This window comes from Papaver somniferum, chromosome 5, assembly GCF_003573695.1.
Source record: "Papaver somniferum cultivar HN1 chromosome 5, ASM357369v1, whole genome shotgun sequence".
NCBI classification, from domain to species: Eukaryota; Viridiplantae; Streptophyta; class Magnoliopsida; order Ranunculales; family Papaveraceae; genus Papaver; species Papaver somniferum.
Window position 1 is genome coordinate 161568739 of NC_039362.1, and position 72089 is coordinate 161640827.

At 36.0% G+C, this 72089-nt stretch overlaps 4 protein-coding genes across 4 annotated transcripts; 2 read left to right on the forward strand and 2 right to left on the reverse strand.

The window, feature by feature from the left end:
* Positions 1-6850: 6850 nt before the first annotated feature.
* Positions 6851-13664, forward strand: LOC113283434 (vacuolar protein sorting-associated protein 45 homolog). Its single transcript, XM_026532696.1, has 13 exons — positions 6851-7199; positions 7538-7733; positions 8118-8197; positions 9987-10214; positions 10309-10434; positions 10518-10598; positions 10686-10827; positions 10919-11097; positions 11453-11608; positions 11804-11911; positions 12009-12130; positions 12605-12736; positions 13301-13664. Exons 1-13 carry the CDS (start codon positions 7110-7112, stop codon positions 13359-13361), a joined length of 1701 nt encoding a protein of 566 aa, XP_026388481.1. The 5' UTR covers positions 6851-7109; the 3' UTR covers positions 13362-13664.
* Positions 13665-31837: 18173 nt separating this feature from the next.
* On the reverse strand, positions 31838-36411 carry LOC113283435 (squalene monooxygenase-like). The gene is made up of 8 exons (XM_026532697.1): positions 36013-36411; positions 35170-35281; positions 34898-35072; positions 33487-33655; positions 33175-33393; positions 32807-33082; positions 32425-32703; positions 31838-32234 (listed from the first exon to the last, which is right to left on the reverse strand). The coding sequence occupies exons 1-8, from the start codon at positions 36226-36228 to the stop codon at positions 32130-32132; spliced, it is 1551 nt and encodes a 516-aa protein (XP_026388482.1). The 5' UTR covers positions 36229-36411; the 3' UTR covers positions 31838-32129.
* Positions 36412-50936: 14525 nt separating this feature from the next.
* LOC113278041 lies at positions 50937-53147 on the reverse strand. The gene is made up of 4 exons (XM_026526987.1): positions 52901-53147; positions 52627-52822; positions 52453-52539; positions 50937-51300 (listed from the first exon to the last, which is right to left on the reverse strand). The coding sequence occupies exons 1-4, from the start codon at positions 53116-53118 to the stop codon at positions 51157-51159; spliced, it is 645 nt and encodes a 214-aa protein (XP_026382772.1). The 5' UTR covers positions 53119-53147; the 3' UTR covers positions 50937-51156.
* A 283-nt stretch (positions 53148-53430) lies between these two features.
* On the forward strand, positions 53431-57298 carry LOC113278042. Its single transcript, XM_026526988.1, has 11 exons — positions 53431-53751; positions 54036-54100; positions 54190-54239; positions 54341-55372; positions 55476-55548; positions 55665-55790; positions 55880-56002; positions 56105-56200; positions 56290-56376; positions 56505-56596; positions 56869-57298. Exons 1-11 carry the CDS (start codon positions 53574-53576, stop codon positions 57137-57139), a joined length of 2193 nt encoding a protein of 730 aa, XP_026382773.1. The 5' UTR covers positions 53431-53573; the 3' UTR covers positions 57140-57298.
* Positions 57299-72089: the final 14791 nt, after the last annotated feature.

Here is a 72089-nt window from a genome sequence, read left to right on the forward strand (position 1 = left end):
CTAACAATTGTTTAATTGTGTTCGTATAATATGATTGGTTGTTTTGTATATTTAATTAAGTTGTTAATTAAATATTCTTAGTAAATTTTATATAATTAGTTATAAATTATTAGGTGATTTTACCAGGAAACCTATCAACTAGTAACAATTTGTGATCACTAGTGGCATGAATCATGAAGGAGGTCACATGTAAGACTTAACCTAGGTTGAATACATCAAGATAGTGTGCGACGTATTTCCTCTGGATAACTCGTCTCACAAATTTTGAGGTTTTTCTCGAGTTGAATCTCTTAGCGACAAACATTAGGTTGTTTCGTGGAAAAAAATCATGTACCAGCGATTATAATATTTGTTAACTCGTGGAGATGTAAAAAAGTGTTGACACCGATGAGGATGCTTTAAGATCATTGATAGCATGAGAGAGTGAGTAATGATATTAATACTTGATTGAATAACATATGTAGTGATGGATGAAAATTTCTTAACTAATTTCTTCCTTTGATTTTTTCTTAAAACACATCCAACTTCAGTTTTTAATTTAATTTACATTTGAACAACAATAAAACTCCCTAGGTTACCTAAGTTTCTGAATATAATTAACAACTCATGTCTCCATGTGGATCAAACTTGTTTTAATTATTATACTCTTATCTTTATTTGGGAAGTGAAAGGACCAGAAACATTCGGTTGACAATCGTTGAAGACCCATATATTGACGATAATATCAGCAAATGAACCATTACAACTATGGTTTTATAGAGTAAAATTTATATAAATTGTTTTGAAATTTCAAATGATATCTTAAAACTTTTTATTTTTCTTACTGAAACGATGCTTTGAATTATTCTTAAGATTTGACGAACATGAGGTTCAAGTTATACGTTAACTTCAACCTATAAAATTAACACTTATACATGCACTCCCGTGGTAAAAATTTATATATATACATAGGAGTTTTCATGTATTACATAGTAGTTCATAGATCAGGACACACAATTACATAGAAAATAGATGGGTCTGGCTTCAGAATCCCAATGAAGTCTTTAAGTCGTTAACCTATAATGGTTTTATAAAAACCTAGGTTAAAGGAGAATCGACTCTAGTCGCAACTAGTATCACACAGGAGGTGTGGGGATTAGGTTTCCCAGTTGCTAGAATTCTCCCTTATATAGTATTCAAACCAGCGTTTACAATCAATGTTACCTTGGTAACAAAGCATTCAATATTCACTGTTAGATGAAAACCTGATTAGATTCAAGCTAATATCTTTCAACCGTTAGATTGTCTTAGCATGTTACACACAAATGAAACGTACCCTCATTTAGATATGGGTAAACGTACCTAAACGTGTACACTTAGTTGGCTCAACAATAGTTAACCGAAGTTAGCCATATGAACACTTTCATATCAACCTTGTTCATCTTAATCACAACTAGTTCAAATGACTCAAATGAAACTAGTTATAGAGTTATTCAATTGTTTATATTCACTCGAATCAATTCATGAACATTATATCCACGGTTTGCAAATATTACATTCCTTATTATATAAAAGTATTACGCGCAAACGGGTACGTATGCCTAAGTTCCCGGACCTGGTCTTGTTCGCCAGTATGCAAACGGGTACGCATACTGTCGTTCTCGACCGAACTCAGTTGAAATTAGTCCACATACGGGTATGCATATTATAGTTCCCGGACTTCAACTATTTGAATCAGTACGCATACGGGTATGCATACTAAATTCCCGGACTTGGAATACACTTACAACAGTTAGCATACAAGTACGCATACTGTGCTATATCCAATCATGGTTAATTTTTCTAACTCGCATTTTAATCATTGAAACATTCTAGAAGACGAGAATAGCCGTCTCACACAAACTATTAGCTACAAATAAATTTTCAAGTGATCAAATGATCAATATGAACATTCCGAGTCTACATCAAATGACTATCTCATACAAATCATATAAGATGTTACCAGGCGATTTTCACATGATCATCTTTTGACTATCGTCAAGAATAAAAGATGAACTTGGTTAAAGCAAAAGCTTACCAACACATATTTCGAGAAATATGTAAGCGAGTTAAGCTCAGCTCGAAATATCAAATGTGTATAAAGTAAATTTTACACAGTTATACGACTTTTGTCTCAATAGGAGATAGAATAGAAATAGACTTCTGAGTGATAGATGAGTTCAAGTCTCCACATACCTTATGTTGATGAAGTTCCACAAGCTCCCCTTAGTAGTTCTTCGTGTTCAATCGATGAACTTTGTGAAGTCTAAAGCTCAACTACACATTATATCCTAATCCGAGACATAGCTATACGTAGACTAGAAATCAAGACTTGTAGTTTTTACAACTAAACTTGACAAACAAGCATGAGATAACAACGCTTGCGAGTTCGACCGAGCAGTGCTCTAACAGTATGCATACTGTGTGTATCTTGACATTGGTATTAGTTCTTAAACTCTCATTCAATCAATTTGAAACATCCTTAGAAGACAACAATGGTACATACCACTAGCTTCAAGTAATTTTCAAACGATTGATTGATCAATACGAAACTTCCCAAGTTAACATCAAATGATTGTTCCACACAAATCATGTAAGATGTTCAAGGTAATTTTCACATGATCACCTTGACTTAATATTTTGTTTCCAACAAATGAATTGTTTACAACTAAACTTGTCAAGTAAATGATGAAGCTTTATAAGCTTTAAACTTGTATTCCGAGATATATAGAAACGAGATAAACTCGACTCGAAATTTCAAACATGTATAACACAAAGTCAATATATCTATACGACTTAGTCTCATTAGTAGATAAAATTGGATAGACTTCTGAGTGATAGATAAGTTTTAGCCTCCATATACATTTTGTCGACGAAGTTCCTCCAAGGTCTTCAGTAGATCTTCTTCTTCAATTGGTGAACGTCGTGAAGTCTAATGCTCAACTACACACTTTTATCCTAATCCGAGACATATCTATAAGTAGACTAGAAATCAAGTATGTAGTTTTGATCAACTAAACTTGACAAACAAGCTTGAGATAGCAACACTTGCGAGTTCGACCAAGCAGTGCTCTAACACTAGTAATTAATCAAGCGACTCTAGATGAGTTTTAATACAAAATTATGAAAATCAAACTTGACATACCAACGCTTGGTGGGTTCAATCGAGCTATGATCTAACATGCACGATTTAAAGGTTTAACTAAACGATAAATTTCCTACTACAGTCCTCAGGTGTATTAGATCTTGATTATCTCACCCAACATTATCTTCAGTAGTTTAGGTGTCTTGGAGACTCCACTCGGATAGACATTCCAATATTGATCTACATTCGAACCTTAAACTCATTCCTTCGGATTTAGCTCATTGGAACTCTGAGGTTTTTGGAAAAACTCTAAAGAATAAAATAGAGAGTATTCATAGAGCTGGTAATTTCTCTTCACACATAGAAAAATTAAAGAAGCTTCAAGCTGAACTAGGAAAATGGTACAAAATAATAAAAAATGATTACTATCACCAGATTTCGAGGCATAAACAATTTAATAAATTCTATTAGAGAGCCATCCGGCTTATGGTTATTTGATAGATACCAAATCTACTCCAATCTTGTCAATCATTTATCTCAGATTTATACATCTCAAATGAGCAATTATGATATTGATATCTCAAACATAATTGATCCTTGCATCTCTGAAGAAGAAAATTCCTCTCTCTGCGAAATTCCTTCAAAGGATGAAATTTGGGCTACTATTTCTAACATGAATCAATTGGGAGCTCCGGGCCCGGACGGTTTCAAACCCGGCTTTCTTAAGGCGAACTGGGACATTTTGGGCAATGATATTACTTTCGTAATTCAAGATTTCTTTAAAACAAGGATATTAAACCCTGAATTCAATCATACTTTTATCACTTTAATCCCAAAAATTTCCACTTCTCAGACCCCAACAGATGTTAGCCTCATAAGTTTAAGCAATACTACCTACAAGATAATCTTTAAGATTTTAACTAATAGGCTAAAACCTATCCTGAACAAAATTATATCCCCCAACCATTCAGCCTTTCTTCCGGGTAGACAAATTACGAATAACATTATCATTTCCCACGAACTCCTTCACTTAATGAGAATTTCAAAAGCCAAAAAGGGTTACTTGCTCTTAAACTGGATCTTTCTAAAGCTTTCGATAGAGTGGAGTTGGGATTCATTAATAAAGCTCTTTTATCTTTTGTTTTTATCTCCTCTTGGGTAAATCTAATCATGCAATGCATTTCAACCACGTCCTTTTCAATCCTCCTTAATGGTTCTCCAGGTTCGACTTTCAAAAATTATAGAGGATTAAGACAAGGAGATCCTCTCTCCCCTTATCCTTTTCTAATTTGCATGGAAATTCTATCAAGACTATTGGAGAAACCAATTGCGGAAAAAAAGTTATCAGGGATGAAAATCAATAAAGACGCTCCGAATATCTCCCACCTGTTCTTTGCAGATGACTGCTTTCTATTCACAAGAGCAGACTTAACAGATTTACTAGACATTTTATCCTATTTTTAGCCGCCGCATTCACCCGAGATATTAAAAAATAATGGTGAAAATATTAAAAGTTCAGCTAATGACCAAAATGAAAGGTATCTGGGGACGCCTCTATTCTTTGATGAGAATATGAAAGATAATTTTGAACCTCTTCTTCAAAAGTACTACTATTATACTCTTCAAGGCTGAACTTCGAAACTAGTCTCACAGGCAGGGGGGACAGTACTGATAAAATATGTTCTTCAAGCTTACCCTACGTATCAAATGCAAGTATTAGCCTTACCAAAAGAGACTCTATATCAATTAGACAAAATAAAAATAAACTTTTGGTGGAAAAAATATGGGGTGAAAAGATAAGGCGGCATTATAAAAGATTGGACCGGTATCTGTAAACCCATATCGCAAGGGGGTTAGGCATTAATAACCCTCATCAGTTAAATTTAGCCCTTCTAACCAAACAGGTCGGCAGACTAATCTCTGAACCAGATCAATTATGGGTTAAACTTCTAAAAGCAAAATACTTTCCAAACACAAATCCGCTAAAAACTTATAGATCTTCTAATCTTTCCAAGATTTGGACTAATATCCAAAAAGGTCCGAATCTTATAAATGGTAACTTCGTGTGGAAAGTTAAAAATGGAGAGTCGGCAAAAATTTGGGAAGACATATGGATTTCCAATGAAAATATAATTGAAAAACCGGCGGATAGAGGAGACCAAGTTCCTGAAAACAATTGGGATATAGAAAAATTATATGAATATTTCAGTCTTGCGATTAAACAATAAATCCTTGCAATCTCAATTCAGAGCGAAGAGAAAGATAAAATGAAGTGGATGCACCACTCTTTAAGAGATTTTCAGTGAAAAATATCTGTAATTTTCTTAACAACCAAGATTAAGAAATTGACACTATGGTTGCTTCCCGATGGAAGAAATTATGGAAAATTAAAACAATTCCAAGAATTCAATTATTCGTTTGGAAATTAGTGCAGAAGGCTCTACCAACTTCAAGTAGACTTGCAGCTCATATGAACAATATTTTTGCAGACTGCCAGATGTGTAACACTCAAGTTCAAGAAAACGAATAACATTTATTCAGATTTTGTCCTTTTTCCATAGCCATTTGGTTTGGGGTTTCTTTAAGCTTTATTAAGAACCCACCTTTCTCTGAATCAATATGCAATTGTGTCAAAAACTGGATAGAAGATCCGAACTATACTCAACTTTCAGACATAATTGCTACTGTTCTATGGTTTATGTGGAAACACAGATGCTCAGCTGTCTTCGAAGGAAAGGTCTTAACCCGACAATGCTGATAGAGCTGATAAACAAATTTTTACACTCAGCATCTTCAATATCAATCACGAGAAAAACTTCAGCTAGAAATGAAGTAGTATCAACTCCAAATTGGACTTCATTAAACACAGATTGGATAATTTTTATAGATGCGGCTTTCACGAAAGAAGATCTATCAATGGTTTTTGCCTTTATCTTATATTCAGTGGACGAAGAGGAATTCATGCATATCGACGCAGGCTCAGATAAAGAACTGACAACAGTTTATGCAGAAGCAAAGACCATGCTTAAAGCTACATCTTGGTTAAAGAATAATATTCTATCCAGTGTTTCAATTGTCACGGATTGCAAAAGTATTGCTGATTTTCATTAACAAGAAGTGTAAGGAAATATCTTGGGAAGCTGAAAACACAATAAAAGAGGTTGAAGCGAATTTGGATACTCTTCCTCAAGCCAAGGTTAGATATATTAACAGAAAATACAACTCTGCGGCGGATACTTTAGCTAAGGAAGTAAGAATCCCAACATTTATCTTTACACATTAGAGAAAAAATTTATAAGTCAATTATTTTATCTAATGTTTTTGAGAAAAATGATGTTGTAAATCTTTTGTACTATATTACTTGATTTATAAAATTATATCTTTTCATCAGAAAAAAAGAAAAACTAAACGATAAATAAATTTTTGATAATGGCAAACTCGAATCTGAATATGTGACTGGAAAATTTTCAATGACTTTAACAAGAATGGGTCTGGTAGGCCCCACCTCGCTAGAAAAATAGCAGGGGGTCCCATATTTTGTGATGGATCTGTATCTAGACGGTTTAGAGGTGTTTTTTTTATCACTTTCTGTTTAGCTTTTTTTAATGAAAAGGATGGGAATATGAGAGATACTAACACGGTCAAACTCAGATTTTAAGGTGGTAAATGGAAAAAATTAGAATTAAAAAGTAAATTTATTTTAGACATTGTGAAAAGGTGGGAAATAAAAAAAGTGTGGGTGGTAAATTGGGAGAACCCTCGTAAATTGTAATGTCCTTACCAAAAACCAGCAAACAAATACCTGAGAGAAGAAACAGATCGAGATATTTTTTTAACCTTGTTCAAAATCAAAACATCTAAAACTCGACCCACTTATTTTTTTTAATCGATACATCATTGGTTCCTTTTCTCTCCACACCATTAAGAAGAAGGAGAAGGAAGGAAGAATTACTCCCTTGAATCAGTAGTAAGTCTTTTCTGGATCAGTCTTACCAGATCCAAGAAAATGGTGCTTACTTCAGCGTTAAGAGATTATGTAACAAGGATGTTACAGGATATCTCTGGCATGAAAGTTCTCATCCTTGATTCTCAAACGGTAATTCCTATCTCTTTAATCGTCAGTATATTTTTATTTCTTGATTTGTGAAAATAAAATTGCATCTAAATTTGATCGCACAAGTTTTGATTTTAAGTGAAAATCTATTCAGAATTGTATAATTTAGTTTCAGTTCGTGCTGGTGGTGTTGAATGTGATTCAAGTGTACATGGCTTTTGTATCTTGTGATTTGTGCCACTTATGAACCGACTAAGAAACCCTAATATAGCATGTATAGGATGAATGTGTAATGGTTTTCTGTCATTAAGGATTTTTATTGTTCTTAGAATTTTGCATTTGCAAAATTAGATGAAACTGACTTTGATGTTTATATTCAGGTTAGTATTGTAAGTGTTGTGTTTTCACAATCAGAGTTACTTCAGAAAGAAGTTTTCCTGGTTGAATTGGTGGATTCAACATCCAAAGAATCTATGTCACATCTCAAAGCTGTTTATTTCCTAAGACCGACATCAGAAAATATTCAACACTTGCGACGACAAATAGCTAATCCAAGATTTGGAGAATATCACTTGTGTAAGCTCCTTTCCATGTTAATTCAATTTATTATTGTAATGTAGGTTTATTTTGAATGTTTTGAATAGTAAACTATTTGGTATATGCCTATATTTATATTAATTCCAGTTTATGAGTCTAGAGAATGTAAACTGCTCTAAGATATGTATATGTTCTCCTGTCATTTCGCCAAGTCTTAGAGTAAACAAAAACACTTCTCAATACAAACAAACATCATTTGGTTCTTAATAGTTAATTTATGATACAGAAGGATTATTTTTCTGTCAGTTTTTTACGTTGCTTTATTTAAAAGTCAGATAATTGAACTTTTTATATATGAATAATACGTTTATGATTCCTTAAAGATCATCTTGCATTTGTAAGCAATTATATGTTTTTGGACAGTTTTCTCCAATATCATGAAGGACACTCAGATTCATGTACTCGCTGACTCGGATGAGCAAGAGGTTGTACAGCAAGTTCAGGTGAGTCCTCCCAGCTATTCTTCTTTTTACTCTGTTAGCCATTTGCCCTCCCTAAACTTTCAAATCTGTGGTGCTCATCCTTCTCACGAACTTTAATCTCTTCCTAGAAGGTTACTAGAGGTGTCATGAAAACTATATAGAGTGTAATATGTACTATTTGGCCACTTCAAAACTATGCTGTTTGAGAATTTGTACCATAAGTTGGAGGGGCAGAACTATGGAGCATTGGGACTTAGGTATTGGACAAATACACTCATATCACATAGGTATGCCTGCGTGGAGAGATGCTAAAAGAAAGTTTGATAGCCATCAAATTATGGAATCCAATGTGCATTATCCTTGAGATTTATAATGTTTTTAGGTGAAGAATCTTATAGAACCAACAACAGAAGCAAAAGAAGAAGCTATGTGAAGTGAAGGCGAATAATATGTTAGTAACTTATATTGTTGAAGGGGCAATTAGTTTCAGAAACTAGTCTACTTTACACGCAGGATACTTTGAGTGACATAATCTGCCTGATAACTCTCTGTATCAGGTGACTTGTGGACATGGAGTGCAGTACCTTTTGTCTACCTTTAACCGGAGCGTTGGGAGGTGTAATGAGAAACTTTCATAGATTGAGTGGGTGTATTGTATCGATATGCATTGTCCTTGAGACTTAGAACGTTTTAGGTGAAGAATCTTATAGAACCAATAACAGAAGCAAAAGAAGAAACTACGTGAAGTGAAGGAGAATAATATGTTAGTAACTTATCTTATTAGGTGCAATTAGTTTTAGAAACTAGTCTACTTCATATGCAGGATACTTTGAGCGACAATCTGCTTGATAACTCTGCGTATCAGGAGTTGTGAACATGGAGTGGAGTACCTTTTATCTGCCTTTAACCGGAGAAACTTTTACAGCTTGAGTGAGTGTAACACTTGGCTTAGTAATTGATATCTGATTCAGAAGATTTGGTTCGAATGAAGAAGAGTGGTCCCTTGGCAGCCTAATTGCAAAAATGAAATTCAAGGTTTGGAATAGGGAGATCATTATTCCGGTTGTATTATAGGACAGGAGGAAAGGACCGCTTGAAAGTGAAACCTTCAGGTAGTTATTAAGTTACTTCATTTGTTATGGAGACCAGAAAGCAATGGACTCGTGAAGTTCATTAATGTTTCAAAATTGAGGACATTACTGAATGCTTTACTATTCAGCTGGGCGGATAATAACGCAGTTAATGGACTAGTAAATGAAAATTGTTGATGTTTAGAGTTCGTTAGCTACAATTTAAGCGAGGATCACGATAAGCTGAAAGATGAAACAAGTAATAGGTCTGTAGTAGCAAAGAACTTCACTAGTGGCAAAAACAGCATTCACAAACACCGATGACATAAATATAAAGGCAGGAAAAACACTCCAGGTGAAAGTTATTAGGTATACCTTCTTGACGAATCATAGTCGTAGTGCAGTCGGATGACTGCATATTCACCTGACAGTTATAGTTTCCTTTTTCTTTAGGACCCTTCTGGTAGTGCTTTTCATTGTGACATTATGATCTTTTTTGCACATTTTTAAGTGAAATATCTGTGTATACATCTTGGAATTGTAATCATTTACCCTTAGGAAACCCGAAATTAACTGTCATGAATAGCACTGTTTTCAATTCGCTGCAGCGGCTAGTCAATAGACAGATAGCTATAATAATAGTGTTACTGATAATTGTATGTTTCCACTAAGATTTATATTGGCTCGATTCCAAAATGTTCAACTATAAAGGAAATAACATTGTTCATCTGTCACTGCAGGAGTTCTATGGAGATTTCTGTGCCACAGATCCTTACCATTTCACTTTAAATTTTCCTCTGAATCACATTTATATGCTCCCAGCAGTTGTGGACCCCTCAAGTTTGCAAAACTTTTGTGATCGAGTCGTTGATGGTATTACTGCTGTCTTTTTAGCATTAAAACGCCGACCTGTTATACGGTATCAACGAACCTCTGATATTTCTAAAAGGATTGCCCAGGAAGCTTCGGTAAGCTTTTATTCCTTTATTTAGCTATTGTGTGGTATGCAAATTTTCTGATAGGTTGGAAATTCACTTGTTTATTGCTCTGTTTTTGATGCAGAAAGTCATGTATGAACGAGAAACTGGTCTCTTTGATTTTAGACGGACAGAAATCTCTCCTTTGTTACTGATAGTTGATAGGAGGGATGACCCTGTTACACCATTGTTGAATCAATGGACGTATCAGGTTAGCCTGGCAACTTTAGTTTTTCAGTAGTCCTTTTTTTATTCTACTCATATTAAAGTAATCCTTTTCATTTTTATTTGTAGGCAATGGTCCATGAATTAATTGGAATTCAAGATAATAAAGTGGACTTGAGAAATATCGGCAAAGCTCCGAAAGATCAGCAGGTTGAGTTGCAATTACTTGCAGCGTTTTCCTCTTACTTGTGGTTCTTATATTTTTGACAAGCTATCAATTTTTGTTCCTTCTTGTAGGAGGTTGTACTATCATCAGAGCAAGATGCCTTTTTTAAATCAAATATGTATGAGAATTTTGGAGATCTTGGGATGAATATCAAGCGAATGGTGGATGACTTTCAGCAGATAGCGAAGAGTAACCAGAACATTCAAACAATAGGTAAATATAATGCGAAAAGCTGCAGGAAATTTTGCCCTCATAATCAGGAGAGTTGATGAGTACCTTAGAAATGCTTTTTTATATTTTTCAGAAGACATGGCCAAATTTGTTGACAACTATCCCGAGTATAGAAAGAAGCATGGAAATGTCTCGAAGCATGTAACAATGGTAACTGAATTGAGCAAAATTGCTGAGGAGCGGAAGCTCATGCTAGTGTCACAAACAGAGCAAGATTTAGCTTGCACTGGGGGCCAGGTGGCAGCCTTTGAGGTAAAGGATAGGTTTCTCTTGTTATAACTTATAATGTATCGACTATAGGTAAATTTAATGCATATGGACAGTTGGTTACATCTTGGTTTAAACCTACATGCAATATAACTTCAATTGATGTTTCACATTTACAAGTTGCACAATTCCAAAGTTATGTGGAATAAAATAATATGAAAAAAAAATTATACATGCATCTTCAATCCAACTTGTAGATGAAAGGAGGTGTTATCCGTACCTAAAGTTTCAGAGTTCCAAAATTTAAACCTCCATCGTTGTACCTTAAGAGGAAAATGGTGTTTGATATTGCTTTCTGGGTTAATCTGAATATAACTATTTTCTACAAATACTCTTGTAGGCTGTCATGAATCTTTTAAGCAATGATAGCGTCTCTGACGTTGACCGCTTGCGTTTAGTAATGTTGTATGCTTTGCGCTACGAGAAAGAGAGCCCAGTTCAATTGATGCAGCTGTGCAACAAATTGGCGTCACGATCTGCGAAGTATAAATCTGGTGTGAAGTAGCTAAACCAACTTCTCTCTGCTATGTTTAGTGACACATTGTTCTTCGAAAAAACGTATATGTATTAGCTTATATTTACTTTGTTGAAAATTCATCTGCATTCAATTCTAAATCGAGTTCGAAACATGCCATCCATGTATTAGTGGAGACTATTGGCAGAACTTAACTGCTTGTTTATGGATCTGCAGCTGGTCCAATTCCTTATAAAGCAAGCAGGTGTGGATAGAAGAACTGGTGATCTTTATGGAAACCGAGATCTCCTAAATATTGCTCGCAACATGGCACGTGGAATTAAGGTCTGTGCATGCCAATGAAGATCCTAAACCTGCCCCAACAACACCCAGACATATTATTGTTGTAAATCATTAATCTCACATGTTATATTGTGCACAGGGGGTGGAGAATGTGTATACCCAGCACCAGCCTCTTCTGTTCCAAACCATGGAAAGCATCACAAAGGGACGGCTTAGAGATGTGGATTACCCATTTATTGGGAATCACTTCCAGCAAGGAAGGTTTGTTATGCGTATCCATTTAACTCCCCAAAAAATTCCCAGTTACTGAAGTTAATTGTATATACTGTTTCGTACTTGCTTTCTGTTGCTTCATAACTTCATGGTCGTCCAAATTTTCTTCTTTTCTTATGCACTCTGCTGATATGTTTAATAGCCATTGTTTGGTAATGAAATGATCGCTAACTCACCTTTGACATATGGAAGTATAATATTGAAACGCAAATTGCGGTGTACTGCATGGAATATTCCAGAGGAATTATACAAGAACATTATGTAGAAAGTATAATGAGGAAGTCCAACATACATTGCTGAATCAGTTCACAAGTTACACCCGAGTTTATAATCGGTTGGATGTGATAACCGAGTTGGATAGTTTCTGTTGTTTGTGGGGATAATATGTGGCTGCTGTAAGCTATTGGTTGTATTTCCTTTGACCATTTTGTGATTTCTTACTTGTACATTATATTCAAACAGACCTCAGGATGTAGTGATCTTCGTTGTGGGCGGCACAACATATGAGGAGGCACGTGCCGTGGCTTTACAGAATGCTTCTAATTCTGGAACCCGCTTTATACTTGGTGGTTCGGTCGTTCTCAATTCAAAGAGGTAAGTTAAAGTTGGTTTGTTTTAATATATCTGTGATACTTTGAATCTGCATAAATATTGAAACCAGACAACCCCTACTTATCATGCTAGTTGCTACTCCTACTATCTTAATAGTTCTCACTGAATTCTGGTGATTTATCTTTTCCACATGTTCACAAAATACTGCAGTATCGGATATCAAGCATCACTTTTGTGTTTCTTACATTTTCAAATAAATTTTGGCAGCCCAACCAAAAATAATCTTTAGGTTATAGAATGATTTATCAACCAGTTGATATTTAATCGAGAATATATTATCCAAAAGAAGCTCTTGTTCTGTATAATTATTCAAGAACAAGATATCCATACAAGAGAACTATTTAAGCAGACACAGAATGTTGGACCATTGGATGTGTCATATTTATAAACTGATCAATGACTCCATTTCCTTAAAACTCCGAAGGTTTATTAACATCTTTAGTGGCTGAGATTAGTTAAATATCAAGTAAAGCATGGCTCAGTCATATACGTATAGCATATCTTAGTGAATACTTGTTTAAAATCTATATTAATTGTGGAATGCAGGTTTTTAAAGGACTTGGAAGAAGCTCAAAGAATAGCCAAGTCAAACATTAGTGCAGTTTGATCCAGGAGCATGTACCTTATCTGTTTCAAGCCAAACGCTGGGCGATTGGACCAGCTTCATCTTGGTTTCAGATTCTGTGTAGTATACCTTTAAACGACTAGATCACCAGGATGCGAAAAGTATAAATATCTTTTTTGATTCGTTTCAACTCACATTTGAGAAAAGTCATAAATTGTAGAAAACCTGCTATCAGTAGTACCGGTAGGCAGTAAAAATGTTGTTGTAAATAGTGGGTTATGATGATCAACTATTATGTACAAATCTCCTTTTTTTTTATTCCCATATTTTGGTTGTCTTCTCCAACTCCAGCTGCCAGCATGTTACTAGCAAAAGCATGTCCAAACAAGAAGATGGAAGAAAAATCACAAAATGTTGTCCCTGGGTTGACCTGTGACAAGCTTGCTTTCATCTAATGTACCAAAAATTTTCAATTCGTGCTGTTCCATGCAATTTTCTTTGGCTGTCCTACTTGAAATTTTTTAGACGTAAAACCGTGCAATATTATGCTCCAAGCCATTTACCACAATTTTGTGACATCTCAGCACCTACACTCTGCTCGGAATAGTCCACTGAACAATGAAAGTTTTGTTGCAGCAAAATGGTGTAAATTATGCCAAAGAGAGTTTGTCCAAGGGAGAGGAGGGCAGGGCCGTAGCAAACTATTTGGGGGCTCTAGGCGAAGTTAGAGAAACGGGGGCCCTCTGTAAGCAAATTTTTTTTCTCTTGTTTGATACCATAGACAATCAGCCCAAATATTTGTCTGAAAAAGCCGAAGAAACACCTTATCTTATAAAGATCAATATTCCTGCCCTTTACGAATCAAAAACCCCAGTTGTGCTATCGAAATAAACTTATCCACTATCAACTTCCAAACTTTGTTTGGACGAGGCAACCGTTGCTAGAATTGTCAATGAAGTTTTGTACGGTATAAACACATTGGCATAGTAGTCTTCCATATCTTTAAGAAAATCAATTTTTTCTTTTTGCATAAACTGTTTGGGCAGCAAAAACTTCAAAACGTTTCAATTTTGCATTTAAGTCATGCCCGTTAATACATCGGAACCCATTTCATGCCTTAGATAACTTTTTTTTGTTTTTCTAATGAACATATAAAATTTTATAAATCAACTAATATAGTACAAAAGGTTTACAACATCATTTTTCTCAAAAACATTAGATAAAATACTTGACTTACAAATTTTTTCTGTAATGATTAAAGATAAATGTTGGAGGCTCTTGATTCTTGCTTCCTTAGCTAAAGTATCCGCCGCCTAGTTGTATTTTCTGCTAATATATCTAAGCTTTGCTTGAGGAAGAGTATCCAGATTCGCTTCAACCTCGTTTATTGTGTTTCTTACACTTTTTGTTAATGAAATCAACAAATACCTTTGCAATCCGTGATAATTGAAACGCTGGATATAATATTATTTTTTTACCAAGATGTAGCTTTAAGCATTGCTTTGGCTTCTGCATGAACTGTTGTCATTGCTTTATCTAAGCCTGTTTTGATATGCATGAATTCCTCTTGGTCCACTGAATATAAAATAAAGGCAAAACCCATTGCTAGATCTTCTTTCTTGAACGTCGCATCTATAAAAATTATCCAATCCGTGTTTAATGTAGTCCAGTTTGGAGTCAATATTACTCCATTTCTAGTCGAGGTTTTTCTCGTGGTTGATATTGAAGCTGTTGAGTATAAATATTTGTTTATCATCTCTATCAACATTGTCGGTTTAGGATCCTTTCCTTCGAAGACAATTGAGCATTTGTATTTCCATATAAACTAGAGACCACTAGCATTTTTTGACCCAATTGCCTTAGATAACTTTCAAGCTTGATATAAGAAGATGTAAAATGAGTTGTTTGTCGATTGCCCAACTTAACATTATTTTTTTTGAAGCATATTTGCATCATATTTATACACAACAACTAAATTGAATTGTTGATTTTTTTTTTTGAAGCACTAAATTGTTGAATTAAAAATTTGGAAGTGGAATCTAGATTAAAAAAATTAAATGTCAAATGATAAAATTTACTTTGATGTCATTGGCGTAAACCTTGTTCTTGTTTTTTCGTTAGGAAAGGAGAAAACCCTTGAACTATTAAGTTGTAATAAAATAAGGACAAAAAAAACAACAAATTAAATGAACTAATGGGAAATCAAATACAATAAATCAGGAAAAAGATAAGGAAAAGAAAAAATAGAAACAGAAAAGTCGAATAGTTAATGGGAAACTATATAACCAATAGGATTTGGGGCTCCTTGGATTTGGGGGTCCTAGGCCGTCGCCTAGCTGGCCTATGCTCAGCGACGACCCTGGAGGAGGGACTAGGGAGTTTTGCGCTAAAATTTACTTGGTCTAAAACTCGTGGAATGCTCGGCCATGGCCCATGAGCCACTAAATCACATTTATACACACTTGTGTTATTGATAAATAACTTGCAGTCCTAGTCTCTCCTTTCTCTCTCCTCCTCTCATTCTCACTTCTTCTTCTCCAACAAAAGCATCAAGAACAATCCTTCTGTACTCAGATCTATTCCATTTTTGGACTAGGTCTGAGCATATTTCTTCATTGTTCTTTGTTTTCTAGGTTAGCTAGTAGTTTAGTGTAGTTTTTATTATGTTTCCTACTTATCTACACCATTATGGTGATTTTATCTACTCTTTTGAGGTTTATCTTCGCTTTAATGGCGATTCTTGGTTATTGGGTTGGGTTTTAAGATCAATAGTGATGCTCTCCATGCTCTCCAACGAAGAAATCTTCATCTTGGTGGTCTCCGACGACGGAATCTTCATCATCAACTTATCCGGCGAAGGAATCTCCATAGGTGGTCTTTTTCATGACGGAAGCTTCATCACTAATTACAAGAGATTTGAGCAAATCACTCCTACTTTGGGAGCACATTTTTCTATAGAAGAAAAACACACTAAATGGTTGGAAGTTAATTCCGAGAAAAACCATCATTCTTCCGATTTAATCGGATCTTATTCATACTTGTATTTGTCTTACTCCGGTAATCCTTCTCTTTCTCTTGTCGGATTTCTCTGTATTGTACCTTTACGGTATGTTCTTGTTACTTTGTATTCTCTTATTTTCGATATTAAACTCATTGTAACCTCGAATTTTCATTAATAAAAAGGTTCTTTGTTTATCAAAATAAAATAAAATAATAATAATAAATAAATAAATAACTTGCAGTGTTGCACGCTTATGGGGGTAACTTGCACTTATTTCAATAACTTGCATACTTATGGGGATAACTAATAACTTATACTTATGCGGATACTATATTAGAGGTATATGGATAAAAGGGGTATTATTAGTGTTTTTAGGGGTACATGGAGGAAGAGCCCAGCCTTCGATTTTCAAGATTCAAAAACGTTAAACACCCGCTCTTTCCATACTCAAGAGCAAATTGTTCTATAAATGAAATCAATCTCTGTTTTGTTTTCCCAACAAGCCCAACTTGATTCCCAAGTCTCTCTCACCCACAACCCCCAACGCTTTCTTTTTGATCATCTGTTTTCTTACAGAGAGTAGTTCTTTGTTTCTTTTTTGCTAAAACCCCAAAATCAACCTACTTGCTAAATTCGACGGAGGAGGGAGATTGTGCTGACCTTTGTGCTGGTTAATAACATCTGAGGCCAACGAAACTTACAAGATGGGAACCTTTTCACTAGCTCTGGTAAGTGTTAACTTGGGGGGAGTTCCGGTTCTCAACGACTAGTTATTTTCCCTCCGAAGATATAACTGTAACTTAACAGCTCATACAAATTAGCTTTTTCCGTGATTATAATCTGAAATAAAGCTATAAGCTTTTTCCGTGAAGCAATAGTCTTTGTAATCCGACTTGAAAAACAATCGGTAGTGGTTTATATTATAAATATAATACTTATGTAGTTTCTGATATAACCGCACCCACAACCCTAACTCTTTCTTTCTCATCATCTTCTTTCTATTAACAAGAGTAGTTCTCTGTTTCTTTCTGATCATCTTCTTAATTTCTTACCGAGATTGTGCTAAATCAACCAACGATGGAGGAAGGAGACTGTGCTGATCTCCGTGCTTATTCTAGAGTGTTATGTGAAATCAAATCCATCTTTATATTTGTGTGTTTGATTTTAAATTTTTTTACTGATTTGATTTTAGGGTTTTGATATCAACAAAGTTGTTCAGAGTTGTAATCTAAACTTATGAATCTCTTCAAATTCTAGGATGCTGATTACTGTGGTGAGCATAAGATTAAATTCGATCCAATCGAGGATGCTAAGCATGTTGCATACTGGAGAGATCGTTGTGCCGGTATCATCTCCGACTCAAAATCTTATCTGATAATTACTGAAGAAAAAACATCAAACAAGATTCAACAAGATAAACTGAAAGTAGAAAGAGAAAAGGTGGCAAGGAAGATTCAAGAAGATAAACTGAAAATTGAAAGGGAAAGAGCAGTATCAAGGAAAGCCCAAGAAGATAAATTGAAAATTAAAAGAGAGCGAGCAGCTGCTCGGATTGCCCAAGAAAAGACGCGAAGAGAGCAACAAATATGTAAAAATATTTTTGATAAAGAAGAAGATTTATTAGAAAAGAAGAGGTAAGATTTTTTTTTGATAAAGAAGAAGGTTTATTAGGAAAGAAGAGGGATGCTTTTTTTTGTTTTTTTTTTGATAAAGAAGAAGATTTATTAGAAAAGAAGAGGAAAGATTTTTTTTTTTTATAAGGAAGAAGATTTATTAGAAAAGAAGAGGAAAGATTTTTTTTTTTGATAAAGAAGAAGATTTATTAGAAAAGAAGAGGAAAAATTATTATTTATTTTTTGATAAAGAAGAATATTTTCAGAAAAGAAGAGGAAAGTTTTTTTTTTTTGATAAAGAAGAAGATTTATTAGAAAAAAAGAGGAAAGATTATTATTTATTTATTTTTTGATAAAGAAGAAGATTTATTAGAAAAGAAGAGGAAAGATTTATTTATTTTTTTGATAAAAGAAGAAGATTTATTAGAAAAGAAGAGGAAATATTTTTATTTTTTTTGGTAAAGAAGAAGATTTATTAGAAAAGAAGAGAAAAGATTTTTTTTTTTTATTTTTGATAAAGAAGAAGATTTATTAGAAAAGAAGAGGAAAGATTATCATTATTTATTTTTTTTGATAAAGAAGAAGATTTATTAGGTAATGAATCTGCAAATAAGTTATTCTCTTTGTTGTTCTTGTTAACTTGGGCATCTTTTGTCTAAAGACTTTAATTATTGCTAAGGATTATGTCTTGTGACTAATCTATGAACAACTAAAAGTAAAGTTGCTGCTGAAATCGCCTCAAGGAAGAATCAAGATGTTAAATTACAAAGAGAGAGAGATAGGGCAGCATCTCAAATAGCATTAAAAGAGATGGAAAGGACACTAGTCAAATAACACCAAGGTGAACAAACTTGTGGTACAAATACTCCACCCATATGTTGAGAGCTACAAGAACTCCAGTTCCCCCAAAAGTGATACAAAAACTCCAAATCTTTTAATATGGGAAAATTACATCCATTTTATTTTCAAGAAATACCCAACCTACCCTACTATTCATCGCCTTCTTCTCCATACGAGATCTATTTTCTCTCTCTATCACTCACACCAACACCACCCGCACCACCAACCTCATCGTCTTCTTCTCTATACCCAACCTCATCTTTATCCTCCCGCACCACCAACAGACTCGCGATCATCTCTTGATCCTCCACCAACGTCGCATCCTTCTCTTCTTCTTCTCCTATCACCAACAACAACACCTACTACTCCGTTACCAACATAAATATATACAGATTGACAATACAAATTGAGGAAAATAAAAAGGTAAAAATCTAGTTAAATCTAGAGATCTGATTTTTTGTGTAACATTAATGTGGTTTTTCTTCTCAATCTATCTATTCAGAAGTTGGATGTCAAAAAAATCGGTCCCAAATGCTGATTGGTTTGTCATTTTGATGAACTATGTCTAGGGTATTGAAGAATTGGTCTGAAATGATGAATAAATCAAACCGTCTTTTGATATTCTAATAAAGTGTGGATCTTGCATTTGTTTAGTACCGAGATTTGTTTTCACTTATATGTTAAGTTCGATGAGTATTCTAATTGATTAGTACAATGATTCAAACAGAGTAATTACATTTTCGGTTTCATCTAATTTAGGTGGAGGATCTAATTTCATCTAATTTTGATGGAGCAATTACATTTTCAGTGAGTAAAAAATAATCTAAAATCAAACAAACCAATTTGATAATCATCTAATTTTGGTGAAACCGATTTTGGTTTCCTCCAATTTTGTTTGATACTTTTTGAACTTTTATCGGTGAAACCAACATTGTTGGTGATAAATAATTTTCTATTGAAACAATTTTAAGATTACTCTGAATTTACTGTTGAGTGAGAATGTTATTGGTCTGGGATGTTAATTAAACACAGGTTTGTTGCTTTTGATTCAAAGTATGATTTCGTTCCAGCTATTTGATCCATGTGTGGGAATTGATTGGGTTTTGAAGACGTGTCACATGTTTTCATTTAATTACCTATGTTGATTAGGATTTCTAACATTTTTTATTGTTATATTAATGCTTTGAGAAGTTTTAACATGATTAGAGAAAGAAATTAATACTTCCATTAACCATAAAATAGTTGATTAAGTTTTTGGTAGAATTATTAGTAAGGCTTCCCGTGATAACTCTCAAAACCGTTCACTGAGATCTTAGACAATAACAGTTGTTGATAATTGTGTTCTCATTATTAGTTGTTGTTATTTCATAGGTTTTCTTTGCTCTCATAATGACTGCAATTGTATATGCAAACAATTTGGCAAAGCTCTATACATGAACTGGTCAGTGTATTTGTTATTTCTCTCTACGTAGTATGAAGTGGTATTTTCATTTTGGAAGAATTTAATTTGCGTGATTAGTATTAAACTATTAATGTGTAACTAACTTGCAGACTGATTATTTACTTGCGAGGTGCTGATGGCTTCTCAAAATCATCACCCCCATATTCGTGTAGCAAGTTCCTCACCGGTCAGATTAAGCATGTTCATCTTGCAAAAATCCGGTAAACTAAATTACTAGATATACATACCCCTTTTGTCTGTTTTCATTTGTTCAATGGACTTGTATAACACCTCTTATAATTTCTCTTGCAGGTACACAACAAGTCCGCATATGTTCAATGGACTTGTATAATATACTCTTCTAATTTCTCCTGCATTTGAATAGACAGTTCATGAAACCAAAATCATAATTTAGCTATTTTTGTCGATGAAACCAATTTGTTGGTGAAGTAGTTACTAGTATTTTTTTCTTAGGAAGGTTTATCTACCTGGAGTCTTGTTACTCTATTTCTATCAGCATATAATGGTAGTATATTACATCAAACAACCAATAAACAATGATAGTATAACTTACAAGATTTTGTCTTGAATCATTTTGTGACAGGTTTACTGGTCGAGAGGACTTCTCTTTGGCTCGTTTTGGTAGTTTCTTGGCATTTTCGGTCTTTTGTTTTTTACTTAGATGGTCGTTGTTAGCTGGTATCCTTGCTAGTAACCTGAATACTGTTATTATTTGGTTATTTGATGCGTACTTTTATGTGTTTGCAGGTTCTGGTCAGTCTACAAAGTGGGTAACTACTTGGCAGAGAAGAAGGTGAATATCTGCGAGTTCACATTCGACATCCAGTATAGACGTGAAAATTTGAAGGGATTCTTGGATACATAATGGGTAAGCATGTGTTATGCGATTAACTTTGGGCATAACAAAATTAGTTCTCTCATTTTTCTTTGTGGTGAAGTTAATGTAGCTCCATATTTTCTCTATATTATTATTTGTGATGAAAATGTAGAGATAGGTAATGTAGTATATATTTTGCAAAGATTTTGCAGAGTATTAGCAGCTCGTATAATCTTACCTGCAACTTAAACAACGGGGGAGAAAATAAGTTCATCTTAGTAACTTTGTGGTGGTGAGCATTTTTTTTAGCTACGTTACATCCGTTAGTGTTTTCAAAGCTTTGCGAAATAACATTTAGGCATACCATGTCAATCATGACGTTTCAATGACGTCTTTCTATCAATGGACGTGTATGATACCTCTTGTAATTTTTCTTATAGTTGAATAGACATTTTCACGAAACCAATTATGATTTCATCTTATTTATGATGGAACCAAAAATGGTTTCATCTATTTATGATGAAACCAAAATAGGTTTCTATCTAATTTTTGCTAATTAATAAATTTTTGCTGTCAACATCGTTTTTGCCGAGGACATTCTGAAAAGGGCACTGTTGATCATGAGCCATGGTCTTTTGGGAAGGAGGTTTGTGTTTATTTTTAGTAATGGAAAAAAACAACATAATCTTTGTGATCACTGATAGGATATAGGTACAGTGTGCATGTTTTATCGGAAAATTGCGACTAACTTATGTTTCTCCCATTAGTGTGAAGAAGTATGTCGCCTGGCTCTGTTGAGGCGCTACCGTTGCCGCTCCAACCTTTATACACTTTTCTATTTGTCCCATACAAAGGGTACACCTGTTGCCGCTCCAACTTTTTTTGCTGGTATCTTTCTTTCTTAATAGTGTTCGTTGACATCTTACTTCTAAATTTTTATTGAAATGGGGTCATGTTATTTCCTTACTGGCTCGCGCAGATCCTAAAGAACCCAGATTAAAGAGCATTGAGAATTTTTTTCTGCTTGGACCACTTCTTGTTCATGCAAGGTAAAGCTCTCTTGAAAATTCGTCTGGTTTCATCATAAATACGATGAAACCAAAATTGGTTTCATCGTATTTTTGCTAATTTTTATCGACGAAACCAATTTGTTGGTGATATAATAACTTTATGTTGAGACGAGCTTTGATTTCACTTTTTTTTTTTTTAAATTTTCCCGATGAAAAAAATATTGTTGGTGATACAATAGTTTATGTTGAAACGAGTTTTGGTTTCATCTAATTTTGTCGCACTTTTTTTTTATAGTTTTTGTGGAAAAAACCAATCTTGTTGGTGATACGAGAATTTTATGTTGAAACAAATTTTGGTTTCATGTTTTATATTTGTCGAAGACGAAACCAAATTGTAGTTTATTGTTGGAACCAATTTTGGTTTTTCATTTTGTTGATGAAACCAGTTTTGGTTTCATCAAAAAAAAATTCATCATATTCTTGGCGGCGACGGTGGTGCTGGTGGTTGGCGATGGTAGGCGGCAGCGATGCTGGTGGTTGGAGATGGTAGGCGGCAGCGATGCTGGTGGTGGTGGTGGGCGGTCGGCGGTGGTGCTGGTTTTGGTCAGTGGTGGTTGGCGGTGGTCGGCAGCGATGGTGCTGACTGGTGGGGATGGTGCAATGACGGTGGTGGCGCGATGGTGGTGGACGGTGGTGGTGGTGGCGGCGACGTGGTGGCGGTGGTGGTGGATGTCGGTGGCGGCGCGGTGGCGGACAGTGGTGGCGGTGGTGACGCGGTGGAGGTGGTGGACAGTGGTGGTGGCGGTCGGAGGCGGTTGGTGGTGGTAGCGGCGGTGGTGGTGGCGGTCGACGGTGGTGGCGCGGTGTCGGTGGTGGTCGGAGGTGGTGGTGCAGTGGCAGTGGTGGTGGGGCGATGGTCGTGGTGTGGTGGTGGTGGTCGACGACGGTAGTTGTAGGTGGTGGAGGCGGTGGTGGTCAGTGGTGGTGGCACGATGGCGGTGTTTCTCGTGGTGTGTTGTTGGTGGTGGTAATAACATAATAAAAATTAAAGGTGGGGTTGATTTTTGTTTTTGTTGGGGTGATTTAAATTAGAAGGGTAATATAGACAGTTTATGTTAAATGGGGTTTTTGTGAACAATTTGTTTTGTTGGAGTTTTTGTGCATGGATAATGACACCTTCGGTGTTGTAACTCGTGGACTACTGCTGTAATCTATAATTCTTACGACATCATGAGGGACTACCAGAGGCTGATATGGTCCACTGAGCTACATGAACAAATGGGATGGACATCATGAGGGACTACCAGAGGCTGATATGTTCCACTGAGCTACATGAACAAATGGGATGGCCAATGTTCCTGCAAAGTCATAGCATCTCAATTACATGAGCAGGAGTTCTTTTAGTAAAGATGAAGTGATGCAATTTTTTGCTTTTCCATTTTAGTACAAAAGCAAGAAAGATGATGTGATTCTATTTAGTAGTTATTGATGGTATATAGTGTATTTATTGAGAGGGCCAAGATGTAAAGCTTTAGAATACTTTGTCTGTTTATGGGAGAAAATATTTTAGTAGTCAAGTTCTTAAATGTTGGGAAAGGCCTTTATTTATTTATTTTTGTAAGCCAAAGAGCTTCTTTGAAGAAGACTTTCCCATCTCCAAGAATTAGCTTTCTTGTTGAGCTTCTACCAATAGATGTAATGAAGGTGTCTTGGTGAAACAAAGAGTTTTCAAACCTTCACAAGTTGTTGTAATGAAGATTTGTTTGTATATATTGTTTCTGGTCCTGCAGAGACTTTTTTTCCTACTTCAATTAGGAGGGTCAATATACTTACGTTGTTGATCTCTCTTTAGTTAGCGTAAATAAACAAGCAAAACGTACAAGTAGTATAATCAAGGAATGCATTTTTGTACTTGTTAATGTTAAATGTAAAGCCATCAAAATTGTAGAGATCTGGTATGAGCATTTAGATTTTTCACACTTGCATACTTGACATCCCCATCAAGAACATGTAGCACAATTTTCTTAATGCATCCTGGTCAATAGAGGTGCCCTGTTTATGATGAAGCTGTAAAGACTGATTTCGAAGATTTTTACCACCGTGCATAACTATGTGAATTTTTCTGTTGCTTGTCTTGTTTTGATAGGTTGAAGATAAAGATATTGTCACTTGGAACTCCATGTTCATGGTTTATGTTCAAGTATAGGTTGGTGTTAAATGCATATGCAAGGGAATAAACCAGATTAGACAATTGGTGGTTTAACTTAAATAGCATGCTCATGTCTAGGGTCAAGGGAGATAATTCAAGCATTCATAGTGAAAAATGGATTTTTTTTTATATTTTTTTTTGGAAACTTAAAGATTAATTGCTTATAGAGAATTGTTTACATAGTTTTTATCTTCTTGCAACTGTTCGACAATGTTGCTAGAAGGAATTAATAACCAGACTCCACACAATCTCTCAACTCTTGCGGATTTAGATAGTATATCTGCAACCTTATTTTTCTCTTTTGGAACATAGCTACATTTCCAAAATTTGAACAAACTAAATAAAGATTTGATGTCTAAGATTGAGTTTCTTAATCTCCAGTCTATACTGAAATCCTCTTTGTTCACAGCATCAACCAAAATTCTTGAATCCAGCTCCAACTCCACCCTTTCCATGTTCAGCTCCTTGGCCCATTCACATGCCTCCCACAATCAGCTTGATCTGGACCAAAAGATTCTGCTAAGTAGATGCATTTTGACCCCTTGTCTTCACCTGCAAAATTAAGAATTGTTAAACCAATGCCTCCAGAATTATTAGCATACAAATGAGAACAATCAGAAGTTAAATTTGTAAACCCCCCTTGGAGGGGGAGACCAATGCATATCTATGCGAGTGTGCACACTAGTTGTAGTTCCTTTCAAATTCAGCTAGCTTTTTCCTGGCACGGTGAATAATTTTATCTGGAGATGTGTTACTGCCCCTGAAAACCTTGTCACATCTCTCGTTCCAAATGCACCATGCTACAATAATCTGTTTACAGACTTCATTTTCTTGCATCTGGTTATTGAGAAGGTTCTCCAACAAGCTACAAAACCATGTTTCCAAGGAAATGCCATTCTGCACCTGTAATCCCAGGGTTACAAACCATACTCTTTTATCAGTATCACACTCAAGGATACAGTGTGTTGCTGTTTCAACACTTTTTTAGCTAAGTCATAATATTAAATCCAAAAACAGTAATTACAAGTAATTACCCAATGAGCCCGAAGGTACCGTACTCTTTGGAGAAATAGAGGGCAGACAAAACCTCTAAATATCTAAAAATTAAAAGAAATCGGAAAAACAGACCCTTACAGAAAACCGTAAAAACCTATAACTCTCATAAACTTCAAGCATTATCTTCATATGAACTGCAAGCATCATATAGATTACTAGCTCCCATAAACAGTAATTAAAACTTCATTTAAAACTGGGTTTATGTGGATGTAAAGGACCACGAAATTTACTACTCTTCGATATATTACCATCAATTGTTGTTGTATCCTTCCTCATATTTTCCCAGTTCAAGACTCTCTGAGCTTCTTTCTTCGCAACAGGGTCAAACGCACAATCTATGCTGGAAGAGTTTAATGTAGACACCACTAGAATATAACTTACAATCTCTGATTGGTTAGTATTATCCTCCATCCCCTCATTATAATATTTTCCAACTTGCTCGTCATTCTCATCAACCAGTGGAGATTCATTAGCCACCTTCTCCGCCAATTCATCAATGAGATTATTTGCTGCAGTATCTATAATTTCTTGAGCGAGCTTCGACATTTTTAGCCCGTCTTCCTCCAATATCTCATTACACATGCGTATCTCCTCTTCAGTTAGATTCTCCTTGGATTTATTCCCAAGTTCACGTCTTTTGAGTCTTTTGTTCCCAGCTGCAACACCCTGTATAATTTCAGTAATAGTGGGATTATCAACTACTGAAGTTATATTCATACTTACATTTGTTGTGTCACCATAAACATCCTCACAATCTTTTTCCTTTTATTGATCAGTTTCCATCTCTTCATTATTTTTTAGGTCATCAAACCTACTGGTATATAACGATTGATCAACATTATCAACTTCATCATCATCATCTGCCCATCTGCGATGAGTATTAAATTGTTTATGTTGCACAATCTGTAGGTTTTTTCCAAACTTCTCACTATTATTATTAATTTCACCTTCAGTTAGAGCCTCATATTCTCTGGTCGTATTCCCTCTTCTTCCACCGCTAGCATTGTTCGATCCAGTAGCTCTTTTCCTGGATTGCACCCGGTCTATACGTGTTTTTAAAGATTCCCTACATTGATTGAGATGATGACCTAGATCCTTGCAATGGTCGCAGTATTCAGGTTTTTTAGGAATTAAGACCACCTGTTCATAACCCTCAGGATCCCATCTTGATTTGACATACATTGTTTTGTCAACCGGTTTTGAGAAATCAATCTCAACAAGCACTGATGCGTAGTACCCAAATTCTTTCTGCAACGTAACTTCATCGACTTTTATTAGTTTACCTAGGGTTTGCGCCATGGCTAACACGATCTTCTCAGTCCAATATTCTTGTCTTAAACCCGGAAATTGAACCCATACCAATGAAGACGTTACCTTTTGGATTTCAGGGTCAAAACCAGGCAACCATTATTGAACTCTAACTGCATGAATATTTTTGATACCTTCAACAATAGTTTCAATGATCCGTGGACCTTCTTCTAAAACCTTTTTTGTGTCTTCAGCATTATGAAAAGTCATTGTAAAGAAACCTTTAGGTAACAAAATAAATCTACAACTATGTTTGATTTTCCATTGTGTTAAAAGCTTTTGAGTAGCTATCTCAAACTTCATATTAATTTTCTTGGTATCCATACGGCCTACCAAGCTAAAATTCATATCCTCAATGGCTTTATCTTCTAAAGCAGTCATTAGAATAATTCCTTTCCCTTTTCTGGTAATAAGAGCAGTTCCTATGGAATGAACAAACTTCAAGTTTGTTCATTTTGCTCCCACTATGGACTCAACAAACATGAAAAATTGATGTTCAAACCAAAAATTTGTTGGCTTGTTCATTAAGTTAAAAGACGTAGCGTGCGTTTGATGAAAGGTCGGGCGAGCTTGGCACCAACGCTGGCGTTTGAACCAAAAATGATGGCACTTGTCTTTCCAGCGCTCTCTCTTGATTAAAGCGCCATCGTCTTTCTTGAAAGCGCTGCGTTTTTCATAGAAGCGCCAACGGCTAAATCTGGACGGCTGAAAACTCTTGTGATCTAACGGCTATAATTTTTGAGTTCCATAAATACTCCTCATTTCAACTCCAAATTCACATTCACACATATAGTCTTCTTTACTCTTCTCTAAGCTTAAAAAAATTCTTCAACTTTAACAAAATTTTCAATTCTTGAACATGTCTCGGCCTTTGTTAGTTCGGCGTGCTCCGTATACTAAAGAAGAAGATGAATCTATTTGCAGAAACTATGTTTTTTTTGTTTACTCATCTTGCTTCAGCAAACTATCCACGGGTGAATTTCTTGGCGGTTATTTACGATGGGTTCTGCAGTGACACCCGTAATCCGAGTCGTCGTGCTATATGCGACATAAAAAATCGTTATCGTACAATTAAGATAGAAGTAAGTGAGTTTGTAGCTTTAACCATACAAGCCAATCGATATAGAATAATAGGTGAAACTGACTGAAATGGTAACAAGATCTTTGGCTGAATGGCGAAGATGGAAAAATGTGGCTTTTCCTTTCGGAAAATGTTTCGAAATCCTTAAGGTGTTGAAAAGTTTCAACCCCTTCTTTGAAGCTAATGTAAAACGCTTAATTTTAAACATATGTAATTCATTTAATTCATGCCGTCTTAATTTTAAAACTAAAATTACAAATGTAGCAGAATTAAAAATTACAAACAATCTCTCTAACGTCGCTCATCGCTAGCTCTCCCATTGTTATCTTCTGGAGTAAAGAATTCTCCAAGACATGGGGATAGACCTGGGACATCCCCAATTGCCAACATATTAAGTAAATTTCCATAAGGATTAGGCGATTGGAAAGCACTTGGCAATTGTTGGAAAGCAGTCGGTGCACTCGGTCCTCCAAGCATATAAGATGTTTGTGGTTGTGGTGGTGTATATCAATCATTTGGGTCATAGGGAAAGAATGATGATGAAATGCGCCTAGGATCTATCCGACATACTTGAGGTTGAGATACAGGCACAGTTTATGGTGAAGTATTCTGTTGTATGTGTGGTGAAGAAGAACTCTGTCGTACTTGTGTTTCTCCCACCACTGTTTCTTCACTATCGTGCCATGATCTGTTGCTCCTGATGGAATCGGAAAATTGTGACCGCCGCCCATCATTATTTACAGTTGGAATCAATCCAAACATTGTGTTCTCGTTCCATTTTCGACACACATTCAAGTGTATAGCCTCAATTTTCCGATTCTTCCAATGCAAATCGTTCAGTTGGTTCCGCAACTCTTCCTCACTGGCAGTGACATTGTAGTAAGGATATTCACGTTCCACACCTTGGGAAACAATGGAGATCGTGGTTGGATCACCTTGTGAAGTAATACTTGCCATCTCCCAACGACTTTCGGGCATATTTGACGAAGATGATGAAGAACTTGCACCCGTGGTGGGGTAAGTCATGAAGCATGGCTCTTTTGGAGGTGGCTGGCTAGGAACGCTATTTGCATCATGGGACAGGCGTGATTACGCTGGGAGATCAAACCCATAGATGTGGGTGTTGTGTGTCCAAATTACAGGATTTGCAATCGACTCATACCATTTGACATACTCCGTTTCACTAATATCCCTCTGTGTATTTACTTCATACCTCGCCCAATTGGTTCTTCTCAGCCGTTCAAAATTTGATCCAGAGGTTTGCATCTGTTGTGGCGGGTTAATTGCAATTTCATATATACCTTGCATTTGGTACTGCAGTCTTTCTCCCAGGTACCAAACCCCTCTACCCAATGGTGGAGTGTAAAAAACAACTCTACGCAGAGAATAATCAAGAATACGTTGTCCAACATCAGCATCATACCGAGGTTAAATCAATGTAAGGGTGAACAAAGACGTTGTTGTGGCTCCGAGTCATCCGATGAAACCTCTGAACAAAACTGGAACTCGAGATGTCGCTGACAGTGCCCTTCGTTAAGTTGGTCGAGATGTACATATTCAACATTGGAAATCTTTGGGTATCGTCTTTAAGGAGTGGTTTACTAACACGGAAGTAGGTATACCACCAATACTGCAAATTACTCCATAATTTTAGTATTTCGACTTAATCTACATTTGCTCATAAAATTATTTAAATTTTAAAATAATAATTTTGATATTTACCTCTATGATGCCCCATAAACCAGTGAAGTTATCTCCGCCCATGGACGCATGATCCAGCCCACAGTATAGTTCTGCTAAAATTGCAGATCCCCGGTCATAATCTGGTGCTTTGTCAAGATCTTCTAATGCTTGAAGCCAACCAACACGAGCAACAAAAGTTGAGTTTGGAAATAATGTCTGACCCAGTACCCATAAGATAAACATCCTTTCGAGTTCAGGATAGTCATCTACATGCTCTGGGTTTCTAGGTTGGTTAAGGAAATACTTCAACGCTGAACATTTAGTCCCACCTCCTTTCAATTGTTTATAATCTTCAGGTATTTCTGAATCTATAAACGACAGAAAAGGCGTCTCCCATTTACTATTTGATATTCATTCGTCTTTGTTGAATGGTGGCGGCTCTCCTATTCCACTTGGGATCCCACAAATGAAATACAAATCAAGGGGCGTAATTCCTATTACAAGTATAATATCAACTATGATTAATTCTTTTGATTATTTAATAATTGTTTAAAAAATATAATTTAAGATAAGTTAAACAAGCTTACTAATTTCAAAATCAATGAAATGGAATGTGTGCTTCGTCGCCCACCACCTTTCTACTACTGTTGTCGGAATTTTGTTGTTGTGTCTTCTAGGCTTCACACTATAAATCGCACACAAGGGATATTTGTCAACTCTTTCTCGGACTTGAGGGGGTAAAACTTCATAAATAACCTTTAAGTATGAAAATCCACCTCTCATTCTAAAATAATCATCAGACCGATCTTGATGCCCCGACACATGACCTTGGACTAATGATTGACCAACAACGACACTCGGCGCAACAAACTCTGCTTCCCGATTTTGAGAAAAATCTACACCTATGGTAGGCCGCGGTGCCGGTTCATTTCTTCGATCTCTTCTCTTCTTTACAGTATTGACCGCTTTTCTTAAAATGCCGCTCATATTGTATCAAAAAATTTTGATTTAGAAGAGTTGTAGAAGTAGGAAATAATAGCGGTGTGACTGAAAATGAAATCAGTTGAAGGAATTTATAGCTTTGCAAATATAAACGTTGGAATTATGGCCGTTGGAGATATGAACGTTGGCGATTTTGTTTCTCATGCCCGCGTTGATAGGACCGATGGCAGAGTTTGTATTTTCAACGGCAGAGTTCTTAGTTTCAACGCCTGCGCTTTTCCTACCAATGCCAGCGTGTGTCTCAAGAACGGGCGCTTGATGATAAACCGCCCAGTGCTTTACCATAGTGGAAAAGCCAATTTGGCCATCAACAAAAAAATGGATTTGGCCATTGCTATAAGAATTGTCCTAAGAACAGGTTGAGGCAAAGTATCAATCTTAAGTGTTGTTGGTTCTCTATTACGTATAACCTTACCAGTAACAGCATCACGATAATTACTCCGTGGAGGATCCCCAGACCGAACTCCCATTGTTGTGATCAAACTTAAAATCCAAAACTGCGAGCATGGAAAGCAAAAATGCTGTTTCAACACATTGAGCACCCAATGGACAGCTGTAGTCTCCAGATTATATAAAATGGGTTAACTTTTCTCTTGTTGGAAGAATGTTCTTCACGCATTTCCAGGCAAACTGATTGATTCTTGGAAGAAGTGGTAATCTCCAGAGCTTCTTGAATACAGAGTTCATATGCTGCCCAACTAAGTTATGAGTATTCTTCTCTCCAAACATTTTCCGATAAGCTGACTTGACCGAGAAGAAACCATTCTTCTCAAGAGCCCAGATCAATCTATCCTCATGTTGAGTATGTATAGATATGTTGAGAATGTTACTTGCTGTAGTTGAACCAAAGAGTCTGAAAACTAGATTGTAATCCCAGCCTCCAGTTTGTTGTGAAAAAAGCTGATGAACATAGACATAATTGTGTTGATCTGTAACTCCATCTTTTGGTTTACGTGGTCCATCAAGCTGAACAATCCATCTGTGTTTCCAAATTAAGATTTTTCTGACCATTGCCGAAACCCCAAACAGCTGTATCTTCCAATAAATTCGAGCTCACTGCTAATGCTTCTCCAGAAATATTTTGAAGTGCATCAATACCGAGAATGGTTTGCAGGAAAATCTCCTGAACTGGAATTTGATTGTAACAGGATGCCTATCAAATAATTTCCTAGACATCCTTGGGAGAAATCCTGACAACCATGTACTGGAAATACGAAGTTATAGATGATTGGTCTGCGTTTGGTTTGATTACTGGTACAATTTAGTATTATGAATTTCTATGTTATCCGCGAATGGACAATACGTGAAAGAAAAGAGCCATCTCTTGCTACAGTAGGCCGTAAGAAACTGGAAATATCCATCCAGATCAAACTGCATTCACCTCGATTATGTGCCTGTAATCAGTGTCAGAGAATCAAAACTGTACTGATTGTGAAGACAATCAAAGAATCAGTTACTCTCATTACAAATTCAACCGAGATAACAAAGAAAAAGGCCAGATTCCACAGCAACATGTAATCCACTTGTTTTCAAGAGTTTAGATACAAACAATCCAGTTCGTACAAGTTGCAAAGAACCAGTAAAGGAATATTCCTATATGAACAAATTCTGCACATAAACGTCTTTCCCTAAACTTAATTTAGATCTTGGGAATAGGACGACCTATTTTACTGGTACAAATTACAATATCAAATACTGACCCTTCTCTATCTTATGTATGGCCTGTTTCTACTCGACTGGTGGCGATCTGTAGTATGCTGGAACTGTGGCAGGAAAAAACATTTGTCTGACTCCTTCAGCCTTTATAATTGGAAATATAATGCCAGATGCAGTCTGTAAAGAGTAAAGTTTTGCAGGAATCAGAATTGAACAGTTTCAGATCAAATAAAGAAACTAGCTAAAATTATCAAGGATAAGAAAGTGCAGTGTTACAACATATTATTACGAACTTCAGAGTCCATCATATTATTACAAAATCAATTAACGATGTATAGATAGAGCTGAAATGGAATGAATTACTCACCGAAATTAATTTAGCTCCAATCCATAGACGTTTGGGTGATGGAAATGGTAGCAATAAACGGCCAACTCCGAATATGGCCACAGCAAAGAAATGGCAAACTAAGCTCAATGGGCGTGGATTGAGTCCAGAGAGTAAAGCTACTGGGCCTTCAGCACAAACCCCTCCAAGACTCAAATAGTCGAAACATGCTTCTCTCATTTCCTTCCTTGCCTGATCAGGAGAAGCACAGAAGACCTTGTACAAGGCTCCAGCCAAAGTATTTATGGTAGATGCCACAGGCTATAAAGACAAAAATATCGTTAGTTAAAAGAAAAAACAAACAAAAGAGTGTGGGTAGTCGGAAATAAAAGCGTTTGAGAAAGTATATGTGAATAAACTTTACCTTCCGCAAGGTATAAAAGGATTCCAAATATTTACATAAAGAGGCTGAATCATTCAGGTTCCTCAAAGGCTTAAGAAGATTCTGTAGAACAACAATGTCAGACAATGCCACAGTCATCCCTCCGCCGGTTAAAGGGTGGCGCATATTGAATGCATCTCCCATTAACAAGGCACCTGGAGTGGGAAGAGGAGCAGCTGGCATGCTTCTGTTTGGCATTGTTCTTATGTTTCCTTTGTCAATTGCTGCTATAAAGGAATCATATATCTGAGGAGGAATCTGCAACACAACTTTATGGTGAGAACAGGTCCATGGAAGACTAAAACAATGGTAAAGTGCTTAAAATCTGTAGAAAAAGACGACATAGCTACCTGAGGAGCCACCATAGTCTTCAAATATATGGCCATTTCACCGTTTCCAATAGATGGTACTTTTTGGCCAGGTACGTCAACCAAACACCGAACTTCGGTACTGCTGATTTGATAAAATAAGATTGGTGAAGGGTCTGCTAGAATTACATGCCCATGGTTTTGATGGGGAAGCTTGCAGTTCTCAAGGATCAAGCCAACAAAGCATGAGGGAACCTCAACCTGCAGAAAAGTGAGTGACACGATGATTACAAACAAATTACAAAAGAATACCTGGTCTGCCAAACAACTTTACAAGATGTGAAGATAGTTAACCTTCGGGCTGCAGAGAGAACGACGCAAGTTTGAAAAGCAACCATCGCAGACAATTGTTAGAGGAGCATATGCATTTATTTCTTCACCAGACTTAGTCTTGTACAATACTCCCTTAATGGTCCCATTTTCTTCTAGTAAGGATGTTACAGTTCCCTGCTCCAACCGCACACTGAAGGAACAATTAAGCAAAAATTAGAACAAAGTTATTCCTATGGAGAAGTTGTTCTTGAATAGATGTTTACCTAGGAAAAAAAAATTTACGAGTCAAATACACATGTATGATGCACCTAATATAGGTATCTCTTTCTCCTAGATATGCATCTAAGAATCACAAAGCCATTAAGTCTATTCCAATAATGCCAACCGAGGAAACCAAAGAGTAATTGCCGCATTGGTTAAGCAAATTCAACAACCTCAACATGCTAACCAAATGGAAATAGATATATCTCTGAATCATCCAAACAAGCAACAAATCGTGTATGCTTTAACCAAATAATAAATATAATTTTTTATCTATTTTATCAATTATTACTATGTTTAAATTTATCCTAATTTATTAGTGAACGAAGTTGGTACCAAATTCTTTTAAATGGTTATTCTTATATAGAGCATTCATATGGATGTTATATAGATAATCTTTTTAGAGGGTCTTTGAACCCAAATGTTAAGCTATATCCCACATCTATGGATTATCTTTCAAACAAATAACAGCAAGAGAATAATTAACATAATTCAACCACTCATATAAGTGTCATATGGGAGTACCTTTCTCTTAGCACACATAATGATGAAAAAACAAGTCATTGAGTAAAAAAAAAAAGGTTTGTCGAGTATTAAACAGATTTGTTTTCTATGCTACGTAAAACAAGTCACTGAGTCATTGGGAATTTATCTACATAAAACAACATGCCTTAATCCCCAAAAGGCAATAAAAACATGATATTTTCTTTGCTCAATCGAATCAAACTCATTAAGAAACAATGAATCTACAAAGGAGAAAAGGGAACTGAGTCTGAAACAAACTGATACAGTAAAACAATAAGTGAAAGGATGACACAGACTTTTCCCACGCATAATTTCAAGAAGAACCAAGAAACTATTTACCCATATACAGATAAAGGTGGAGAATCTTTGAACCAGATTGACCAACTAATATAATACTTTGAAGGTAAACAAAGTGAGTGACAGCAACTAGAAGCAAATTTCTAGTTTTAGAAGTTAAAGAAATAAAAAAATAAAGATAATGACTTTTTTTGAGAGAGAGAGATAGAGAGTTAGTGGCCCTCATTAAACTAGATCATCCTGGTGCAAGGTTTATGTAAGAACTACATAGACAAGATTCGAACTGTATTTGTATATCATGGGAGTATAGCACCAGTAAATAAATTTAAAATATGGAAACAGAATTTACTTGGGAAGGGTAGAGGCTTTCTCCCTCATCCTTTGAATAAAGCGGCCATTGTGAAAGCTTCTCCCAGCCACATCTGAGTGGAACTTTTCCAAGGGATATGTGAGTCTAGTATCTTTACCATCCTTGAAAAGAGCATAACCTAGAACTCTTTGGGAATCAATTTGCTCTACACAATCTGCAGCCAAGAAAAACATATTTCGTCTCTCACATCAAATTTCAAGTTAAAAGGGGAAAGAACGAAGGAATAAACAGATCCAAAGTTTCACACATACCCTGAAGATCCAATTCTATCAACTTCAGGTAGCCTCCTGGTTGTAACAGTTCTCCAACAATTCTGTCAGGCTCGGTTAAATCTCTCTCAATCACAACAACTCGTCGTCCATCCTGCATTTAGTTGCACAATTATTAGCTTTCCATTAAATCTTTCGTATTAGAAACTACCGATATTCAATGAATCAAGAAATTGGAGCAGGAAGATGAAAAATACAGACATCAAGTAAGGACTTCTTAAAACCATCAACTTATCATAGTTGAATTAGATCTAGATTCCCTTTTAGTTCAGTTCTAGAAAACCACAACAGACTAGTGTTGGTGATCAAGCTAAAACGAGAAAACTTGCTACAGGAAGATTTCCAAAAACTGTGGGTACAGGCTTTATACAAAAGTCAAGGTCAACAAGTACAGGATTTCTGAACAAAGCAACTACCCCTTTATCAAATTTATTGAAGCCAGTTCATTGTTATTCGATAAATTGAACAAAAAGATAAACCTTTTGAAAGCACGAATATGAATCATCTTTCCTTTGTCTGGGTATATAAAACCACTAAATATTGGTATCAAACTATCAATTTATCTATAATTTATTTGAAAGTAAACTAGTCCATAAAAGCACTGGTACGAATATCCCAATCCCAGACATAATTCCATCAAAAGAATCACAAGGTTTTGAAAAATTGTCCAAAAAAAAAACCATCAGAATGCAGAGATTGTAAACCTAATAATTGCAAAATCCCTCTATTTTGAATTACCCCCAAGATCTAATAAAACAATGACGAAACTATCATAATTATGAACATAGCAAGAAGAATTAAATAATGGGAAAGAAGAATTAGAACCTTTCCAAGGGTGTAAGCAAGAGCAGCACCAGCAACACCAGCACCAACAATTATAATATCCGTATCACCATTGGATCGTAAATCACCATTGATAGAACTCTTAACACATTCATCTCGGATCTCATTCTTTTTATTCTTCTTATTTCCATTTAATTTCAATAAAAATAAAAGCCCTATCAATGATGCTAGGATTCCTCCTAAGATGTACTGAATCATTGTTCTAGTAACAAAAACAATGGAGAAAACAGTAAAACAAGAAAGAAAGAAAGAAAGAAAGAAAGAAAGAAGAAGAAGATAAAGAAGATGACGAGGACGTTGTCTTCTTCTCTCTCTTCTCTCTCTCTCTGTGAAATTGGCTTTCTTTGTGAATTGTGATATTTGTCTGTCCGTGTAATTTCAAACGCGGATATATCTCGTTTTTATAAATAATGTCAGTTGTCACAGCTCTAAACTGAGAGGGAAACCTTCGCTAACGTACGCTTCTTTGAACAACTCACGTTTTTGGAGCCTAACAGTCCACCTAGGATATACGAAACTCAATATATTATCAAATATTATTTGAGTGATGGACCAAAGATAACGGACCATTCTGGTTTATTCTAGAGTAAAGAAAGGAACTGTCCATCTAGGTAAATTATAAATTTCATTTTTCTTTTATCTTTTATAGCTTGTTTGGATAGCATATCAAAAGTACTTTTCGAGAAGTTAAAAATCAGTTTGGCTGTCAAATTTCAAAACAATTTCTAGAAGTCGAAGAATTCACTTTATGTGAAGCAAAAAAAAATAGTTTTGCTTCTGATTTCTGTTTCTGACTTCGACTTTCGGAGAAGGAGAAGTCAGAAATAGATTTGTATCCAAACGCCCTATTAGTTTTGTTTTCTCTTTCGATTTTTTGATATGGTCTGTGCATAGGTACAAGTCGATCCCAAAAATTCTAGAAGCAAAAAGAATTGTTTCATAAAAGGTGGATTTTTTTTTGTTTCACAAGCTCTGTTTGGATGTACCTTGGTATGCTATTTTTTTACTTAAAGAAGCAAACAAAACCAAAAGTTAATTTCGTGTTCCAAAATAACTTGTAGAAGTAAAAGAATTATGACATCATACCTAACTGCTTCCGATTTTTGGGATTGCGTTCTGTATTTGGTTTCTAAACATGTTAAAAGTTTTAGTGTTTCTACTTAATTAAATCCAAAAGTGAATTCGTAAGGTGTATCCAAGCATCTCTACAATAACTTCAAACAAGACCGGTACTACTAGAGTCTTCCATTTTGGTCATTTTCAACTGTCGAGGCATGCCTGCAGTTCTTTTGGGGTTTTTCTCATATGAAATCAAGAAAAACCGGTTGTTATGTTAATATCATACGCCAGATCGTGAAAAGTGTAAAAATGAGCTAACAAAATACTACATTTACTTACTCCAATAACAATTAATTTACCTAAGCAATGATTGGTTTTCCTCGAATTCTTTTAAATATTTAATGTAAGTAAAATTAGTTTATTATTATAACGCATCATAGCATAAAGACACATTTATTTAATTTTCTCTCTCTATATCGAGCATTATGACCGCTGAGTTTTGCTTTTTCTCTAAACTTTACTTCTTTGTTATGCTTGTTTTGAGTTCACCACTGAAACACGAGATGAATCTCAAATCAAAATGGATAGAGTGGTTCCATTTTTTCCAGAATGGCTTTCACAAACCTTGTTAAACTGTCAATTATGTGAAACCGACAAGCTTAACTTTTTCTTTTGCACATAACCTCCTTATACGACGTCGGATTGACTTTATTCTTTCGCCGTTGGCTCAGTACTCTTGTCCTCTTCAAGATGACGAGAAGAAATTCTGGATTTAAAAGAGTTTTACTTGTCTTCGACCCTTTTCCACTTGTAGACTTCACTTTTATGTTATCGTCATAAAGTATGACACCTCGGGTATTTGTAACTGGAAGCAAACCGCTAAAGATAATACTAATAAATAATGAGTTAGAATAGATGGTAACTCTCAGAGTTCCTGAGATATCATGTGCCAGCTGATTGCATTGGTGATGACGATTATATAATAAACCATCTCTCTAAACTTATACTTTTTTTTTGCTTTTCTTTAAATCACCTCATTGAAAGAGTAACGACATTACAATCGTGTAGTAGAATAAAAGAGATATAAGTGATGCAATTTACAAGGCTAGCAAAGGTTTATACCGTAAATCTGTAATGACATTGTTTATAGTATCAGTTTTTGTTGTCAATCATTTTAGAGATGATCAATCGTGAAGATGTATGTAATCTCACAGTTGCAATCAATTGTATATTTCGATATTGTGGCTTCCTGTAAAGGTTCTGATAATGCACGAAGTTCATCGTGTAAAGATTCGTGATCATACGTAAGATTTAAAATGGAATTTGTACGACAAAAATGATTTTATGTGTTGCGTTAATACCAAACATATGCTATTTAGGCATTAAATTTTTTGATACTGACAAAGAATAACTGAAATGACGAGGGTACCGAGTACACCATAATATTTTTGTATCAACCTATATAAATACCTTGTTTAATTATACCAAAATAATTATGGCCAAAGAATTACATCAATGAGGTGTAACTTGATATATATATATATATATATCTAAGTTCGAGATCGAATTAACGATGGAATTGTATCGAGTGGATTACCGTACAAGTGCAATTACTTAATTGTAAATGTAATAATATAATAATTATAGTGTGGAAAGTAAATTAATGACACATCACAGGATTTTGTTAATAAGGAAAACTGGCTATACAAACTGACTACCGCAACTTCGCAATAGTTGAGGCCAAGTAAACTATCCCTAGTTATCAGTTCCTTAAGTATCCCTGCACCTACACCCAATCTGGTTTATGTACGTGAATCCCAAGACATTGTCTCCTTTGGGTCGTAATCAGAAAAAACAAATGACTAAATCTTTGGTCATAAAAATAAAGTAGAGTAAATGATCTCCCATTCATAAAAAAAAAACATCTTTGGCCAAAGATCAAACAAAGGCAAAGATTATCGAAATAATCAAGCTTAGTGAACAAGCTTTATCCAAGAAATTCCACGAGGAGACGCAACTATACAAGTTTGATCAATTAAGGATTATTAATCGAAAACTAAAATAACAATACGATTTAGTTTCTCGCCAACGGTAAAACTAAAGGATTCTTCATCCTTGTAGTTATCTAAAATAGTGAGAGACTAAAAGTGGGGTTCTAGGGTTTTGAAAGTGAGTTACGGGAGGTTGACTATGAACACTCTTGGCCTAAACCACGCACAGTGGACGTTCAAAGACAGTTTCAGTCACAAGGAAGGAGGCTTAGGGCCGGTCTAAGGAAGGGAAGCAGATGAAGAGAGAGATCAAAAACTTTAGAGTTTGGAGAAAATTGCTCTGAGATTTTATGAAAAAAGTTATGTGTTATCTTGGAGAAATATATGACCTATTTATAGAAGAATTCTCTTATCTCAGGTCGGTGAAGATAGGGATTACTTATCGGGCGGAGCAATTTTCTCGTCTCCTTAGGAATAGATAGAGATAAACTAGGATGAGCTTATATCTTTATTCCATCGCCTTTAGTCTCTTCTGTGATGATAAATAGGCCAGGTATTCCTCACACGTACAGTAGACCACGAGACTAAAACCCTAATTGATATCCTCTCATTTGTGTGTGACCGAATCAGATTTTATGATGATGTATTGGAGAAAGAAATATTCTCTTTAGTCATCGTTGGCCAGAATGAAGAGATATTCTCTGATTTGTAACATGACTAGGATGAGTCACGTGAAAAGGCAAGGAATGCCTCAGAAATCATGATTAGAGAGTGGGAGGAGCTGAGATTGGCTCCCCCACTTCATGGCCAATCACACGAGTCACGTGGAGGTCGTATTGTTACTATGGGTCTCTCTATTGGGCGTGAGGAGCTCAAAGGAGTTTATCCACGTTTTTGGATAAACATGACTCTTTAGGGAGATGGTTTAACTCGGATCAGCATGAGGCTGGTTGAGGCTTAGCTCATGAGATTGAGTCTCTTCAGAGTCAGCCGAGATATGTTTGAGACGAAAAGAAAGCTTGTGTACCTAATAAGTGAGACTTTGACTCACTTGTTTTGACCAATGTATTTTGCAGAGATGTGATATGAGTCAATTATGAAAATGCAGGGGTCTAACAACCACACCCAACAATTCGTTTGGAAATCTTAGAGGACTTACTCCAATATACTTTCTAGAGAATCAACTAGACAGTCAGACTCAATCTAGAGAAAAGTATATCAAAGAGTTTAATATCTCTAACCCTTAATTCAATCTGCAATCAACAAATAGAAATTTGCGAGACCGATTGAATATAAGAGGAGTAACTTGAACGGTACCAAAGACCAATGTTCAAGTGTCAATCAATTTAAATCAACAACCAAAGGTTGGATATTCTAATTGATTGATCTTAACGCACAACTGATGAGCACGAAAGTGCGAAGAATTTTCACCCATAAATACATTAGCTCAGACTCATTTTATCAGTAATAAACTTGTTTGTAGGTGTTTTTATGAAATAAGATCTTATGGAGAAAGTTGCTCGAAAAGTGGTTTTTGTACCCCGGAGGACACATGTTATTCGGACTCTCAATTTTGGATAAGGGGTACCCAATTACTAAGGGGCATCCTAATTGCTATTCGCACTACCGGATTGGATAAGGGGAGGAGCGTTGATTGCCTTTGATTTGTAAAAGGAAGGATATATTCTCGGTTTGAAGAAAATAGAGGTGAAGATATTGTTTGTGTTATTACATGCTGATTTGGAGAAGATTTGCCGTGGGAGTATATTCTTCATTGATTGGAGGAGTTATATGGAAGGAAATGGAAAGAAGATATTCTGTTTTGATTTGTTATTATCCTGAAGATAGTTCAACAGCTCATATACACGTAACAGAAAAGGGAAGGAGAATAAAATCTCCATGATTTGGCAGAGAAGTCAAAAAAAGATATTTTCGGGTTTAAGTGATTTGATTCTCTGAGTTATAGTAGGAAGTTACGTAGGATATTCTTTTAATATTTCCGGATATCTAATTGGGGGTTTTGGGATGAACCAAACAACTTAGAATCGCGTGATAATAATGGAAAATATTCCCGTGGAGAATAATGGAGTAAAGAGAGAATATTTGCGCACTGAACAAGAGATATTGGGTGTTGCTGAGACTATATAATGAGTTTACTGGAGTCATAGATGGGCATCGAGAGTTGGGTGAGGCTACAGAGAGGAATAGGAAGCTACAGAGCAGATTTTTCTGCTGCTGCAGGGAAGAAAAACCTGAAGAATATAAAACCGTAGAATACTGTCGTTTCAAGGGTCGTATCTTTAACAGTTTGTAACGGTCAGTTTGTAACGTCATCTTCAGTTTGTGACAGTTATTGTAACTGTGAGCTCTATAATGCCGTATTAGCATTGTGAACTCCCTAAGTTATATTTTCCTCTTTGTAAACACATTTTATGCAGTAAAAAAAATATATTTTGAGCGTGTTTTCACTATGTGAAGCTAAACCTTTCTCTGGGACGAAAGAGGAAACCAAAATTCGTCATGTGGTAAGTTCATTTAATTATTTATATGACTATTTGCATTAAATTAAAATTAGAAAAAGATTTTTCTTAATTAATTGTCATTCCGTTTGATGGTTTATTCTTAAGATTAATTCTTTTGATATGCCATGCTTAAAATTTACAATTAATATTTTAAGAATCTACCTTAGGTAAAGAAATAGAGTCAAAATTCTTATTGAATGAGCTATAATGTTTAGAATAAATAGGTGAATCGCATGAATTTGAATATTTGGTGAACTCCTAGTCCCAGTAACTCTCGCTTTTGCCTTTTATTTTCATTAAACCTTTAAATTTAATCTTCACAAGTCTAAGAGTTCGAATCTTTATTACTACAACAACTTCAAAAAAATCTCATCAACAACCTTTGATATTTCAATTATAAGTGGAAAAGAAATAACACAGACACCGGAATTTTGTTAACGAGGAAACCGCAAATGCAGAAAAACCCCGGGACCTAGTCCAGATTGAACACCACACTGTATTAATCCTCTACAAACTCTAGCCTACTACCAATTAACTTCGGACTGGACTGTAGTTGAACCATAATCAATCTCACACTGATTAAAGGTACAGTTGCGTTCCTTACGTCTCTGATCCCAGCAGGATACTACGCACTTGATTCCTTGGTTGATCTCACCCACAACAAAGAGTTGCTACGACCCAAATTCTAAGACTTTATAAACAAATCTGTCTTACACAGAAAAGTCTATAGATTGAATAAATCTGTCTACCACAGAAATACCCAAGAGATTTTGTTCCGTCTTTTGATAAATCAAGGTGAACAGGATCTAATTGATAAACCGGTCTTATATTCCCGAAGAACAACCTAGTATTATCAATCACCTCACAATAATCTTAATCAACTAGCGAAACAAGATATTGTGGAATCACAAACGATGAGACGAAGATGTTTGTGATTACTTTTATCTTTCCTATTGGAGAAATTAATCTCGAGTCAATTATTTCAATTGTACTCAATACGATAGAATCGGGCAAGATCAGAACACGCAACTACAAAGAGAATAGTTGGGTCTGGCTTCACAATCCCAATGAAGTCTTTGAAGTTGTTAACCTACAGGGTCTCGAAGAAACCTAAGGTTAAAGGAGAATCGACTCTAGTTATGCAAATAGTAACACACATGAGGTGTGGGGATTAGGTTTACCATTTGCTAAGTTATCCTTTATATAGTTCTCAAATCAGGGTTTGCAATCCAAGTTACCTTGGTAACAAAGTATTCAAAAGTCACCGTTAGATGAAAAACCTGATTCGACCAAGCTAATATCTTTCAACCGTTAGATCGAACTTAGTTTGTTACACACAGATGAAATGTACCCAAACTTGTACACTATGTTGGCTCACAAATAGTTAACCGAGGTTAGACATATGATTACTCTCATATCAACCTTATTCATATTAACCATAACTAGTTCAAATGACTCAAATGAAACTAGTTAACGAGTTGTTTAATTGCTATATTCTCATAGAAGTATACAAGAACACAATTGAAGCAAAATCAGCTTAATTCACTCGAATCAATCATGAACATTATAGTCACGGTTTGCAAAGATTGCATTCCTTATTATATAAATGTTTATGTTCATGTACACAACCGATTTTAGAACTTTAACCTTCAAGTATGCAAATGGGTATGCATATTTGAAATACCCGGACCAAGATTGGGTTTTGCCAGTACACAAACGGGTACACGAATTTTCAATCCCAGCAGAAATTCTTGGACATGAACTTGTATGCCAGTACGCAAAAGAGTACGCATACTTAGGTTCCCGGATTTCTCAAACCAACAGGTACGCAAACGGGTGCACATACTATGGTTCCCGGACATGGATTACATATGTGTAAGACTGCACAACATGACATATCCAATAATGGTTAAGTGTTATAAACTATTATTTCAATCATTGAAACTTTCTTAGGGGATGACAATAGTCGTTTTCACATAATATTAACATCAAAGCAATTTTCAAGATATTGAAATAATCATAACGAAACATTCCAAGACTACACCAAATGATTGTATCACACAAACCATGTAAGATGTTACTCGGAAATTTTCATATGATATAAGATGAACTTGGTCGAAGCGAAAGCTTGCCAACACATATTTCGAGAAATATGTAAGCGAGATAAAATCAGCTCGAAATCTCAAATGTGTATATAGAAAACTATATCGTAATACGACTTATGTCTCAATATAGGAGATAGAGCAGAAATAGACTTTCCAAGTGATAGATGAGTTTCAGTCTCCACATACCTTTTATCGATGAAGTTCCACAAGATTCCCTTAGTAGTTCTTCATCTTCAAATGATGAACGTCGTGAAGTATAAGCTTAACTACAAAATCTATGTCATAGTCCAAGACATCTATAAATAGGCTAGAAATCAAGATTTACAGTTCTATCACTAACATTGACAAACATGCTTGAGATAGCAACGCATGCGAATTTGACCGAGCACTGCTCCAACAAATTATGATTGTGTTTGTATAGTGGGGACGGAATGATCAGTGTATCTCGCGTGAATGAACTTACGAGATACATATATGTCTCTGCTCTAGGTCATAAGTCCGCTTGGGACAATTTTACATATCAATAAAGCCTACATGACCAGCAGTCACCGAGGATATATTCTAGGGATGGCATCACAGGTAGTTGCATCTCACAAAGACATGCTGAAACCATGGTTGTTTTGGTTCATAAGTCCGATTGGAACGTTTTACGCTCTACAGAACTGACGTGACAAGCAGTCGGTCGAGGACGTATTATAAGTTTCACGACATCACAACCATCAGTGTCCACCTAGGACATATGCTAGAAATCATGGTTATTAGTGCCTTGAGGACTAAAGGCTTAACCTGAGAAAGTTCCTATGAGGTTGAGCTTGTCTTTTGGCAATAAGGATCGAACTTGTCCCCTGGGCTCCTTTTCACGCCCAATTTTCTCAAATTTTAGTCTTGCTAAACTTTAAAGATAATTATTAGCTTAGAATAATGACTCACTCCCTGGTTGTGAAATTACCATTTTGTCTATGGAATTGAAATGAAAATTTTGCCATTTTGTCTAAATTTCACAATCTATATAGTCCTCTACTCATAGTAGAACCTTGATTTTCTTTGGTGAGTATATAGATGGTGTTGAATCGCTCTAACATGCTACATACGTGAGATTTTAGTCCTCTTATTATTTTGGACTTGCAGACTCTCTGATTACGCGAATTGATGCTCAGTCTTTGATTGTTCGGACTCAGAACTTGGAATTCTTCGAAGCTTTAATGTCGAGAGGTTTTATTGACATGTTAATAAAGTCTTGATAATATGAAACTTTTATCTTTAGATATTAGACTTTCTAATTAGGGTTTCTTTGATCTAACCCCTAACTTTCTCTTTTGTGCAACCTTGAGCTTTAAACTTTATGCAGGCGAGTATTTAGGGAAGAGAAGACTTTGAACGTCTTCTTGGATATTTTTGAGGTTGTTTGAAGGCTATGATATAAGATAGTTACTCATTTTTAAAGTTACAGAGTCCTTATCCCATATAAATTCCGAATTCAAGCTTGTATTGCACCAAACCCTAATTCCTCTCTTGTTTGCGTCTGACTTCTTCGAACACTCTAGATAGGCCTTGATGAGACTTAATAGCCTGCTTCTATATCATAGGCTTTCCACCTTATGTGATGAGAGATTTTTCAATACTTGTACCAATCAGACACCTTTTTTTATTGAGAAATGAGAATGTACCTTATTTTTGAAAAAAAAGAAAGGGTATTTTGGTCAAAAACCCTAATGAGCTTGATTTTTTTATTTCATATGAGAGAGTCGCCCGTGAATTTCCCTAGGGATGTCCAAATATTGAGATAGAGAGAGAGAAAAAAAGAAAGGCGTGCATCGGTCCTGCTTTTGGAGATCATGAACTCGAATTACCTTATTTGAGCCAAATGCTCCCATTTTCTTTGAAAAACTGCCATTCTAGATTCTGTTTCAATCCAGTTCTTCTTTGAATACCTATAGAACTTAATCTTCATGTGAATGGGGCCGTGGAAATTAGTAGGGGAGAGCTTGGACGGTCTCTGGTTGTATTATGGAATTCTTCTTTGAAAATACTCAAAATTGTGAACTAAGGGTATTTTGGTCAAAACCTTTAGGAGCTCGTATTTATTACTGAGTTAGGAGAGAAAACTTTTAGAGGCATTCATGAGGGACCGAAGAAGTGGGTATATAGAGGCTCAGTTCCTTTCCTTTTAGGAGAAATCCTTTTCTTTGTCAATTATTTGAAATTAGGATTATTTTCGTCAAAACAATAATTCTCTTCAACTTTGGTGTTCTCAAGGTATGAGAAGGGAATATATGACGTCCCATTGGTCTAGGAGACCATTCTCACACATGGTCATATCCCGGAGGAGATTTGGAAGGTGAAAGAGCCTTAGTTTCCTCATTTGAGCCATGCTCCTTTAATTTTGTCTTTTAGATCGAATTCTTGTTTCCTTGATTGAGAGTTTCCTTATTGAACTAACATCATTTCTGAATAAATATGGTCCATCTCTTCTTTAACAGGGATATAGAGCTCTCCGGAAAACTCCTTTGAACTTTTCTACGCGCCGGAAAAGAGGTTTATCATTACCCATGAGGTATACAATAAATAAACCACTAGCAACAACCCACAAGGTCAAAACTAAAACTAGGATCTTAAGATCTAGAAATAAATATTGTAAATCTAGCATTAAAACCTGTAAAACTAGTACAAAAATCATGTATATGTAAACTTAAATCATGTAAGACTAATGATAACAACAAATAGATTAAGATAGTCAAATCTAACACTAACACATAAACACAAAGAAATCTGATAGTAAATAGAGAAGCCGATATGTGCAGAGATTCCAGAGATTGAGAAGTTGTTGTAGCTTTATTTGGGATCATACGTAAAAAGTATTGAGAGCCTTATTCTCTTTTGGACAACAGAACAAAGGACTAACAATCACTAATCAGTCAAAAAGATCACAAAAAAAGAACCCAAAAAATATTTAAATCAAGATCGGAAAACCAATTAAAAGCTAAACACAACCAAAACCAGCAACGAAGAAAAACAACTGGTGAAGAAAGTTAACACGAGCTTGGGATGATAGTTGGTCTGCACAGAAAAGTGCTCACTCCTTTAGGGTTTTCGTTTCACTGTTTTGAAGAGAAAGAAGAGAGAGAAAGAGGCATTAACGGGGATATTTTTTCTTCCCAAAGACATTTACAAACACATAAAATAACATAATAAGTACAAAATTGAGCACTAAATATAAAAAATTGAGAACAAATCAGACACAAAAATGTATCTATCAATAATTTAATTGATTTTACGGTCGAAAATGGTGAACGGTTAGACACCGTTCTTTGATTGATGTGGGCTTAAAATTGTCTTCTTATTTTATCGAGAGAAACAAGATTCACCACTGATAAGAACCAGAAAAATCTAAACCTTAACTTTTAGCTCGAATTCGTCAAATTGAAGAGAAAGATTAAACTACATATGCAAATTTACTAATACTTATGTCCATCGTGAATATATCTTAATGTTGCAGATAAATCAAAAAGAGTAACATAACTAATTAATTGTCTGTGCACCTAACATATAAGTTAGATACGAGACAACATTAAGCACAAATTACATAAACATACAACTACAACGATAATTAGAAGATTACTTCAACCCTGAAGATTGCGTAAAAAAAGGAATCATTAATTCTCTACAATCACCAACATCGTCAATAAAATTTTAGTTATAGGTTTATGAGAAAGGTCCAATTTTTTTTTTGTTCGATGAAATTAATACTTCAATTCTAGTTTTCAACAAAATTTAAATTAATCAAACCACTATTTCTTTCGACGACAAAAAAATAAATCTAAAGTCAAACAATGACAAAACCTTCAGATTTTGGTTAATATACCCTAAAAAACAGATCCAACCTTCAGATTTTGGTTAATATACCCTAAAAAAACAGATCCGAATACCCAGTAGCTTAGTAGTTTTCACGGTTTCGCAAATATCGGTTGGAACCATCCCACCAATTCACTAATTTTCTAAGAAAGTTTCTAACAAAATAAATAAATAAAAAGCAAACAAAATTAAGATTGGTATGCATAGCCAACACCTCCTGAAGAAAGAAACAGAAAACAAAACAATAGAAAGAAAAGTAAAAAAAATTTCTTTTAGAAAAGCGAAAAAATCTCTTTCAAAATGTTTCATCCCGAATTATCCCATTATTTTTTAAGTAAATTCTGTCAGCGACATATTAAAGCACTAAAGATTGATGTTAGGAAAGGACCACACTTGACACTACTAAGTGTCTCGGTCAGCAGCCTTCCCTGCCTAAAATTGAAATATTATGTATGTGTGTTCTGCATGTAATAATCTATCATGTACATGTCATGTCTTCTCCACTTTCATAAAAGAGGGTGTAATAGTAAATTTTCGGCAGATGCACGTGGCAATATCTCGGACTATGAGACGGCCAGAGGGAGACGAAAGCGAAGTATATGATTGAATCCATGGGTCTAGGCGTGGTAAAAGAGATATCTACCACATTGGATCAGAAGAAGGGCACGTGTAAAGCATAAGAAGAATCAATGGTCATGTTTGAATTAGGCGAAAGAACATTAAATGCTACGAGCAGAACCCGTGCAGCAGCAGAAGGGTCAGATCAAGGTGGGCCCGATGACAGAAAATTAACGGGACATATGTTTCAGGTCGGGAAGATCAATACACAAAGGTTCAGAGTCATCGGGATACTAGCACCTCTGGAGAGTGTATAGTCGACAAGAAGCATCAAAAAGACTCGATAACATCTACCCGACAGAAACATCGAGATTGATAAGATAGTCAGACACTGTAATCTCGTTCAATGTATGTATGTCTCTGCCAATAAATATCCAGCGAAGTAAAGAGGAAAAGGCAGGTTCTATAAGTGAGTAAGTGTAAATACCATATATTTGGTATCACAACCAATTGATCAAAATGGTAGAGCAATATATAAAATATGGTGTAATCAGAAATTATAAGTAAAATGTAAAGTGCGGGGAGATAAAAAGACATTAACACAAGCGATTTAACGTGGTTTGGCTACGCATACATCCACGGGAGGGTAAATGGACAATTCATTAAGTATTCGACTTGTTACATTTGGTAAGAAAAACTCCATTAATGAGTCACTGAACCAATGAAGTTAACAAAGAAAGATAGAGAGAAAATAAAGGAAAAAACAAGACCCCTGCTCAACCTAATTGCTTTGGTTTATTAAGGGAAAAAAAGTGTTTGGTTGATTACTAAAGTGACCTTAGCATCACATTGAAGCATTCTTAGAACTATTACGGTGTATGTGTTGTATCTTGCTTCGGCTCTTCATCACTTGCCACGTGTTCAGTATAGATTATGGTGCCTACAGTAAGCAAGGAGAGAAATTGAGTGAAACTATCCTTGTGTATTTACTAAGCAATACCACTTTTGTATCATTGTGAGCAAGTAGTAAGATTCATCTTTCACCTACGTGGACGCGGGTAATCATGTTGGAACCATGTATACTCTTGTGATGTTCTGTACTTATTTATCTTGTATGAATATCAATAAGTGACTAGTGTGCCACCAGGTCAGCGTTCTGGTTAGAACTAAGAAGTCTTCACAGCTAATGAAGCAGCCTTGCAATACCATGGCCTCTTAAATGGTAGTAGCAGTAAAGATCTGACCTTTATCTTCTTCTTCTTGGATAGATATGATCTGACTTTAGGCTGTGATTGAAATTTAATAGTGTGGTGCAGTTATTACTCCTAAACGATATTAGCTAGGCCTAGAATTTCTTCTTGCCTACCTTATATTACTGTAGTGCTCTCCTTTTCAACCTCATACAAATTAGTCAATCACTCAATCGCACCGGTAATGCTTTCACTTCTAATTTTAGGCAAACCTTTTCTCCATTTTCTATTATATATGCAAAAGCCTTGGAAAGTTAACATTCAACCACGAATCAAATGAAGACTTAATTTCCTAATTTTCAATAAAAAAACATAGAGCCGTCAATAAGAAATAATTAATCTTGACATCAAGGGTATTACACACGAATTGAATTGAAAATAGAATCCGGAAGTCCGCATGAGACATCAAATGGTTTCTTTGAGACGACTCCAAATAGTTTCATTAATTTTTTTCATACATGCATCATAATATCGTGCTTTCCCTTTACACCAATTCTACTGTTTTGTTTCAAGGTTTAAGCAGCAGTATTAGTGGACACACATTTGTTTGGTCTAAGTGCCTTACTGATTGAACATTAGTTTAATTTCCATATTCTCCATGGAAGTGTTAGGTTATTGAATGCAGCATATTTCAAACAATTGACTTTTCCTATCTCGCAATTATTTATAGAGACAGCCAGCCAACTATAAGTCCACCCACAGTATCATTTCCAATATATGAAAATGAAAATCTACTGAACTTTCTCTTGCAGGATTCTTTGTGAGATCCCCACTGTATCTTTCAAAAAGAAATACTACTACATTAAAAGAAAACTCCATATAACACGGCGGCGAAACGTTTAAAGTTTAAACCACGTTGCGAAAACTACAGGCACGGAACAGCAGTATTAGTTCGGTAGACATGGATTGAGAGGCTGTTGGTACCAATTGCAATAGTTTTAAGTCTTTGGTGCAGGTGCCAGGTACAAGAGATTATCACAATAAGTTAAAACCACACGGAATCATACTCTTTTGCGGAGGTGTCTAATGCATGGGTCATGACTTTGAGAGACTTGAAGTATTTTTTATGGCTGTTATACTGGGGAGAATAAGATCAACAACCAGTAGTCGAGGCCTGTTAAATTCATCAAATATCATGCATCAAAAGAATGAATCAATTTCTTTTTACCAAGTTGGAAAATTAATGTATCCCTGTTAGCTGGTTTCGTAAGTGTAACGATTGAGTTTCTCAACACTCAAAATTCATTCCTCTGAATGTTCGCCAACACATGGTAGTTTGTTATAACTTTATTGCCTTGTACCACTCTTCCGTATTTGTTTAGTGCCCTGTGATGTTTATGCACCTCAAGTCGCATTTGCCATTTGGGGATAATTTCTAATTTTATCTTCGATCTCGTTGGAACAGCATCCGCAGTTGGGTCGTCAGGCTTGCAACACATTTCTATCGCTTGGGCTTTGACAGTTGGACTTAACGCATCACTTTGGTTCCGGCATATGCCATGAATCTGCCGATACTCTTTAACCCGTGATTCACATTTTGGACGGCAACCTTTTTTTTTTTTATAAAACTTGAACGGTAGCGGATGCCATAAGATTACTTCATATGACAAAACTGTATTAGTTAGGTTACATGCTTCGGTAAGAACATCACCAAGTTCCATTGCTTTTACAAGCCCAGAATATGTAGTCAAAGCAATCAAAAGCCATGATTCAACAAAAGAGTAAGGCTCACTTAAGCTGTTTACATGTTACTCCTAGATAAGTACTGCAAGCTAGATTGGCACAGGACTCACGCTTTTCTCTTTCTCTTGCCTGAGGTAGACTTTGATTCTTTAGCTGACGCTTGTTCCTTGCTACCAATAGCAGAGCTCCACAAGGCTCTTTCAACGTCTGACGGAGTGAAGGGATCATCTTCACTTTCTAGACTTAGTTCCTGCAATTTCAGCAGCAACCAAAAGGAAACAAAGAAATAGAGGTGTTACTACTGTTTTGCAGCATGAACCAGTTGTTCTAGACATTTATTTGGTGTTAGAGCTGTTTGGAATAAAACAAGATAACTAGATGGGAAAAACCACAAATCAAGGACACCAGTAGAAAAACATCAATTTGATGTAACGACATCAAACAGTTGTGTGCAGAAACATTGTACATGATAAAGAAAGTGAAACAAAGAAATAGTCGGCACTACTCTTGAACACCACAAATATAGTTTATGGAACCTATAAATTGAGCAAATGATGAGAAACCTGAGAGCAAATACAAACAGTGGAACAATGGGATCTCAACGGTAGGATTTACTTGCATAACTTCCTAACAACTAACATGGGTTCATGAGCAGTTGGGTAGAACACAAGGTCACCAACCAAGCTTAATACTAAACAAACTCTTTCGCCAGTATTGCGAAATGGAAACAACCGAGCTTAATATTAGACAAAAAATTCTTTCGCCAGTATTGCAAAATGGAAAAAATTATAGGATCCTTGTAAATAGTTCCTAATTTAGTCATATTTTATCTATCTTGCTCTCAACTCCAAACATTGCAGATAAATTTCAGTGTAAATTTGTATCCAATTCACTACAAAAGCATCTGATGGCCTAAATTCCCAAATTCAAACTCATTATTTAGCTTCATAATCATTCTTACTAACTAACTCGAATATGTTAACAAACATCAAATGCTGGGGAACTTTAAGTGATGCGAGATTACAGAGACAAACAAGATAAAATTTGGTTTCCAAAATAGACGGGTCTTTTATATGTTTCTAATGTGGTTGAGGACTCTCAAACAAACCCACAAGATTCAAACAGAAAGAGGCCCAACGCACAAAAATGAAACTTCCCCACTTTGGCTAAAATGTGTGTTCTCTATCAGTATCAGCTTTCTCTTTGAGTTTAAAAGACTACATTGTTTCATCCAAAGACTTCCTCTTTGAATTTAAAAACCCATCAGAATAAGATTTGTGACTTCCTCTTTAAACAGAGTGGCGAACTTCCACTCGCAAATTGACTCATAACACACCAAATGCAACTTTAAATCGGATGCAACACGACAAGAATGTTATATGCACAAATGAAAAAAAGATACCTTGGCTTTGTTCTGTAACTTTTCAGTGAATTTGAGGTACTGTTTCAATGTATAGTCTTTCGAGTTACCTAGAGCTGCCACCATAGCCTACATAGCAAATCACAACAATCTTCACAAACAAACACCCAACCAGAAGCAAAAATAAACAAAATTTGAGCACTTAAATGAATCAACCTCATCAGACATGAAAGGAGCAACATCAGGAGCATAAGCAGCAAGAACTGCAGATGCTGTTGCAGGTCCAACCCCTTTTAAAACTGTAAGTTCAGTAATAGCTTTAGAAACATCAGGAAGAGCTTTAAAAGCCTTCTGAGAAACACTTTCCACTAAACTTTCATCCAAAGAAGATACAAAATCCAATAGACGAGGCCTGTAAATTTCATCAAATACCCATTAAAACCATGTCAAAAAATAGATAGCTAAAAGAAAAAAGAAGAAGAATACTGACCTCCATTTCCCTCTTGTTAACTTCCATTGCATCAGTTTAGTGAGTTCTGGTTTAGTAATGTATGGGTTAGGGTTTCGTTTCTGTATCAAACAAGGTAATTCATTTCTATAAAACTCATCAAGTTTCACTAATTCCGGTTTCTTGATTGATTCTAAACTATTCTCGTAAGACAACAATTTCTCCTTCCATACTTTCACTTCATTACACTCAAAATCCATTTCCACACTATGTTAATGTTCCTTACTTTCAGTTTCCAACATTTTCATTAAGGGTTTAATTAGGAACCAAAACCAAATATTAGAGTTTCATTTTTTATCCAGAACTAACTAAACCGTACCAATTAATCGAACCAAAATTTAAAAAAATGGTTCGGATAAGTCTCAATAAAAGCACCGTTGGGTTAGATAAGGGCCTTACAACACAGTTGTATCGATTTACCAAACTAACCCTGGGGAATCTTTTTTAATAAAATTGGACAAACTCCAACGGCTAGTAAATCAAAATTTTAAATCGCCTCGATTCTCACACTTCAAACCAGTGCAAACGAAAAGGCGTCTCATACGCTCTTCCACTCCTGTTAAAAAACGCTTCAAAAGTACACTTACTGAAAACCTAAATCTGAAACCAACAGAGGGTTCTTTTTGCTCATCCTATTCTAAAGTGCAGTTGAGTAATGGGGGAATTATTAAAATTTGGTGATACACCGCTGGAGTTTGATGTTACTGTTTTGAGTAATAATTCAGATGATGATGAGATCTATGAAAAAATTGAAGCCCCAAAGTTTGTTGATTTTTCAGCACTTGATAGATCTCTTCAAGTTGATGATCGTTCTTGGTTCTGCTTAAGAGAAGGTCAGTTCCATTTCTATTGTTTTCTGTTTGTTTTGCTTTTATGGAAGTATGATTTTTAGTGTGATTCATTTGTAGAATTTTCTCAATTTGGATATAAATCTCAGATTTTCCAAGTCTGTATTTTGCTAATAGGTTCTGTACACACCTAGAACAAATCTCAGGCCTTCTTTTGTTAATCAGAAATTAGGATAGAATCTGAAATTAGGGTTTTTGTTAATCAATAATTTGGTCTGAATTCTTGCTATTATGATGTACTTGTTTTTTATATCTTAACTGTGTTTCAGGATGTGATTTAAAGCACGAGGAGGACATAAATCCGGAGACCCTATACAAAGATTTTGTTCTTCGGGTTAGTTTTTTTTGCCTTTGAGCCTCTTACTGAATTGCGCTGGATTCATCTTTATGTTGTGCGTAACACCTTTTTGAATGATAATGCAGGTAATGGCTGCACGGAGTCCCAATTTACGATATAGAAGACAAGCTACACGGTATGTGAATTCTTCTTGACAAAGATGATGGTTTTTTGCTTTTTTATTTGTGAATTAGATAAAGCATAGTTGACTGAGATTATGTAATTTGATCTTTCTAGTGCAAACTTGAAATGCCCTCAATCTGAACCAGCGAAATCTTCAAAGAGGAGATTGTCGAGATTGACTGTAGTCACTTCCATTTCTCAAAAGCTAGCTGATGCCAAAGTGAAAGTTCATCCTATTTGCAAGTTCAATTTGACTCCAAAAGGGACGGCAAAGAAAATTTCTATATCTGGAAAAGCTTTAACTACTCCAAGGAACAAGAAATCCTTCTCCAATCGAGATCCATTTCGAAGTGTACAAAATGTGAAAACAGCCTGTGCAATGCCAAGGAATAGAGTGGTAGCAAAAGCCCTTGTGTTCAATTCTCCAAAGAAAGCTGAGAGAAAGAAAAACTTGATTGGGTGTCAAACTCCAGTGACTGCATTATGTTCTGAAATGAATAAGCTAGAGATTACCAGTCAAGCAAAGCCATGTAAAACGTCCAGCAGTGCCTCATGCCAACCAAGAAAATGCACACCTGCCTCTCAACCACTGAAATCAAAGTTGTATGACCAAATTGCAAAAAATCTTATTGAAGTTTCTGGAGATAGCAAGGAACCCAAAACTAAATCCATGAGACGGATGAAGAAGAAAAGCAAGGGGAAATTGCAGAATGTCCTTGATTTAGTTCCTCAAGAATCCTCAGTTAATGATGTTACTGATATGGGGGTTGATGAGAAATCTGAAAATAGATCTATTGATGTCCACTCAGTATCTGGAGATTCCAAGAGTAATGTGGAGCATCTTGTTGCTATAGAGGAGGAGAATCTCAGTGCTGCAGAAGCTATGCAAGAAGAGCACATACAATCTGCAACAGTTATAAATTCTGGACACAGTTTGGAAGAAGAAGATGCTAACGAAATTCAAGAGAATAAATTAGAGGTAGAGGAGAATTACGAAGGAAATACACTCGAAGAGAGTGTGAAGTCTCACCCTGAGGAGTTGGATTCAAAAGATAATGACGTTCCTTCAACTCAACCTTTGGGCAAGGATGAAGGTATAGAGACCAATGGCAGTGATGATAAAGAAAATGCATATGCGGAGAACAGGTAACACATGTCTAAAAAGTTTGGTTCTTTTTAGTGCTTGAGATTTTAAGATTCATTGTTATCTTCAGAACATGTTTATAACATCTTTAACTCATTATTGCAGTGATTCCAACCACAACGATGAGAATTCTCAAAGAAATATAAATCATAGCGAGCATTCTGAACACCTTCAAAAGGTTAGTAGTTGTTTTCCATATTTTGAAATTTTTTAGTCCCAACTTTTTGCTATAATAATCCTGAAAATAGGTATCAATTATTCAAGCTCACTGGATATGGTGAAAATGCAATGCAGGTTAATGGCAAAGAGGGTAAACCTCTCAAAGGAAGTAGTACTGCACCTGCTAATGGTGAACCCCTTGAAGTGAAGCACAGGAAAACAAAGCTGACAAATCCAAAGCCTTTTCGACTTAGAACAGATGTAAGTAAATTGCTTTGAAGAAAAGGTTCATTTTTAAGCTGTAAAATTTTCCTGGAAAGTTGTCCTAATAAAGAGAGGTGCTGTATCAGGAAAGAGGAAATGTTAGAGAAGCGAAGATGGAAAAAAGGCTTCTCCTAGCCCCTCTGCGAGAAATTAAGTTGGGTCCAAAGGTTGCAGATGGAGTGCAAGAAAGGCATGAAAACGAGATAGAAGTGAGTCTCCATATCATGACAGAATTCTACTTTTACAAGATAGTAGTATGACTGAAATTGTCCTAACTAACTTTCTGGTTCTCATATATTTGCAAACTCCAGTTGAAAGAGAAGTCGCGTAAACACTGTACACGTGAAAATAATAATCAAGAAGTCAAGCCTACTGAAACAGGAAAACTTACTAAGAAGATGCATTACGTGAGTAAGATTAACCTTTTCTTCTGGTTCTTTTTAGGCAGTTTCTTATCTTTTGTTGATTTTTGCCTTATTACTATGTTTACTGTCAGCGACAAGTCAAGTCCAAATACCTTGACACTTCAAAATGTGCAGCAGAGACAAAAATGGCTGCAACCACCACACAGAAACTTAGGAAGGTACTTGTACATTTCATTTTAACAATCTTCATAGATATTATAGTTCACATTTTCAACTTCATTTCATAAAAAGATGATACTTCAATCCAAGTGCGCTATAAAAGGTCTAACATGTTTAATGATGATAGGTTGAAGATGGTGAGGAGAACGCAGCTCAAAAACTGCAGAGACGGACCACTAAATCTCAGTTGTTGCGGGAACAACTTGTTAGGCCTCGAAGGTATTCTTCTTGCATGTTGAGATTTTTGCTTGAAGTACTTCTAAAATGCGATATCCATGATTGTTTGAAACTTGTTTTAAAATATGATATCCAAGACTAAGCAACCATTTTTTAATCTTTTACTATATCCTAAAGGAGAAACTTCATTTTATGTCTTACAAGTTGAAGTTTAATACCTCCATCTTTGAAAACAACGTGAACAAAACTCACATACTCTCTAGCTAGAGTGAATTAAACCATTTTGTAATGCATTTTTGTTAATATCTTTTCAGGGTGTTTGGAACTAGGGAACCAAAACCATCATCTCTAGTCTCACTTGTTCGATTGGGTATAATTAAGGAAACTTCATCGACTGTTTCAAGACCAATGGAAGTTAAGATAGAGACGGTTGGACCCATTTCCGCCACCACAAAACCTGCTGGTAGATGTACTTCACGAGGAAGAAGGCCTACAACAGTTGCCAAGGAACCAAATTTTCATAAGATACACATACCAAAGAGCTGCACAAGGACACCAGAAAAGGTGGCAAGTATACCAGTGTAGTGTAACTGTTCCTGTATTCCATCATCCCCGTGTTCAATGAAAAATTGAATTAACCTCTTTTGTTTTCTGGTTTCTTCTTCATGATATTCAGTTTGTTTGTTGTAATGGCAGAGTGCTCAAGCTTGTGTATTATTCTTTTGAATTATGTATCATAATAGTTCTCCATCATTCTTGGTTTTTGATGTGGATAACACTCTTTGGGCTTTGGCTTTGTAAAGGTGAAATTGTGTCTCTTCCTCTCTCTCTCTTTTAGGATATTATTGCTAAATCTTAAGTAAGTAGCCTGCAATGATAGTTTGACAAGGCCGCTTCAGGGAGTTGCCAAATCCCATACGATTGAAGAGTGGTTTTTGCTTGGTACTGGTAAACCCCATATAGAAACCTTGTCGTTTGAGGAGGGACATATGGACAATATGGTGTATGGAAATAATCGTGACCAAAGGAATCTAATAATTCAAATCTTGCAACCCGTCGTCATATGTTGATGTGGGGTGCAAAGTCTTAGATTATCTGATCTTTTTACAGTCAGTAAGTAACATTAAACCGTTTTTCAGAACTGAAAAGACGATCACAAAATCATCTATGGAGCCTACAGATTTTATCTCAGGTCGGAGTCTTTCAGCAAGGGGACCTGTCTAATGACCCCATTCCAGTGAAATGAACATCAAATTAAGGGCTCATGAGAACCCACACCTTCTATGATTTCAGGCATCCTTTGAATTTCAGCACATGCAGAATGGACTCATTGTGCTACAGAAGCAGTCCCCAAACTAGTGTCTAGTCTACCTTGTCTAAAACATGCAAATGTTTTACAGTACAAGGTGAAAAGAAGGCGTTTTGGAAGGTTTTAGGTCACCCTTCACTGTATGAGAGGTATTAACCGAATGCCAACTCGCAAACATGCTTTATGGGGACAATCTATAAACATATCCTTCTACTTAATTACTAGGGTTTGCTCCTCTGTCTATTATGGGGACAATCTATAATCACAACTTGACTAATAATGTTATTTGTAGTACTATTGTAGAGTGATAGATTTAGTGACTAGTAGTAGTCTAGTACTGTGCCAGCCAGTGTATATTTTGCATGATACTCTCTACAAAGATATTATTTGTTGTGTTTCTGTAGATTGGATCTCACACATAATAATTTGGGTGTTAGTATTTGTTTTTTCATTTCATGTTTCATTTTTTCTTTTTAAAAATAGTTCCATCATTAATGTTTTGAAAGAGAATCCGAATTTGTACACCTCGATCTTTCTCACTCGGTGAGGAGGGTGTTATTATGGTATGCTTTTTATAAATAAAATGTTTTTTTCTCTCTTGTTACATTCTTCTTGTTGCACCTTTCTCCTTCAAAAGAAAGAAACCTGATACATCACTAAGAAGCTGCTCAAAGACTCCAAAATTCAAATTATTAACGAACACAAAGGCTTTTCATAATTTGCATTTATACATATTAGAAAGAGAAAAAGGTTCTCTGAAATAAAATTCACAAGCTATCTTATATTTTATATTTTGGAAGTCATTTTTTTTTAATACAACATAAAAGGTAATGTATTTGAAGTTAATATGTCAGGATATGTTTTTCTTATAATGCTTTATGTTCTTACTAAAAGGAAGCACCTTCCGATATGTATAACACTACCATCTACTATTTTGAAAATCTGGCGTTGAAATTAAGATAAGTAAATGATGAGATTTAACATTTCAGACACTTATTTTTGGTAGGTATGTAATGTCTTGTAACAGAAACAAATCCCCAAAATATTAGCTGCAAATCTGTTACGGTTTAGTTTTATTACAAAAAAATAAAAGATGTCCAAAGTGCAGGAGTACAAGGTGAGTGAATCCGACGATTTTTATGTCGCAAGTGAATGATCTTTTTCCTCGCAATTTACTTTTGGTAAAGCATTTTCTTTTTTTCCATGTAATCTTTCTTTTTACATCCGTATGATATTCTGATATAAATTTATCAATATAATTATTATTCTTTTTTTATTATTATTCTTTTTTTTAATCAATATATTGTTATTCTCCAACTTTATATAAGAAAATACATAGAAATTGTTTATCTTTAAATATAAACAAATCTGAATACAAAGAAACAAACATCATACTATAATATTGGGATGTGTTCGTAACTAGTAAACGTAATTCAATTGAAAAACATATATATTTGTACACTTGACTGAAAACATACTTCAAAAAGTTTTACATGTGAATAATAAATTAGTAATAATATATGTCTGAGTATAAAACAACCACCATATACGTGGCATCATCTCAGATCCCAGGCTCCACCATAATCAAGTTACTTCAGAGAAGCACGGATATGTGTGACGTACTGAATCTCATCACGAAGCTGAAATCATATACGGTCAATGATGGTGCAACTGTCAAGAGATGTTTCCCTTGTCAAACTTGTCAAGCGTGTGGCGTGGTAGTTTACTCAACACAAAAGGTAGATGATATTGGGCATATGCTTCCATATGATTGCATCAAGTAGCGGTTGACGTAACGCAGCTGAGATAGTAAACCAGCAATAGTGAATATACCTAGATATAGTAAAAACGCGGTCATAACCCAGCTGGGTCTATAAATATCCAATTCAATCTTTTGAGAATGAGTCAAGATGATTTGCATAATAAGTATAGTGAGGGGAAGAGAGAATTCATTAGATCTTATAGTGTTCTTTTATATAAAGAAGAATATCATGGAAAGAGGGAAGGAAGTACAAGGAAACCTTACAAGAAACAAGAACAGGAAAAAAAGTTACAATATCTACAAAAAAAAATCAGAATTAGAATTAGAATAATAATGTTTGGTTTCCCTCTTAAACTATAATTGAAAAGTGAAGTCCGTGATAGAAGTAGAGCTTTTACATTCTGACAGATTGGTTATACATTTTTGAAGTTTTCTTCAAACATCATATGATTCATTATCATCTTCCATCTTTTAGAGAGGACCAGACTTGCGTAAGGTTCAACAGTGGAAGGAAACACACCATCAATACCATGAGAAGGAAGAAGTGAAGATAAGAATCTCCTTGAAAAATAACACTAAAACATCAAATGTTTAGCATTTTTCTCAGCATTGCACATAAAAAACATTAATTAACATGATGGAAGTCCTAATCTACAAATTTGTCAGTAGTAATAATTTTATCATGAACAACAAGCTAATTAAGAAGTTGATTTTTGTGGGTACATATTGTTTCAAATTGCTTTATGTTGAAATCGCAGGTGATCAGACATTTGATGTAAACCTGAATATAAAGAACTTGTAGAGAATGTGCCTGCGTTTGAGAAACTCCATCTTCTTCTATCATTGGAATCACAAAGTAAGTGAGGTTAAGGGTCAATAACTTTAATAGAGAAACCATATGCTATGTTTAAAAGTCTGTAAGAAAACTCTTGAAATGAAAGTGAAAAAACGGGGGTCTAACAACCACACCCAATATTTCGCTTAGCAATCTGTATAGACTAACTCTAATATACTTTCAAGAGAATCGACTAGACAGTCAAACTCAATCTTAAGAAAAGTATATCCAAGAGTTATATCTCTATTTCTCAATTCAATCTGCAATCAAACAAATAGGAATTTGCGTTCCCGATTGAATATAAGAAATAACTTGGACGGTATCAAAAACCAATATCCAAGTGTCAATCAATTTAATCAACAATCAAAGGTTGGATTCACAACTGATTGAACATACGCACAACCTGTGATAATTCAATTATATAAACAAATATAATGTGGAAAAGAAATAACACAGACACCATAAATTTTGTTAACGAGGAAACCGAATGCAGAAAAACCCAGGGACCCAGTCCAGATTTGAACACCACACTGTATTAAGCCGCTACAGACACTAGCCTACTCCAAGTTAACTTCGGACTGGAATGTAGTTGAGCCCTAACCAATCTCACACTGATCAAGGTACAATCGCGTTCCTTATTCCTCTAGAACCATGCTGGATTCTGCGCACCTGATTCCCTGAGCTGATCTCACCCACAACTAAGAGTTGCTACGACCCAAAGTCGAAGACTTGATAAACCAATTTGTCTCACACAGAAAAGTCTATTGAATAGATAAATCTGTCTCCCACAGATGTACCTATGAGTTTTATTCCGTCTTTTGATAAATCAAGGTGAACAGGAACCAAATGACACACCATACTTATATTCCCGAAGAACAGCCTACTAATGTCAATCACCTCAAAATAATCTTAATCATATGGTAGCGAAACAAGATATTTTGAAATCACAAAAGATGAGACGAAGATGTTTGTGACTACTTTTTATCTTGCCTATCGGAGATTAAATCTTGAGCAAATCTTAGAGAAGATAGTACTCAATCACGACAGAAAACAGCAAGATCAGAACATGCAACTACAAAGAAAATAGTTGGGCCTGGCTTTATAATCCCAATGAAGTCTTAAAGTTAACCTACTGGGTTTTGGAAAAACCTAAGGTTAAAGGAGAATCGACTATAGTCGCAACTAGTATTACACAGGAGGTGTGGGGATTAAGTTTCCCAGTTGCTAGAGTTCTCCCTTATATAGTCTTCAAATCAGGGTATGCAACCAATGTTACCTTGGTAACAAAGCATTCAATATTCACTGATAGATGCAAACTTGATTAGACTCAAGCTAATATATTTCAACCGTTAGATCGAACTTAGCTTGTTACACACAAATGAAAAGTGACTTCATTTAGATATGAGTAACCGTACCTAAACGTGTACACCTTGTTAGCTCAACAATAATTAACCGAAGTTAGCCGAACACTTTGATATCAACCATATTCATATTAACCATAACTAGTTCAAATGACTCAAATGAAACTAGTTCTAGAGTTGTTCAATTGTTTATATTCTCATAGAAGTATACAAGATAAAATTGACGCAAAATCAATTTTGATTCACTTGAATCAATTCATGAACATTATAGCCACTGTTTGCAAAAGATTGCATTCCTTAATATATAAATGTATTAGTTCATGAACAAACCGATTTTAGAACATAACTTACTCAAGTATGCAAACGGGTACGCGTAGACTTAGTTTAGGTTAGTATGCGGACGGGTTCGCATACCTTCCAAACTCAGTTAAATTTCCGGAACTTGAAACTCATGCCAGTACGCATACCGGTATGCATACTATGTTCCCGGACTTTCATTAACCAACCGGTACGCATATGGGTATGCATATATGGTTCCCGGACTGGAAATAACTTGCAAAAGTTAGCATACAAGTACGCATACTGTGCAATATCCAATCATGGTTATTTGTTCTAAACTCCCATTTCATTCATTGAAACATTCTTAGAAGACGACAATAGCTGTTTCACACAAACTATTATCTTCAAAGCAATTTCCAAGTGATCGAATGATCTAGAGATGGCAACGGGCCGGGTTAGGTTCAACCCGTGGCGGGTTTGACGGTTTGTGGGTTCATTATGACCAACCCTAGCCCAGACCGTTTCACCTTACGAATTCACTTTGCTAAACCCTAACCATAGGCGGGTTAGCCCGGCGGGTTGATGGGTTAGACCTAAATATTAACAGTTGACAGCAAATATAGCAAAAATTTATTAACAGTACTGAGGTTCGAACCTCGAACGAATTTATTAAGGGTACCGAGGTTCGAACCTCAAACACTTACAAAGTAACAGAAGAACCACCATTATGTGGTACGTGTTACGCTTGTTGTTTGACAGTTTTTAACTATATGAAGTTGTTAGGAAGTTAGGCATATCATTTATTTCAATTTTCATCCACGAGTCTTTATATTCTCCAGGTCATTATCTTTATCTTTATCTCTCCATGAACAACCTCTTTTTCTCTGTACCTCCTCCTTCTCCCACCGTCGTCTTCCATCATATTATGAAATTTATGAATAAAGATAAAGACTATCTCTCTCCCCTATTTCTTTGTTAATGGATATGCATCCTTTTTATTCCATCTTCTCATAAGTCTCTGACTATGTTTTCCTCTATGTTAACTGTTTGTGTATTCTTGTGGTGTTACAGAATCGATATTTAATAAAAAGGATGCATATCCTCTAAGTTGAAGCGCTGATTGCGGGTATGACTTCAATTTCAGTTGAAACTTAGAAAATCAGATCCTTAATTTCAGTTTGGGGTTAAATGATCAATATTTTACCATACTTCTGTTGACTGTTTGTTGAAATGCCTAATAGAAAATAACGTTTAGTTTTGATTTAGTTCTTAAAGAAGTCACGGGTTCATATAAAATCTAATTGTCAAATTTTCAGTCGTGCTTCATGGTAATTTGTAATGGAATATACAAAGGCTCAAGGGGTTCAGGTGAGGGTTAAACTTACAAGACATTCCTATTGAATTTGTTAATGTCAACTTGCGATTTTTAATTTTAGAAACACAACACTGTAGATAGAGGCTTAGGTTAACACACACATATTTGAAGTTTGAGGTTAATAGTCCAATATTTCTTTGTGCGTTTGTCAGGAATGCACGTCCAATTAGGATCCGTTGATGGTGAATGGTCATAAAAGTGTGGCATCGTATTTTATTTCCATGACAACTTTGGAAGGTTGTTGATTAGTTTCAGAATGGAAAAACAGATGATAAAGTGTATTTGTTTGCCTTTTTATTTTGTGTTTGTTGAATTTGAGGATATGAATTTTTGAGCGTTTTTGACAGGGTATATTCACAATTGAGGGCATATTGGATGCGCAGAGGATGATTCTCCTACTTCTGCCTCATGTCTGATTTTGATTTTTTTTTGTTTAGATTGAGTAGTTTGATTTTATCCACTAAGATTGCCTCGGGGATGGGTGAGTTTCCTCTTTTACCTCCTCAACCTTTGTTTCCTGTTCACGGTTTACGACTTTACTTTTTATGTGCAGATTGAATATAGACATCATCAACCTACTGTCAACAAATGTAGGATACTGTCATGCAATCAACTTTTTCATTTATTTGCAAATCTTGTTGTGTTCTTTTGATCCTTTCTTTATCATCCAGTAACTTTGCGGTTTAGTCTTGATCTTTGCCATATCGCAATAATGCGGACCTTTAGGAGCCGTTAGAAAAGCACATCCGAAGAATGTTGTGAGAAGAATGCTCAAGGTTCTTAAAATTAAATGGTATAGTCTGTTTAGTATTTTGATTGTCGAACATAAATATCTTCAATAATTACTTTTATAAATATCAATTGATTTGATGCTAACCAACAATAATCTAAAATGTGTATGTGGTAGTCTTATGTCGTATTACGTACCATTTTTTGCAATTCTCTTTTTTCTTTCGGCAGCTCCGAATTATAAAAGCATTAGTTTTGCACTGCAGGCGCATCGCGCGTGCGATATTACTAGTTGCTTATTATAAGAAGACAAATGGTTTAGAATAGTTCAATCCAACTCCGTCTATTTACAGAAATCCATCAATTCTTGACTAAGAATAGAATGAGAGATAACCCACTTAAGAACTCAACCATAACACTGTAAAGTAATATTGTATGAAGTCAATAAACAAACTAGTGATTATCAAGGTTCAACTACCGTTACTCAATCAAATCAAAAGTCGAAAACTAAAATAACATTACGATTATAGTATTAACCTATCTTCCATCAAAAACTGACATAATAGGCTTAACTTTTGTATTTGCCAAAAGTCAATTCATTCTTTTATCAATATATGCATATCGACTTACGAAAGACTTTACTTTTGACAAGGTATGGGAAATCAAGTTCACGTATGTAAACACACATATCCCATAACAACATTGCAATATATAAAACCATAAATATTAATATTGCAAAAATCATCTTCCAAACAGTTTTAGAATTTAAACAAATAAACCTAAAAACATGAAGATGAAAACGTTGGACATAGTTATGTGTAATCACAATAATGGCTAATCCAAACTCTAGTTATTCTTCTAAATAAAACAAGAAAAATAGAAGATTTACTAGGCAATGAGACCTTTGAAGAATTATTTATCGTCCCCGAACTCCTTGTCGTTAACAGCCATTGGAACATAAGGTTCATTAAGGTAGGAATTTATATCAATAAACCTTCTTAGATGATGTTGTCGAACCAGGGCCTTCTGAATCTCATGAGTCTTATACACAAAATCCTTTATTTGTTGAATCTCCTTTCGCATCTCCTTCAACACTTCAAGAACATCAGAAAACTTCTGAGAATTTGAAGGAACGGCTCTTGGATTCCTCACATTCCTTCTTTTCCTTTTCAATGTTGGAGATAATGGAGATTTTTCTTTTTCCTTCATGATTGATGGCTTAACAATCATATTAATATCTTTTCCATCAGAAGACATCATGCTTGGAGTATCCATAAGCGTATGGGTTTGTGAGAGGAAATCACAATTTTCTCAACAAGTAGTCTTGAGATAAAAAGAGGTTACATAGAAGGAAAAATAAATGTAGGGTTTCGAAACTTTAAAAAGGTCCGTATGTGACCAACTCTCAACCCTGTAAAGAGTAGAATTGTCGATAATAACCCTCATTTATTGATAGACGGGAATTCCAAAAACTAAGAAGAAAAAAAAACTTTTCTTAAAGCCTGAGAGGTACAAAATCATTGTCTCTTTTGATCAGGCACATGAGACAAGATTTCAAAAACAACACAATCAAGTTGCGTTGCGTTGAACAATAATTTGTCCACCATTTTCCTCTTGAGAGGAATCCACAGACCTCTGTCTATCAAAACAACTCGACCATACTTTCTTCTCTAATGGTCTTGGTTTATCCTTGGAAACTAACTTCTTAGACGAAGATAAAATCCTACATACCTCAGCAGTCTTTTGAGAAAGTTTAAGCTTCCTTGCTAATTGATTTGCTCTTCGTTGAAGTTTGTTGACGTGCCTCAGTTGGTGTTTGTACTTGTAACACCTTGAGAGTTCATGACCCTTTAGAGAACAATATGAGCACATCAAACTTGGATAAAAATCAGGTTTATGAGGTGTGCACGCAGCTAGGCACATAGTGGAACCTGAAACATTACAAACAGAGTTTCCAAAGAACAGATCAACTTTATCTTCTAGATTAGTTGGATTATCTTCTGAAAGAGTATCAAGATTGATGTATGTATTGCTACAATTATCGAAATCAGTATTTTCACCAAGAAGTGCAACACTTGATTTCTCGTCTTCATTAGAATCATAGTTATCAGATATTTCATCAAGAGTTGTAGCAAAACCTTTATTTCCTGTGTATTTTCTACGATTTGGGTACTCGTTTGCAAAATGACCAAATCCCTTACACTTAAATCACTGAGGCACATCCTCATCATCAGTTTCATCAATATCCCTATTTTCATGAGGAACACGATAATGAGGTTTGACTAATGCCTTAGGCTTATCTCTGGAAAACCGTTTACTTCCCTTCAGCAGAAGATCCCTAAACTGTCTTGTGATCATCGAGAGTGATTTGTCAAGATCTTCATCTGATGAATCTGTCTCAGAGTGTCATCTTCAGAGATATACACTTTTTTACTTTTATCAAGTAATTTAGTGTCCTTTAGTGCTTTGAACGCAACATCCTTAGATTTGGATGAATGTTCATGATGAAAGATCTTAAGCTTCCCAACCAGCGTATTTTTAGAGAGATTATCAAGGTTATTTCCCTCAACGATGGCATGCTTCTTAGAATCGTATCTTGATGGAAACGATCTGAGAATTTTCATCACAATGTCCTTTTCAGGAATAGTCTTACCCAATGCAAAATATGCATTAACAATTTCAGACACTTTGTGATTAAACTCATCAAATGTTTCTTCATCTGCCATACGAAGGTTCTCCCAATCGGAATTAAGGTTTTGAAGCCTAGCTTCTTTTTCACTGGTATTACCTTCACAAACGGTTTCTAAGATATCCCAAGCTTCTTTAGACTTAGTGCAATTTTACACATGGTGCTGAAGATTTGGGGTAATGGCATGTATGATGGCATTCAAACCATCGGAATTTTGCTTTGCAGCAAGTATCTCGGCAGATATGTATTCACCAATATTCTTGGGAACGTTTACGTTTCCAACTTCCAAAATGGGAGCATCATAGACATTAATAATATATACCCATGATTGAAAATCACGTGCTTGAAGAAAAGCCCGCATAGAAATTTTCCACCATAAGTAATTAGAGCCATCGAAGACTGGTGGTACGTTAATGGAGATAACACCTCTGTCCATAGAGTCAGATCGCGATGAACACAAACTTGTAAGGTCTTAACCGTGTTTGCCTGCTCTGATACCAATTGAAAAGCGGGGGTCCAACAACCACATCCAATATTTCGCTTAGCAATCTGTATGGACAAACTCCAATATACTTTTATGAGAATCAGCTAGACAATTAGACTCAATCAATATAAAAGTATGTCAAAGAGTTTATATCTCTATCTCTCGATTTGATATTTACTCAAGCAAATAGAAATCTGCGAGTCTTTATCAAATACAAGAGAGATAACTTGAATGGTACCAAAGACCAATATCCAAGTGTCAATGAATTCAAATCAACAACCAAAAGGTTGGATATTCTAATTAATTGAACAACGCACAACCTATGATATTTCAATTATATAACAAAATATAATGCGGAATAGAAATAACACAGACACCATAATTTTGTTAACGAGGAAACCACAAATGCAGAAAAACCCCGGAACCTAGTCCAGATTGAACACATAGTGTATTAAGACGCTACAGACACTATCCTAATCCAAATTAACTTCGGTCTGGACTGTAGTTGAACCCTCAACCAATCTTACACTGATCCAAGGTACATTATGCTCCTACGTCTCTGATCCCAGCAGGATGCTACGTACTTGATTCCCTTAGCTGATCTTACCCACAACTAAGAGTTGCTACGACCCAAAGTCGAAGACTTTAATAAACAAATCCGTATCACACAGAAAAGTCTAAGATAATAGATAAATCCGTCTCCCACGAATACACCTACGAGTTTTGTTCCGTCTTTGATAAATCAAGGTGAATAGGAACCAATTGATAAACCGGACTTATATTCCCGAAGAACAACCTAGTATTATCAATCACCTCACAATAATCTTAATTGACGCGGCGAAAAAAGATATTGCGGAATCACAAACGATGAGACGAAGTGTTTGTGATTACTTTTATATCTTGCCTATCGGAGATATTAATCTCAAGATAATCCTTACGATTGTACTCGTACGATAGAAACAACAAGATCAGATCACACAACCACAAGAAAGTAGTATCGGTCTGGCTTCACAATCCCAATGAATTCTTTAAGTCGTTAATCTGGTTTAGAAGAAGAAACCAAAGGTTAAAGGAGAATCGACTCTAGCTTAGCACAACTAGTATCACACAGAATATGTGGGGATTAGGTTTCCCAATTGCTAGAGTTCTCCCTTAGCGTTAACGTACCATCAGTGTGTCAAGACTAACATAGGAGGAAGGCAATTTCGGATACCATCCACGATCCACCCTTTTGATCCGGAAGAAGCTTACATGGAAGATGCGGTTTTTATGATTTGGCTAAGGAGGCGGACGAAATACCTGAGGTGAAACTTACCCTACTACCAAAATGGAGCGAGGAAGAAAAGACGGAGCCAACTAAGTCAGTCTTCAGCCCGTCCAGGATGACGTTCCCAGAGGAAAGAAAGCGGAAACACAAAGATCAACCGAGGTTCCAGCGTTTCTCAAGACCGGATGGGGGGCACGTGTACCGCTTATAGAAATTAACCGGGGGAGCGTCTAAAAGCACGCAAAACTTCGACACACCCGACGTAGAGGCCCCCTCAAACGATCAAAACTTGAACGAGCTACCCTACAATACAATCGATGATGAAGAATTACAAGAACTACTTAGTGCGAATACACAATCTATAAAAGAACGGGATCCTAAAGACCTCACCATGGATGATGTAGAAGAAATTAACATCGGAACAAAAGATGATAAGCGACCAATCATGATCAGTAAAAGTTTGGACGCAAAAGAAATGGAAGCATTGATCGCCTTTTTCAGGGAATACAGAGAAGTTTTCGCTTACGATTATGATGAAATGCCGGGTCTAGACAGCATCCTCGTAGCTCATAACCTTGGAGTGTCTCCTGAATTCCAGCCGATAAAACAAAGAAGTAGAGAGTTCCCGAGGGTTACCGCTCTCGCAATAAAGGAAGAGGTGGAACGCATGTTGAAAGCCAAGTTTATCAGACTTATTCAGCACCCGACCTGGTTATCCAACATCGTCCAAGTGGTGAAGAAGAATGGAAAGATCCGGTGCTGCATGGACTATAGGGATCTCAATCGGGCTTGTCCCAAAGATGATTTCCCACTGCCCAACATCGACTTAACACTGGACGTGACTGGAGGCAAGAAGCGCTTCTCTTTCATGGATGGGTTTAATGGATATAACCAAATAAAGATGGCTGAAGAGGATGCAAAGAAGACCGCCTTCCAAACTCCATATGGGAACTTCTACTACGTAGTGATGCCCTTTGGGCTAAATAACGCCGGTGCCACGTATCAACGCGCCATGACATCCATATTCCACGATCTACTGCATCAGATGGTAGATGTGTATGTGGATGACATCGTATTTGAGACTTCAGAGACTGAGAGCCACGAATCTCACCTAAAGACGGTCTTCGAAATATGTCGGAAGTACCAACTCAAGATGAACCCGCTCAAGTGCGCCTTTGGGGTTACGTCTGGAAAATTCTTGGGATTCGTTGTAACCGATGAAGGGATTCGGGTGGATCCAAGTAAGGTCGAGGCGATCATGACCATGACACCACCGACTAATGCCAAATATCTCCAGGCGTTTATAGGGCGGATATCTTATATACGGCGTTTCGTTCCTGGTTTGGCTCAGATAATGTCAGCGTTCTTTCCCCTACTAAGGAAAGGGACTGTCTTCAAATGGGAAGAAACTGAATAGGTCGTGTTTAAAAAATTTAAACAATGCCTCGTCAGCCCCCAAATTCTCAAACCACCAATAAAAGGAGTGCCTCTTTACTTATACACGGCGTTCACAAGCTCAGCCATAGGGGCAGTCCTGGCACAAGATATGGGAGGAAATGAATTATCACCCATCTACTACGTGAGTCGGGTTTTAAGAGACGCGGAATTGAGATACCCACGAGTAGAACAAGCATGTCTATCCCTCATCTACGCAACAAAAAATTAAGGCCGTATCTCTTGATGCATAAGACGATCGTTGTGGCCGCGGAAAACCCCATAGCCTACCTCGCCTCCAAGCCCATCCTGACTGGGAGAACAACCCTGTGGTTGTTGCAGCTATCAGATTTCGAACTCGATTATCAGCGACCTAAAGGATTACAAGGGAAAGCCATCGTTGACATAAAGGATATGTTTCCTGGAGAAGGAGATGACGAGATTCATGACCGGGTGCCGGGAGAGGTAGCTTCCGCCGATATTAGCAAGCCTTGGACCATTTTTTTTGATGGATCGTCATATGATACTATCGGAGGAGCGGGAGTAGTGTTCGAAGCACCACAAGGAGAACTACTCTCATATTCATTCAAGTTGGATTTTCCTTGTAGTAATAATGTCGCCGAATATGAAGCTTTAATCATAGGGCTTAGAATGGCGAAGGAGCTTGGCTTGGGAGGCGTCGAGATAAAAGGTGACTCGAGGTTGGTAACTAACCAAGTCAACGGGGATTTCCACGTCAAAGAGCCACATTTAGCTCCGTATCGAGCAGAGGCTCAAAACCTAATAAGTCAGACAGGGTCGACCCTAGATCATACAGGCAGAGGCAAGAATAAACACGCATATGACCTGAAAACACTAGATAGAAAGATGAAATTGAATGATAAGGAAGAGGGTACAATAACGGTTAAGAGGAAGGAGTTTCCCAACACCTGGAAAGATGATATGACCTTCGAGGAGGCATATGATTGGAGGCGGACTTACATCGAAGATCTGACCAAAATGGAAGAGAATCGTGTAATACCCACCCGAACTATGAAACAATTCGTATTGATCCAAGGAGCTCTCTACTATCGAGCAATAGGGGGAGCTCTCTCCAGGTGCGTAAATAAGAGAGAAGCGGAAAAAAATACTCCAAGAGCTACACGCGACAACATGTGGGAACACTATAGCAGTCCACCTATATAGAAAGCTTCATAGAAGAGGGGTATACTGGCCTAGTATGTCAGCACAAGCAGCGGCCCTCCAAGACAGTTGTGCTGATTTCCAAGCCCCACCACAACCCGCCGAAGTCCGCACAGTCGACGGGGTAGATTAGAGACAACCATACATGGATTTCATCCAAAACGGAAAATTACCCAGTGACAGGCAGGCGACCCTAAAAATCCAAAAGAAAGCGGCGCGTTTTTTCATGCATGAAGGGATTCTCTACCGCAAAAGCTATATGTTAGAGCATTTCTAGGTCGAACTCGTATATGTTGCTATCTCAAGCATGTTTGTCAATGTTAGTGATCAAAACTATAAGTCTTGATTTATAGTCTATTATAGATAAGTCTCGGACTAGGATAGAAAGTGTAGTTGAGCTCAAGGACTTCATGGCGATTCATCATACAAGTAGAAGAACTACTCAAGGAACCGGTGGAACTTCTCGACAAAAAGGTATGTGAAGATTGAACTTATCTATCACTCAAGAGTCTATCTACTCTATCTCCTACTCTTTGAGACAATAAGTCGTATGTTGTATATATAGACTTGGATTATACACATTTGGTATATCTGAAGATGATTTATGAACTTAAACTTAAAAAGACTAAGGAATGTGTTTGCAAACCGTGGCTATAAAAGTTCATGAACCGATTCGAGTGAATCAAATCATCTTTGCTTCAATTGTGTCTTGTGTAGTACATAAGATTTCCTTGCAATTGAACAACTCTCTAACTAGTTCATTTTAATTAGTTATGGTGAAGAAGAACATGGTTGATATGAAATGCTCATACGGCTAACCTTTTGGTTA

Coding starts and splice junctions, on each gene's coding strand:
- LOC113283434 (XM_026532696.1), top strand. CDS start 7,110: ATGGTGCTTACTTCAGCGTTAAGAGATTATGTAACAAGGATGTTACAG. Junction 7,734..8,117: donor ATTTGGAGAATATCACTTGT/GTAAGCTCCTTT, acceptor GTTTTTGGACAG/TTTTCTCCAATATCATGAAG. Junction 11,912..12,008: donor ACATGGCACGTGGAATTAAG/GTCTGTGCATGC, acceptor TATTGTGCACAG/GGGGTGGAGAATGTGTATAC.
- LOC113283435 (XM_026532697.1), bottom strand. CDS start 36,228: ATGATTCAGTACATCTTAGGAGGAATCCTAGCATCATTGATAGGGCTT. Junction 35,073..35,169: donor GATAGAATTGGATCTTCAGG/GTATGTGTGAAA, acceptor TCTTGGCTGCAG/ATTGTGTAGAGCAAATTGAT. Junction 33,656..34,897: donor AAAGCCTCTACCCTTCCCAA/GTAAATTCTGTT, acceptor TTGTTCCTTCAG/TGTGCGGTTGGAGCAGGGAA.
- LOC113278042 (XM_026526988.1), top strand. CDS start 53,574: ATGGGGGAATTATTAAAATTTGGTGATACACCGCTGGAGTTTGATGTT. Junction 54,240..54,340: donor TATAGAAGACAAGCTACACG/GTATGTGAATTC, acceptor TGATCTTTCTAG/TGCAAACTTGAAATGCCCTC. Junction 55,549..55,664: donor ATTCTGAACACCTTCAAAAG/GTTAGTAGTTGT, acceptor AATGCAATGCAG/GTTAATGGCAAAGAGGGTAA.
- LOC113278041 (XM_026526987.1), bottom strand. CDS start 53,118: ATGGATTTTGAGTGTAATGAAGTGAAAGTATGGAAGGAGAAATTGTTG. Junction 52,823..52,900: donor TTAACAAGAGGGAAATGGAG/GTCAGTATTCTT, acceptor TGAAATTTACAG/GCCTCGTCTATTGGATTTTG. Junction 52,540..52,626: donor CTCCTTTCATGTCTGATGAG/GTTGATTCATTT, acceptor TTTGCTATGTAG/GCTATGGTGGCAGCTCTAGG.